Below are 68,899 nucleotides of genomic sequence, written 5' to 3'. Positions count from 1 at the left end.
GGGCTTGGGGGTGTCCACACCCCGAGAGCAGCGGGAGGACAGGAGCTGTGCTTCATACTCCGCCTACTCCCTGGCGACAGGGAGCCCCACCCCGGAGCTGACGAAGGCAGGCACTCAGCTTAAGGAAGTCTCGTGTGTCCAGTCTCTAACTCAGAGGGTGAAGCTGTGTCTTTCACAGTCCCTGTTGTCTTTGCAGACATGATAAATATTCCCCAGCTTTTCAGATTTTCTGACACCTTCAGGGCTGAGTGATTAACAGCTAGTATAAGGGAAAGAGAGGGAAACAGAGAGAGACAGTGAGAGAATGAGGGCAAGAGAGACAAAAAAGAGACACTGGATAAAAGACAAAAAAAAAAAAAAAAAAAGTGAGTATCGTATAGCTGCAGATTGTTTGGATAAATAAGACTTGAAATCCTGGGTTGGTGGGAAATTGTGGATAGGCCTGGTATTGACCTCTAGAGCCTGGGCTTGAAACACCCCAATCAATACTGAGTCATGTCCCTGCAGGAATCTGGGGAGTTGCATGGGGTATTTGGAGGGGAGGCTGGCCTTCCTCTCTTTACCCATCACCCACAGAACACAGGGTTCACCCTCTACCCCAGAAGACCCCACCCTGTTCTCCCACTAATATAAGAGATCACTCTAGCCCATCTCCTTGGGAAAGATTCACCAGCTTGAAGGAAACTACACTGCAGGAATCAAAGACACAATCCTAAGGATTTCTTTTTTGTTCTTTTTTTTTAAGTTTTAATTGAAGGATAATGTTGTGCTGCTTTCTGCGATACTTCAGTGTGAAACAGCCATGGGTATACAAAAGTTCCCTTCCTCTTGAAGCTTCCTCCCACCTCCCATCCTATCCCCTCCCTCTAGGTGGTCACCAAGCACCTGATCTGAGCTCCCTGCATCATACAACAAATTTCCCCTGGCTTCCCGCTTGACATGGTCATTTATACTGGTACTGACGAGCCTGTTAGCAGGGCAGCAGTGGAGACAGGGACATAGAGGACAGATTTGTGAACACAGTGGGGAAGGAGAGGGTGGGAGGGATCGAGAGAATCTCAAGGCTTTATTTAGGGTAAACACTTGGGAACCATAAACCTCAGGGCAGCAAGAGTAGGCATTCAGGGTTGCTGGGGTAGGACTGCCAGAAATATCCACACAGAGGGCTGAGTTCCTCTTCTGCTCAGAAACACGCCTGCCTTGTAGGAAGAATATTCTCCAACCATTTATTATCAGAGACACAATCAACATACACGATTATAGTGTAGGGACTTGGGTAAAAAGAAGCTTGTTGAGATATCATTTATGTTGAATGTGGTGAGTATAAGGTAGGAAATGATTATGTATCTTACCATAAAGTACTTTTTCGTAAGTAATACTATTTAAAAGTATAGTATTTGCTCAATCATAACCTATGATGCTTTTGAAGAAATTTTTGAAATGTTCCAAATCTACATATACTCATTCAGAGGAAAGAAAAAGATACTAACACGTGAAAACAGAAGACTATGTACATCAAAATGTTAACATTACTTATCTTTGGGAGATGAGCTTGTTTCAGAGTGTTTGGTCTTAATCCCTACACTTTTCTGAGTTTCCACAATGATCACGTAGTGAGATAAGAGAAATTAAAGTTCTTTTCTTCCCTTGCAAAACTTGGGATGATTGTAGCAATAAAAAGAAAATGTGGAAGAAGAAAAACTGAAAAGAGAGAGAGAGAGAGGAAGTGACCCCAAAGTAGATTTCTGACTTTTTCTGACAAGTCTTGAGAGCACTGTGTCATCCCCCAAAATGGGTGACATTTAAACCCAAGTGGGACGGCGATGGGTAACCAGCAAGAACATGATGAGCAGCTGAGAACACAGCCCAGTTCCAGTCCTGGGCTCCAGCCCCTCAACCACACCCCCTCCCCCACCTCAAGCATTTTTTCAGCCAGACTTCTCCTCCAGAAAGTCCACCCTGATCACCCTGCTCACTCAGCAGCAAGAAACCCAGACCCAGAGAAGAGGGGACACCAGACAGGTCGTCTGCAAGGACACAGTCTCATCAGGGAAATCTCTCCTCAACTGCAGATCCTCAAGGTCAGGAGGTGGGTGTGGAGAATGGAGGAGGTTTGGCTGGTCAGTGGGGTGAGGTGAAGAAGACAGGTGTGACTTCAAATCCAGGACAACACCTTGGAATGTTCCCCAGGGAGCTGACAACCAGTGCCCCTCACACAGAGAGAAGAAATAAACAAACAAGAAGCCCGGGTGTTACCTCTGTCCCCCACACACTCCTTCACCCACTCGGCGGCCGCAGCAATGCTCTCAGTCTTGGTGACATCCAGGATCACCGTCTGCAGCCTGCCTGACGTCTGGCTCCTCAGCTCCTCGGCCCCCTGCTCCGTCAGACACCCAGCCAGGACCCTCAAGCCTCGCAGGTCCAGTTGCCTGGCCAGCAGGCTCCCAAAGCCTGAGTCACAGCCCGTGATGAAGACGAACTTGTCCCGGAGGTGGCTCACCACCTGCCTCTCCCGGTACCAGCGCAGGAGGCAGAAGAGGCCCACGAGGACCGCCAGGTGCAGCCACATGGCTTTGCAGGGGACAGACACACACGGCCTGGGGTGAACAGAGTCTGCCTAGTAAACAGGCAGGAGGAATTAAGAACACACAGGATTATGGTTGGGCAACCAGCGTCCACGCTTTCTGGCATGGAAAGACTTTCCTGTTTACCCTCTTCAGTCAGTATTACTGACTCGAACCCCAAAGCATACCCTTGTCGCTGGCCAAAATCTTGGCTCTCTCTGTCCACAGAAGCTGAATGAAAAATACAGACAGAGTTGAGAGGAAATAGAAGGGTGGCTTTCATTCTCAGCCAGTGGAGAGGGGAACACAGTAGTCTCATGTCTCAAGTACTGTGCCCTCCCACCGCCACTCCATGAGGAGTATACTGCTGCTAAGTCGCTTCAGTCGTGTCAGACTCTGTGCGACCCCATAGACGGCAGCCCACCAGGCTCCCCATCCCTGGGATTCTCCAGGCAAGAACACTGGAGTGGGTTGCCATTTCCTTCTCCAACGCATGAAAGTGAAAAGTGAAAGTGAAGTCGCTCAGTTGTCTGACTCTTTGCGACCCCATGGACTGCAGCCCACCAGGCTCGTCCGTCCATGGGATTTTCCAGGCAAGAGTACTGGAGTGGGGTGCCATTGCCTTCTCCGATGAGAAGTGTAGGGGCTTACATAAGGCAAGGGCTCACAGTCAGGAATCACTGATGAGGAACAAAGGTGATAGGATCTTGATTTCTTCCTCTTCAATTATTTCAAAGATAGTCATAAACTAGCGTCAGCGACCCAGTAATTGAGTCTGGCAGTTCGGCGGCTCTGCGGCCTTCTTTCTGATATGGAACTACAGGGGGAAGGATGTTTTAAGGGTAAACAGCAAGTAGGAGATGTATTTAGCATACAGTCAAAGGAGAACATGTGAACTGTAGCTTTAATGAGTTAGGGGGCAGAAAAGCAAACTTAGTCACAGACATAGAGGGTTAGAAACAGTTAAAGTGAAAAAAAAGCTAGGAATATTGAGGCCTGCTCACTGTTCTCTTTATCTTCTTTGTTCTCAGGAAAGGAAGAGAGAAAAACACATTCCTCTTTTTTCCTTCTCACTACAACACTCTTTGGTACAGTTAGCCCATTCCTAACCTAAGCCATTATATTTTCAATACAACTTCTTAAGGATGACAATAGTTTTCCCAACCACCTAAGCCTGGTCTTCCCTATCCTCCCGGTTTCCCTCTACCCAATTCTCCCCTCTCCACCCCCACCTCCATACATTAGAACCCTTAAGTCTCTGGTTTCATGGTTCACAACGATCTATACACCAAAAGAATATAATCCCTCTGATTTCGGTATTGACCATCTGGTGATGTCCATGCATAGAGCCGTCTCTTGTGTTGTTGGAAGAGGGTGTTTGCTGTGACCAGTGCGTTCTCTTGGCAAAACCCTGTCAGCCTTTGACCTACTTCACTGTGTAGTCCAAGGCCAAATTTGCCTGTCACTCCATGGATCTCTTCAATTCCTACTTCTGCATTCCGCTCTCCTGTGAGGAAAAGGACGTCTTCCTAGAACCATTCAGATTCACCTTCTTCAGCATTTCTAGTTGGGGCATAGACTTGAATTACTGTCTATGCACAAGGCAAATCGAATGGTTTGCCTTGGAAACGAACAGAGTTCATTTTGTCGTTTTTGAGATGGCATCCAAGTACTGCATTTCAGACTCTTCCGTAGACTATAAGGGCGGGGCTGTGCCCAGTAAGAAGCCTCCTGCTGGGAGAGGCTGACTGAGGGGAACCTGGGTCTTGCTCTGAGGGGCGGGGCCACGCCCGGTAAGAAGCCTCCTGACAGGAGAGGCTGACTGAGGGGAACCTGGGTCTTGCTCTGAGGGGCGGGGCCACGCCCGGTAAGAAGCTTCCTGACGGGAGAGGCTGACTGAGGGGTCCTGGGTCTTGCTCTGAGGGGCGAGGCCAGGCCCGGTAAGAAGCCTCCTGCTGGGAGAGGCTGACTGAGGGGAACCTGGGTCTTGCTCTGAGGGGCGGGGCCAGGCCGGGTAAGAAGCCTCCTGCTGGGAGAGGCTGACTGAGGGGAACCTGGGTCTTGCTCTGAGGGGCGAGGCCAGGCCCAGTAAGAAGCCTCCTGCTGGGAGAGGCTGACTGAGGGGAACCTGGGTCTTGCTCTGAGGGGCGAGGCCACGCCCGGTAAGAAGCCTCCTGCTGGGAGAGGCTGACTGAGGGGAACCTGGGTCTTGCTCTGAGGGGCGGGGCCACGCCCGGTAAGAAGCCTCCTGCTGGGAGAGGCTGACTGAGGGGAACCTGGGTCTTGCTCTGAGGGGCGGGGCGAGGCCCGGTAAGAAGGTTCCTGATGGGAGAGGCTGACTGAGGGGAACCTGGGTCTTGCTCTGAGGGGCCGGGCCACGCCCGGTAAGAAGCCTCCTGCTGGGAGAGGCTGACTGAGGGGAACCTGGGTCTTGCTCTGAGGGGCGGGGCGAGGCCCGGTAAGAAGGTTCCTGATGGGAGAGGCTGACTGAGGGGAACCTGGGTCTTGCTCTGGGGGGCGGGGCCACGCCCAGTAAGAAGCCTCCTGCTGGGAGAGGCTGACTGAGGGGAACCTGGGTCTTGCTCTGAGGGGCGGGGCCAGGCCGGGTAAGAAGCCTCCTGCTGGGAGAGGCTGACTGAGGGGAACATGGGTCTTGCTCCGAGGTGCGGGGCCACGCCCGGTAAGAAGGTTCCTGCTGGGAGAGGCTGACTGAGGGGAACCTGGGTCTTGCTCTGAGGGGCGGGGCCAGGCCGGGTAAGAAGCCTCCTGCTGGGAGAGGCTGACTGAGGGGAACCTGGGTCTTGCTCTGAGGGGCGGGGCCAGGCCCAGTAAGAAGCTTCCTGACGGGAGAGGCTGACTGAGGGGAACCTGGGTCTTGCTCTGAGGGGCGGGGCCACGCCCGGTAAGAAGGTTCCTGATGGGAGAGGCTGACTAGGGGAACCTGGGTCTTGCTCTGAGGGGCGGGGCCAGGCCGGGTAAGAAGCCTCCTGCTGGGAGAGGCTGACTGAGGGGAACCTGGGTCTTGCTCTGAGGGGCGAGGCCAGGCCCAGTAAGAAGCCTCCTGCTGGGAGAGGCTGACTGAGGGGAACCTGGGTCTTGCTCTGAGGGGCGAGGCCAGGCCCAAGTAAGAAGCCTCCTGCTGGGAGAGGCTGACTGAGGGGAACCTGGGTCTTGCTCCGAGGGGCGGGGCCACGCCCGGTAAGAAGGTTCCTGATGGGAGAGGCTGCCTGAGGGGAACCTGGGTCTTGCTCTGAGGGGCGGGGCCAGGCCGGGTAAGAAGGTTCCTGACGGGAGAGGCTGACTGAGGGGAACCTGGGTCTTGCTCTGAGGGGCGGGGCCAGGCCCGGTAAGAAGCTTCCTGATGGGAGAGACTGACTGAGGGGAACCTGGGTCTTGCTCTGAGGGGCGGGGCCACGCCCGGTAAGAAGCTTCCGGATGGGAGAGGCTGACTGAGGGGAACCTGGGTCTTGCTCTGAGGGGCGGGGCCACGCCCAGTAAATCTTTCATCAGTTTTTCTGCTGATGGGCGGGGCTCTGTTCCTTCCCTTTTGTTTGACCTGAGACCAAAGTATGGTGGATCTAATGAAGTTAATGGTGACCTCCTTCTAAAGGTCCCAGGCACGCACTGCTTCAGTCAGCAGGCTCGACGCTGCAGCAGGCCGCCGCCGACCACACCTCCGCCGGAGCCTCCCAGACACTCACAGACAAGTCTGGGTCAGCCTCTTGTGGGGTCACTGCTCCTTTCTCCTGGGTCCTGCTGCGCATAAGGTTTTGTTTGTGCCTCCAATCTGTTTCCCAGCCCTGTGTATGTTCTGGTGTCACTATATAACCGTTTGATCTGGGCTTATAGAAAATAAGTCTCAAGTGACTAAGACAAAACATTGCAGAAAAAAATTTTTGTCCTCTTTTCCTTCCTGAGAGCCCTGGACTCCTTATCAACCTGCCTAAGAATTAACTGTCTCACCATGACACTAAAGACATCAACCACATGGCCCTTCGCATTCTGCACCAGGGGCGGAAGACTCAGGGTCACATCAATCATCCCCAACAGGTTCATGTCCAGAATCTTCACAAAGTCCTGTTTGCTCAGCCACTGGCTGGGTGCAGTTGGCGTGGAGATGCCAGCAATATTCACCAGACCCCAGAGTCCTGGGAAGAGAGAGGGTGAGAGGGCAACACTGTGCTGGGCCAGGAGAGAGGACCTGTCTTGGTGCCAAGTCACCTTCCTACCCAGGGAGGACTTTCGGAGAGAGGCTGCAGAGGGGGCGGCTGGAGCAGAGACCCCCATGCTCCTGAGGGTTGGGGAGACCAGACCCTGAGAGCAGTGGGAAGACAGAAGATGTGCCTCCGTCCTGACTCTGTCTTCAAGGCCCAGCCCTCTGCCTGGTGACGAGGGGCAAGAACCCCAGATAGGATGAAAGTGGGGGATGAAGATGAGGAAACCTAGTGAGTCCCTAAGCTGGCACTCGGAGGGTGACGTTCTGGCTTTCCACAGTTCATGTTGCCTTTGCAGTCCTGATAAATATTCCCCTGCATTTTCAGATTATCTGACAGCCTTCAGGACTGAGTGCACAACACCTAATATGACGGAAAGAAAGGAAAACAGAGAGAGACGATGAAGATGGGAGAGGAAGAAAAGAAATCTTGGATAAAAGATAGAAACAAAAAGATGAGTAAAGTCTGAGTGCAGATTGGTTTGGTAGAACAGACTTGACATCTCAGGTTTGGGGAACTTGTTGACAAGACTGGTGTTGACCTCTACGCCTGGCCTTGAAACAGCCATTTTGAAACTGAGCTTACACCTGCAGGAATCTGGGGATTCAAGCATAATCTGTCAGGGGCACACACCTGCCTCTATTAACCTGCTTCTCCCAGAATCAATTTACACTTTGACCCAGAAAAATCCACCCTCTCCTCCCACCCACAGGAGGCCACTCTGACCCTTTACCCACAGTTCACAGGTCACCAGATTCATGGAACCTCTTTGCGAAACACAAAGACAATACCAAGAGCTTAAAGACTAGCCAACTAACAGAATTCAGATCCAAGATCAGAGTCATGCGAGTTGGGTACAGGCTGTTGGAATTATTAACACACAAACTTAGTCCATCTGCTGCACCATTCCCAGCCTGCACTTGGAGGAATGTATATCCTCCCACCATGTTTGACCAATGATCAAATTAAATCATGTGATTAGAGTGTAGCAAAGTGGTAGAAAGTTTACCAAGACAACATTTATGTTGAATACAGTAAATAACACGTGGGAACCAATTCCATTCATGCCATGATATACTTGTGACGAAGCAGTGCTATTCTAAAGTGCATAATATTCATAATCATTATTTATTTTGTTTTGAAGAAACTTTTGTTCTGTGTAAAGTTGTTTGCCTTCTTGGTGGAAAATTTGACTAAATTTATAGGCAAAATGTAACATGGATGTATAAAACGTTATCAGTTCGTATCTCTGGGTGGTGTGATTGGTGTGACCGTAGTTTTTAATCTGTGCGCTTTTCCCATTTTCCTCAATAATCATGTTTTTCATGTATTCTAGAATGAAAGAAATTATAGTTCTTTCTTACTCTCTGATGACACGTAACCATTGTGGTAAAACACATACATACATACACAAAGAGCAAAACAAAAGAGAGAGGAAGTGACCCCATCGTAGTTTTCTGACCTCCTTTAATGAAGGCCAGAGGGCACAGTGTCATCACTGAAAGTGGGTGACACTGACCCCCAAGCAGGATGACTACGGGTCACCAGCAAGGTCACGTTCAAGTGCTGAGAACACAGTCCAGCTCCAGCCTTGCCCCCAGCCAGCCATGGCCCTTCCAACCAGAATCTCCTCCAGGAAGTCCACCCTGATCACCCAACATCAAGAAACTCAGACCTTCTGCTGAGAGGGGGGGACACCAGACAGGAAGTCTGCAAGGCACATTCCCATCAGGGAAAACTCTCCCCCAGAATACAGAGCCTCCAGGTCAGGAGGTGAGGGTGGGGGATGGAAGAGGCTCGTCTGGCCAGCTGAGTGAGGTGAAGAAGGCAGGTAGGACCCCACGGCCTGAGTAAACCTTGGAATCTTCTGCCGGGAGCTGTCACGTGGACTCCCCTTCACAGAGACAGGAACCATCTGTCCCACACACACTCCTTCACCCACGGGGCTGCTGCAGCCTTGCTCTCTGTCTTTGTGATGTGGCGGATCCCCTTCTCTGGTCTGCTGATGTCTGGTTCCTCAGCTGCTCGGCCCCAGACTCCATCAAACAGGCAGCCAGGACCCTCAAGCCTTGCGGGTCCAGCTGCCTGGTCAGCAGGTTCCCGAAGCCCAAGCCACAGCCCGTGATGAAGATGAACTTGTCCTAGAGTTGGCTCACCATCTGCCTCACCCGGTACCAGGGCAGGTAGAAGAGGCCATCAACTCCACCAGGTGCAGTCACATGGATTTGCAGGGGACAGACACCCTGAGGCTGGAGTGAAACTAGAATCTGGCTAGTGTTCAGACAGGAAGAATTAAGAACACGTATGATATTGGTTAGCCCATCAAGCTCCAGGCCACCTGGCATGGAGTCCTCAGGCTTATCTTGTTCATTTTCTTTGGTGACTATTAATAATTATTAATAATTCTGGCCCCAATACTTGTTTTTTATCTTTTTAATGCACTTGACCCATTTCTATCAGATGCCTTTGCACTTCCAAAACAGCCTTTTAAGGATGACAGTAGTTTATACAACCTCATTTTCCTGGTTTTCCTACTCCTTTATTTCATTCCAGCCACAACTCCCCTCCCCACCCCTACTCCCACACATATAGAAACCTTACATCCCAGATTGCATGGATCACAACCATCTTCTTACATTTATTTTATTTACCTCTCGGACCTGGATCTCCTAGTTCTTATAAAAGGAACACAGTGAAATCAAGTCACCTGATTTCAAACCCAGCTCTGCTGCCAACTAGCTGTGGGACATTAGGTAGCTGGCTTAGCCTCTGACCTGACTTCCTCCTCTGAGTCAGCTCACAGAATTCCCTCTTGAAAGTCTAAGTCCCCTCAGCCTCTCTAGGATTGGAAGGAGAAGGCAAAAGAGAATAAGGTCTCTCTTGTTAACAGTGGCTCTTTAGACCAGAAAGGTGTTCAGAAGAGCAGTGGCGGTGTCTGAGGCAGAGAGGGGGCCACGAAGGGAATGAGGGGCCACGGGCGATGGTGAGACTTCTCCCAGATGCTGGGATGGGTGTGTGCAGGACTCACGCAAGCTGCTCCAACAGCGTGAGAGGGTGACAGCTGGAGGGCGAGGGGCCTCCAAACGGAGGAGACAGGCTGCAAGGGCCAGACATCCTTTACCTCTCTCCTGAGTGGCAGGAGGAAGCAAGCTAGTGTTATACTTTCCCCTTCTCTATGCACATTTAAAAAGAGGTTTCTCTTGAAATTCTGTGTTGCTATAATGACACCTGGTTCCACCTGAACATAACTTCTTTCAAACCTTGAGCTAGCCAAAGCATTTTGCTTATGGAAATATTTGTCTTAAGCTACGTTAATCTGCTGGTGTTTACCCTCGACTCTGTCTTCAAGTCAGTTCCCCCTAAAGGCTCAGAACCTGCTTGACAAACCAGTATGCTATACTGATACCTTGTTCTTTTAATCTATGTTAATGAAACGATATATTTGTATGGAAATTGCCTTTCTTCAAGATTACTGTCAACCATTTTTTGCCCTTGGATGACTCACCTGGTGCCATTCTCTGAGTTTTGAGACATTTCCTTTCTTTAATTAGCAGACGGCTATTCTCTATTTAACATCTAGCTAAAGACTAGCAGCAGGGCACTCTTTCTGCTGCTTTCTGATGTTTATGTCAGAAGCTTTCACTATCTCCTTTAATAAAACTTTATTACATAAAAGCTGTGAGCAATCAAGCCTTGTCTCTGGCCTGGGACTGATTTCTTCTCCTCCAGAGGCCAAGAATCTTGGTGTCTTTCGTGGTTCAGCAACAACCTTTCAAATGTTCCCCTTTTAACCCAAGAAGATATCCTGCTCACGGACATGGGTGCCTGGACCCACTGCCTTCTCCCCCTCTGTGCTCAGACCCCGCCCAGCCCAGCACCACAGCCAGAATCCTGACCAGTCAGACACTGAGAAAGGCGGTCGGAACCCTGAGAAACATTAGCTGGAATGCTAACTCGTCAAAGCAGTGAGATCTGTAAACCACAATGATGGAAAGAAATTAGCTCCATTTGTATGCGGGTGAGGGTGGAGAGGCCGAGGGAGCTGACCACTCAGGAGACTGAAGGAAGGTCCCGAGATTGGATCCCAGAACAGCTGTGCATGGAGGAGGCGGAGGATACCATCCAGGAACGGGGCTGGGCCACGAGGGGCGCGGAGCTGGTGAGAGGGGCAGGGACAGAAGGAGCTGGGGTCAGTGCCCTGGGCATCTCCTCACCGTCCATGTTTACTACAGCTCTGACTGTGAGGTGGGAAAGACTACAGGTCCTGGGTGGAAGCAGAGGCTTCCCCAGGGACACAGAGGCTCAGATGCCCCTGGAGCTCACCCCAGCAGCCAGAAGCACAGAGGAAGACAGATTCAGCTTTCAGTGTCACTGTCCCCTGCAGGGAGCTGACTGTCGTCCTGACCCTCAGGTGGCAGTCGGCAGCAGTGTTGGAAAGGATGGTCCTGCAGAACCCAGCCTCTGCCTGCTTCTAGGTGACCAGCAGGACCCTCCTACAGGGGCTCCCCAAAGGGTGAGGCTGAAGAAGGCCAGGATGGAGGATGGTGCCCTGGAAACCGTCAGGACGTGTAAATCTTATACACACAGTAACCCTGCTAAGGGGGAAGCCTGTGGTTTCTTACTTGGAGATTTTTTTTCTCAGTGACCTCCAAAGCATCAACCATAAATCCCCACGGGGCCACGCAGCAGACTGGTGCCAACCCTCCGGGCATCTGCGTCTGTCCTGTGAATCCTGAAAGTTACCGCCTGGCTTTGGGACCTGTCAGGAGCTCCATGCTGCATTCCAAGTGGGGAAGACCGCAGGAAGATCGGGAGAGACAGGGGGCTGGGGTGACTCACTCACCTGCGAGCTGCAAAGCCCACAAGAAGGCATCTCTCGGGGCCCACCGCGTCAGGGAGACTCACTGACTAACGTCTCTGCACCTCTGACCCTGGGAGGTGCAGCTGGGCCGCATTCCAAGGCAGCAGCTGCCAAGATTACACGCTCGGGAGCAGGGTGTCGCCCCCTGGTGGCGCTCTCCCAGTTTCAGGAGGTCCACAGTCCAGACAGGGCATTCCACACTCATCCGCCCCTCTCCTCCCAGCACGAGTCCTCTGAAGAGAGAGGCTTAGGAAACAACATGGGGCTGGAAGGGGCCACGAGTGAGGGCTGGCTGCGCACCTTGCTCCCAGCCCTGCCTGCCCGCTGTGCGCCTGTGGGAGTGAGCTCTCAGAATGGACAGACGAACCCTGTCTTCACGTCCTAAGGGTCTGCTTCTGGGAGGAGACGGTGTTTGCGGTGGGGAGCCACTGAACCTGTTCTCCAAAACCACCAGCACGGCCAAGCGGAGGAGGAGGGAGACGGCCTTGTGGCTGCTGCGAGGACTCTGGCACGGGTTCCAGCCCCTGATCACGTCCTTCACACCAGACCTGGCTCTGCCCCCAAGGAGAGCAGCCTGGAAGGAGGAGGACTGGGAATCCGCTGAGCGTCCAGCCTGAAGACTTGGCTGGTGAGCACTGCACTTCTTTTTCAATGCATTTGATGTTCAGCCTTGTCTGAGTTAGAGCCCGTGAGACAGATCAAACAGGTGGCCATGGAACCCATCTCAGTGCAGCCCTGCGCGCCCCAACCCCTTGTGGGACCAGCAAGGAGGGTCAGGGCTTTACAACCTCACAAGCCCTCTGACATTCTGGAAAGGATTCCAGGGGGTGAGTCCAAACCCCCTGAACACACACCCCCAAGGCATAAAGTGAATCAGTGATGCTTTATTTGATTTCATTTGGTTTGGTGAGACTGGTACTATCTGTGTGTGTGTGATAAATAATATTCTGAAAATCAAGCGCCTTCAGTTTAACCATGAAGCCCTAGCATGCATTCTAGTAGGTGAACTTTTCAAATGAAATTTTAGAGAAAAAATAATCAATGGAAATTCTTGTTTCCAAGATGGATCAAAACCTGGTTTCCGTGTCCAAACCGGCCAAGGCCACTGAACTGGCACCCAGGCTATTGGATCAGGCTGGTGGACACCCTCCACTGTCAATAGACACCTTCAGGGAAGAGGGGCTTTTATCCCCCTGCCCATCATTTCCGTCCTGGGGAAGAGGGAGATAGGACATGGGAAAGATTCATCTGGAACGGTGGACGGAGCCAAAGCACAAGGGACTGAAGCCCCCAGTGTCTCATGTCCTCGCCACAGAATGACTCTTCACAGCCGATGTGGGTCATAACACACAAGGGACAGAATGGAGACATGATCAGCTGACGCCAGCTCCTTGGGGACAATTTGTCTCTTTCTTCTTATTTTCCCCAACTCCTAAGCAATGACCCAAGCAAAGCTTGGGGATTGGGTGGGGAGTGAGGTGGAATGTGTGTTCTGGCTCCGTGAGAATCCCCCTCTCCACTCTTTTCCCCTCCCTCCTTGTGTCCTCTCCCCACCCACGACCCAACTCCTGCCTACCATGCACCCCACTCTTGGATTACAGGGCCTTAGCAGGCAAAGGGGAACACCAATACATCATGAGATCCACCAGGAAGCTGGGCAGGTAGCTCATGGGGAGATAGAGCAACTTGGCGTCCCAGCCAGCCGAGTATCTGCTGCGGGGATGGCAGGCGGTCAGGGCGTGTTCCATGCAGTCGGTCACCAAGGACAGATTTCCAGCCCATGGCGCCTTCAGAAAATCCGTTGCCTTCATGACTGTCCGGAAGGAGACACCATCCTAGTTATTCTCATTTTCCAGCTCTTCCACTTCCAGATCAACTTGACTTCCCAACAGTTCTGTTCTTTTCCAAAATCATGGTCCATATTATATCAGTAGATTTCACTGCAATATGTCCTAGCATTTAGCAAAAATACACTTTCACACTAAGTTAGTGCCCTCTAGTACTTTTCCAAGAAATACGTATACTACATACTGGAGGTCTCTACCCACCCTAGAAATAGAGGCACCCAAAAAAAGGTGGTACTAACACGAGCTTGCCATGATTCCAGGGGTGTATCCCTCTGTGGCATCAGTCTCCTTTCCAAATTAACAGGGTTTCTGAAGAGAAACTGTTCTCTAGATTTACCAAGCCTCTATCCTTCACTTCTATCACCAGTTGACCAAAGAGAGACCTTGAGGACGAGCTCATATCTCCACTGTGCGTGTAACTCAGAGCGTGGAGGTTGGAACTGAGACTGGAGGAGGTACTAATGATGTATTTCTGAATATTTTTCCAAAGCCCACAGCTTACTCACAGTCAGCAAGAAAGTTGTCTCCATAGAGTTCCTGGATCTCTGGGCTGGCATGATCCCATGATGCCTGGACGTTTCCATTAAACACCTCATCTTGGGTCATATTGGTCAAGAAGTAACCGGGCTCAATCATAGCCACCTTCACTCCAAAGTAGCAGAGCTCCCTCCTATAATGTAGACAGGATGAGGAGCAAGGACTCGAGAGGTTGTGCAAGCAGAACATGAAAGAACTGTCAGACACCAGTACCGGGCTGGGTGAGACGGGCTGGGAGCTCTCAGAAGTTGAGGCACAGAAGCCAGGGAGAGAAGCTCATGGTGATGTTACTGCTTCTCTATAGAGTTTGACCATTTTCCCAATTGTTTCACACCCTGTGCCTGTCAGCTCTACATCCTACCAAGTGTGCTGCAGAGCATCACTGAAATGCTGCCTCCTCCTGTTCCTCTCGCTCCAATCAGTCACCACGTCTGCACATCCTGTCTTTCCATAGTCCACGTCCCCTGTCTCCCCTCTCTCACTCCAGTTACCCCTCTGTCCTCTAAGGAGCACCCACCTGTCTGTGGACAGAGTTCCCACACATCAGAGCCACCCTCTCTCTGCACCCAGAGGTCTCCACCACTCATGTGACTACGTGGCTCCCTTGACTAATTGCTTCAAGGGGTACACTTCCCCCCAGGGCTCCCAGAGCCTAAATACCACAGCAGCTGAGCCCATGAAAGGCCCGCACAATCAAATCTACCCATTATTGTGCCTCCAATAATTTCTGACCACGGGCCCTCCTGCAAGGCAGGAATAAGTTGAATCAAACTCTGTAGGTCTGGGACCAACTGGGGATGCAAAACACATGAACATGCTTCCCACCAAAAGACCTACACAGTAAGTGAGAGGGACCTAGAAGGAAGAGGCATTAGGTCTGTGATATATGAAAATCCCTGTAGAACATCCGCTTCTTACCCCTTCCCTGCCTCAGTGCATATGAGGAGGAAAGAGAAGAAGGACCTCCCTCCCAGGCCATTACCTGAGGGAGTCTGAGAAGGCCTCCACGCCATATTTGGACATGCAATAGCCTCCACCAAAGAGGGCCAACCGGCCCATGACGCTGGAGACGTTGACCACACGGCCCCTCGCCTTCCGCACCAGGGGCAGCACATTCAGGGTCACATCAATCACCCCCAACAGGTTCACCTCCAGAATCTTCACGAAGTCCTGTTTGGTCAGCCACTGGTTGGGTGCCATGGGTGTGCAAATGCCGGCATTATTCACCAGACCCCAGAGTCCTGGGAAGAGCGAGGACGAGAGGGCACCACTGTGCTGGGCCCAGGAGAGAGGACTGGGCCATGGCCCCAAGTCACCTTCTGACCCGGAAGGATTTGAGAGACAAACATGCTCCCGGGGGCTTTAGGCGGCCAGGACCTGTGGGCAGTGGTAGGCACACGCAGAAGGCGTGCCTTCCTCCCAGCCCGGTCTGCACACCCCACCCACTGCCTGGTACCACGGAACAGGAGCCCCAGAGCTGATGAAGACAGGCATTGAGCTTGGGGAAATCTAGTGGGTCTATAATCTGGAACTCAAGAGTGAAGTTTCAGGTTTTCACAGTCCATGGTGTCTTTGAAAGTGAAAGTCACTATGTTGTGTACGACTCTTTGTGACCCCAGGGACGATACAGTCCATGGAATTCTCCAATCCAGAATACTGAGTGGGTAGCCTTTCCCTTCTCCATGGGATCGAACCCAGGTCTCCCGCATTACAGGCAGATTCTTTACCAGCTGAGCCACAGGGAAGCTCAAGAAGACTGGAGTGGGTAGCCTATCCGTTCTCCAGTGGGTCTTCTGGACCCAGGAATAGAACGGGGGTCTCCTGCATTGCAGGCTGATTCTTCACCAACTGAGCTACCAACGGTGTCTTTGCACACTAATAAATATCCCCGGCTTTCAGGATTTTCTGGCAGTTTCAGGCCTGAGTGCTCAACAGTTAGCATGAGGAAAAGAGAGGCAACATAGACGGACAATGAGGATGGGTGGGGAAGAGAGGAAGAAAGGAATCAAGAAATGAAGGCAAAATCAAAAAAAGATGACCGTAACCAAGTGCAGATTGGTTGGGTAAAGCAGACCTGAGATCTCAGGACTGGGGGAACTTGGTGGCAGACCTGGTATTGGCCTCTAGGGCCTGGGCTTGAAACACCCGCACGTCAATGCTGAGCAATGTGTCTCAGGAATCTGGAGAATTCCACGGGCTATTTTGGGGGAGGGCAGGGATGCCTGTCCTTACCCTTGACACCCAGAGCACAGAGTCCACTCCCTACCCCAGAAAACTCCATCTTCTCCCACTCAGACAGGAGGCCATCCTGGCTTCATCTTCTTGGTGCAAATTCACCCAGCTTAAAGGAGACCTCTTGCAAGAATCCAAGACACAATCCCAGGAGTTTAAACTAAACCTTTAGCAACCATGGGCCTCATGGCAGCAGCACCAGGCATTCAAGGTTGCTGGGGTAAGGGAACCAGAACTTCCACACAGAGGGTTGTTCAGCAACATGCTTGGCTTGTAGGATGAACACAATCCGATCATCTTTTATCAAAGACAGTCACCAGACATGGTTATAGTGTAGGGACTGAGGAAGAGGCAAGTTTGCACAGATATCATTTCTGTGGAATATGGTGAATAAAAGACAAGAAATAATTATGTATCATACCATGAAGTACTTTTTAGTAAGTGATGATGCTATTTTAATGTGTAGTATTTTCTCAGTCATAATTTATGATGTTTTTGAAGAAATTTGTATCATGTTCTAAATCTATGTATTTTCATATAGTAGAAAGAAAAGGATAAATGTGTGCAAATATAAGATCGTGTATGTCAAAATACTAATAACCCTTATTTCTGGGTGGTGAGATTTTTAGAGTGTTTGGCACACACTCTTAGTTTCCACAATGATCATTCTTTCATCACTTAGTGAAAGAAACTAAAGTTCTCTCCTTCCCCTGCAAAACATAGGCAGATTTGTAGGAATTTAAAAAAAAAAAAAAAAAGCAGTAGAGAAAAGAAGAAAAGCAGAAAGCAGAGAGAGAAAGTGACTCCATAGTAGTTATTTGACTTCCCCTAGGGACAGGGGAACCTGGTGGGCTGCCGTCTATGGGGTCACACAGAGTCGGACACAAATGAAGTGACTTAGCAGCAGCAGACAAGCCCCGAGAACTCAGGATTGTTATTTGAAGATGAGTGACATTTAAAGCCAAGTGGAACGACTATGGGTCAACAAACAAGAACATGGTCAAGTGCTGAGGACACAGCCCAGCCCAAGAGCGCCCTCAGACACCACTGCAGCCTTTCAGCCAGAGCCCCCACCTCCACCCCTCCTCCAGGAAGTCCACCCTGACCACCCTGCTCACGCAGCAGCAAGAAACGCAGACTTTCTGCTGAGACAGGAGGGAAAACCAGACAGGGAGTCTGCAAGGACACAGCCTCATCGAGGAAATCTCCCCCAAACTGCAAACCCTCAAGGTCAGGAGGTAGGGGTGAGGGTTGGAAGAGGTTCGTCTGGTCAGCTGGGTGAGGTGAAGAAGGCAGGTGGGACTTCACGTCCAGAAAAACACCTCGGACTCGTCCCCAGGGTGCTGACAAGAGGTCTTCTCTCACAGAGAGAAGAAATAAACAAACAAGAAGCCCGGGTGTTACCTCTGTCCCCCACACGCTCCTTCACCCACTCGGTGGCCGCAGCGACGCTCTCAGTCTTGGTGACGTCCAGGATCACCGTCTGCAGCCTGTCTGACGTCTGGCTCCTCAGCTGCTCGGCCCCCTGCTCCGTCAGACACCCAGCCAGGACCCTCAGGCCTCGCAGGTCCAGCTGCCTGGCCAGTAGGTTCCCGAAGCCCGAGTCACAGCCCGTGATGAAGACGAACTTGTCCCGGAGGTGGCTCACCACCTGCCTCTCCCGGTACCAGCGGAGGAGGTAGAAGAGGCCCACGAGGACCGCCAGGTGCAGCCACATGGCTTTGCAGGGGACAGACACACACGGCCTGGGGTGAACAGAGTCTGGTCAGTGCTCAGACAGGAGGAATTAAGAACATGCACCAGGCTGGTTGGCCTGGAGGCTCAGACTCTCTGGCATGGACTTCTCAAGACGTTCCTGTTCCTCGTCTTCAGTGAGTATGACTGACTATGATCCCAGGGCTTGCTTTTGGTACTCTTGACCGGCTTCTCATCGATACCATTGCATTTCCAACACAAAACCTTAAGGATGACAATTCTTTTCCCAGCCTCACTTTCCTGGTCCTCCCACTCCCCCCTGTTTCCCTCTGCCCACCTCTCCCTCAGTCCTCACACACCCACACACACATTACACGTTCTGCTTCCCAGATTTCATGGTTCACAACCAAATTGTTCCCTTTTTCTTACTGAAGCCTGTGGCCTGGGTCCCCCAGGCTATTTTACATTACGGGAGGCTTTTTCTAATGAAGAGTCGTATGATGGGATACACTTGGAATCAAGACACACATAATTTCAAAGCCCAGCTCTGCCGCCAACTAGCTGCGTGACCTTGGGCAGCTGGCTCAGCCTCTGACCAGGTTTCCTCTCTGGCTCAGCTCCCAGAAGTCCCTCCTGAAAGGCTAAGTCCCCTCAGCCTCTCCAGGATTAGAAGGAGAAGGCAAAGGGAACAAGGTCTCTCCTGATACCGTGGCTCTCTGGACCAGAAAGGTGTTCAGAAGAGCAGTGGGGGTGTCTGAGGCAAAGAGAGGGGACTCGAAGGGAATGAGGGGACACGGGCGATGGTGAGACCCTCCCAGATGCTGGGACGGGGTTGGAAGGACTCACTCAAAGCTGCTCTAACAGGTGTTCCCCGCCAGTCGGTGCCCTGGGCACCTCCCGGCCACCCACGTTTATCACAGCTTTGACAAGGAAACAGATGCCCCCGGAGCCCATCCCCGCAGCCGGGAAACACAGAGAGAAGGACAGATTCAGCCTCTAGTGGTTGCTGCCCCCTGCAGGGAGCTGACTGCCTCCTGAAGGGAGCTGTCACTCAGGTGGCAGTCGGCAGCAGTGTTGGAAAGGATGGTCCTGCAGAACCCAGCCTCTGCCTGCTTCCTGGGTGACCAGCAGGACCCTCCTACAGGGGCTCCCCAAAGGGTGAGGAAGGAGAAGGCCAGGATGGAGGATGGTGCCCTGGAAACCGTCAGGAAGCCAGGGGGACATGCAAGTCTTATACACACACCAACCCTCTAAGGGCGAAGCTGGTGGTTTCTTTACTTGGAAGAAGGAGGAGATTTTTCTTCTCTGACCATGAATTCCTTCACCATAAATTCCCACGGGTCCATGCACCAGCCCCATCCCAGTCCTCACACCATCGTCTTCCCTTTTCCATATGAAAGTCATATGATGACTGGCGGGGTTTCAGGAGCTTCAAACTCTTGTTCCAGGTGGGTACAGTGACAGGCAGGTCGGGACAGAGCAGTAAGAGGCAGGAGCTGGGGTGACACTCACCTGGGATCTGCAGGGGCCAGAACAAGAAATCTCTCAGAGGCAGTTCTGTCAGGGAGACTCGCTGACCAAAATCTCTGCATCTTATGTCCTCGGAGGGGTAGTTGGGCCAGATTCCAGGGCCGAACCTCTGACCCACACGTAACCCAGTGCTGACGCACATACCCCTTGGCGTAGCCCCAGAGCACCTCAGGAGGGACCACTGTCAAGCTAAGGCCACCCCCACCCACTGCCTGCTCTACACCCAGGACAGGTCCTCTGAGCCGGTGGAGGTGGAGGTAACAGATGGAGGAGCAGGAAGGGGTAGGCAGTGAGGGCAGACTGCGCAAGCTTGCTCCCAGCCCCGCTGTCTGAAGTGGAGATGCTAAAATGTGGAGACAGGTCAGTGTGTTTCGGTGATTGGAGGGGTTGGGGAGTCACTGACCCCATGCAGCTCACAAAAGCCAGGACAGCCCAGGGAAGAGTGACAGCACCTTCCCTCTGGCGCTCCTGTGGATCTTCATAGCATGGGTTCCTGCCCCTGCATATGTCCATCAGACCAGACCTGGTTCCCTCCTCAAGGCAGGTGGCCTGGAAAAAGGAGGAACGGGGCTCTGCCGAGGCTCCAGGCTGATAATGTGACCTGGTATGCACTGCAATTTTTTTCCAATGCATTTGTTGTTCTGCCTTGCCCGTGAGTCAGTCCCCAGAGTTGGCCATGGAACTTATCTCACGGCAGCCCTGCAGCCCTTAACCCCTTGTAGGACCAGCAAGGAGGATCAGGGTTTGTAACCTCACAAGTCCTCTGACATTCTGTAGAGGATTGCTGGAGATGAGTCCAGACCTCCTGAATACACACCCTCAGGGCATAAAGTGAATTAGTGAAGCTTGACTTGATTTCAGTTGGTTTAGCAGGTCTGGCGGTGTGTATGTGTGTAAATAAATATATGAAAATCTGGGGTCTTCAGATCAAGCAAGAAGCTCTAGGTTTGCATTGACGAGGAGAACGTGGATCGACCTTGAGGGATTGGCACACTACAGCCTGAAGGATTCAGAGATCCTTGAGGACCCTCCTGGTCACGTTCATCTCTTCAGCAGTCCCCTCTCTGACACCAAACCATTAAAACCGGTTTGAGTTTCAGGGGTCCTGCAGCATCTGACCTCACTCTCTTTGCTTGAAAATGGTGATATTGTTCTATAATGTAAGATTCCCCTAAACATGCCATAATCTCAATTTTTAACAAAAAGACATTAAAATTCAGTTTTTTAGTTGACTCTTGGAGAAGTCCCTCCCACTTCAATTTGCCCTCAGCCCACAAATCTGTATGACTTTGTACAAATGCCTTCTCCACTCAGTCCATACTCAGACCATCATGAGAGGAGAGGACACACAGTCAGGATCTCTGGAAGCACTGGGACCTCAGGGGAATTCCTGCCCTGCACATAGTAGGTGCTCAGTAAGCGTTAGCAGAAGACAGAAGACCGGGCTCCAGAAGTGACTCCATTGGAGGCTGGGGGAAGGGGACTGGGCTGGGGGACCTGGCAGGTGGCAGAGGATGGAGGGTGGTGGCTCTGTGGGAGGGGACAGAGGGAAGACTGCAGGGAGTTTCCTGTGAGACAGAGGCTGCGTGCCCCAGGGAAGGGTTCCGGCCCTGCCTCTCACTTACAGACCTCTCTTGTTTGTCCATCCTTGTGCTAACCCTGGGACCCCAGGTCATATGATAAGCCCCAGAAAGACACATTAGCCCCTCGCTTCTGCAGACAAAGGGGTGACCTCACTTCCTTCTTCAAATGCTCCTCAGGTCGCCCCACGCACCCCTACACCTCCGCAAGGTCACCCGATTCTCCCTCTCATAGACGCACACCCAGCGCCGCCCAAGGCCGTGGCCATAGTCACTGGGCCTGGGTAAAGTTTTCACCTTTTATTTTAAGGAAAATATAATCAACGGACATGCACGTTTTCAAGACAAAACAAGAATTGGTGTCTGTGTCCCCCGATTGAAGACACCGTTTCCTAGCCAAGACTGGCTGGGCCGTCACCTGGGCTGATGTGTCAGGCGGGTGGTCACCCTCCACACACACCCCTGACTACAAGTCTTTAGGGAAGAAGGGCTTTCACCTCCCACGGGCATTGCAGTGGAGCGCAGACTGGCCAGGTCCCAGGCACAGCTGGAAGAGGTGGGCAGGGGCAGAGGGCGGGGGCCTGGACCCTCCCGGCTGCTCAGCCCTCCCCTAAGTGTGGATTCTTCTAGGTCGCAGGAGGGCCATAAGGCTCAGAGCCTTGAGAAGCTGATGAAGAAACAGGACACAGACAAGAGCTATTCATCGCAGTTTCTCACTACAAAGCGTGTTTCTTCCTAAGTAATGTCCCGAGAGAAGCCTGGGGAGGAGGTGGGAGTGAGGTGGGAGGGTGTCCTCGTGACATGAGGACCCCGCTCTCCACCTCCCCCCATGCATCCTCTCCCCTCCCAGCACCCAACGCCCTGCGACCATGCACCCCCGTCTTGGGTTATAAAAAACAAAAAAGCAAGGACTATCACTCACGGTCTGGTTCTACAAGGATTAGGTCATTCATCACTACATTGCTGGCTTATAATGTACAATGAAAGGGATCCACAACAAAGAGTAGGAGACGGGACTCTGCTCCGGGAAAAACAGCAAACAGGCCACTAGAGAGAAATGTTTCAAAAGAAATTCTTTATTACCATCGAATCTTGCATCTTTCCAAACTTAACAAAGCACTTAAATCATTAACTCAGATATATGTTCCTTGGGACTAACCCTAACCTTCTACTGAGATGTATGCTTGATTGCACATCGCCTGCAACCAAAGTTACTGGTTTCTGTCTCTGCCTCTCTGGGGCAGGACCTCAGAGTTATCCTATAAACTCTATCCTGGGACATTTTCCTCAGCAAAACACTAAATCAACGTAACTCACCGCTCTTACATTGCGGGGTTTCTTTGGTTGTTTTTTTTAAGTTGATGATTTCATGGCCTTCTCATGCATCTCCAGTATATCATGAAGTCAGTCAGGAAGGTGGGCACGTAGCTCATGGGGAGATGAGTGAGCATGCATTCAGGCCAGGTGAGTAATGGATCTGGAGGTGGCTCGTGGCAGGGCGTGCTCATGGAGTTTCTCAAGAGTATTAGACTCAGATCATCTTGACTTCAATATTTCAATTGACTTGGTGACTATCCAGAAGGCAATCTCATACAAATATATTCTCATTTCCCAACTCTCCAACTTTATTTTGTATTATATTTTATAGTATGCACATTATATTCCCCTTCTTTTTTCAGATTTTCTGACCCCTTTAGGACTGAGTGCTCAACAATCAGTATGAGGAAAAGAGAGGGAAGAGACAATGAGGAAGGGCGGGGAATTCAGGGAGAGAGGAGACAACAGATAAAAGACAAAAACAAAAAGATGAGTCTAGTTTGGTGAAGACTGGTTGGGTAAAACAGACCTGATGTCCATTCTCTGCATCTGTGTCTCTTTTCCTGCCCTGGTAACAGGTTCATCTGTACTGTTTTATAGACTCCACATATACACGTTAATTTTGAGGCTTCCCTGGTAGCTCCGTGGTAAAGAATCCACCCACAGTGCAGGAGATCTGGGTTCAATTCTTGGGTCAGGAAGATCCCCTGGAGAAGGAAATGGCAACCCACTCTCCTATTCTTGCCTGGGAAATCCCATGGACAGAGGAATCTGGCAGGCTACAACCCACGGGGCTGCAAAGAGCTGGACATGACTGAGCAACTAACACTGCATGTGTTAATATGTGGTTTGTTTTTCTCTTTCTGACTTACTTCACTCTGAATGACAGACCTAGGTCCATCCACACTCTACAAATGACCCAATTTCATGCTTTTTATGGCTGAGTAATATTCCATTTTATTATGTACTACTTGACATACACAGTAACACATGTAAAACAGACAGCTAGAAGGAAACTGTTCTGTGCCCTCTGATGGTCTGGATGGGTGGGAATGGGGAGGGGAGAGGCCCGAGAGGGCGGACATGCATGTATACATATAGCTGATTTACCTTCCTGTACAGCAGAAATTAACATTGTAAAGCAAATATAACCCAACTTTAAAACTGAAAAACAAAACCCAGAAACCCCAAGTTCATGCAAATATGTTGACAGGCCTGGTATTGACCTCTAGGGCCGGTTTTGAAATACCCACATCAATACTGAGCAACGTTCCTACAGGAATCTGCGGAATTCCAAGGGTAGGCTTCCAAGGGGAGGCAGGGCTGCCTCTATTAACCACCCTCCCCAAATCGGAATTTACACTTTGTGCCAGAAAAATCCACCCTCTCCTCCCACACATAGGAGGCCACTCTGCCCCCAGGCCCCTCATGTCACAGGCGGCCAGCTTCGTGGAAACTTGTCTGGGAGACGAGAAGACAAATACCAAGAACTTAAAGATATACAACTCACAGAACTCAGGGCAGAAGAGCAGGGTCAGGGCGGTTGGGAACAGGGCATCGAAATTACCAACACAGAGAATTAGTCCCTCCACTGCTCAGCACTGAACCTGCCCTCAGAGTGTATATTTTCCTACCATCTTTGACACCAAACGCCCAATCAATACATACGGTCGTATTATTGTACCACACATGGCTTATGTATGTGTATGCTCAGTTGTGTCCGACTCTTTGCAACCCCATGGACTGTAGCCCTCCAGGCTCCTCTTGTCCGTGGAATTTTCCAGGTAAGAATACTGGAGTGGGTTGCCATTTCCTACTCCAAGGGATCTTCCCGGCCCAGGGATCAAACCTATGTCTCTTGCGTCTCCTGTTGCCAGCCAGATTCTTTACCACTAGCACCACCTGGGAATTTCTACCATACAAGGAATGTTAGCGAATATTTTGTAATAACTGGAATGGAATGCAACCTTTAAAAATTGTAAAATAAAAAATTTTAACAAGGCAAAAACAAACAAACATAACCAACCAAACCGAAAAAAATTTAAAAAGTAAAAAGTATGGTTATACTAGAAAATTGGGTAAATAAAAGTCTACCAAGACATCATTTATGTCCAACATAATGAGTAAAATCTAGGAAACCATTATGGATCGTATCCATTACATACCACTTTAGTAAGTAATGCTACCCTACAAGATAGAATGTTCCATCGTTAATAATTATGTTTTTGAAATGTTTCTATTATGTTATAAAATTGATTACCTTCTTTTAATGAAAAGAAGTACAATAACACTATTTGCAAAATATAGTTCTATGTATATCAAAATGTTATCAGTACGTATATATGGGTGGTGAGATTTGGGGTGATTTTGGTCTTCATCCTTGTACTTTTCTGTATCCACAATGATCATGTCCTACATTTATACCAAGATAAAAGAAATTAATGTTCTTCCTTTCACCAATAAACCACAGGCAGAACTGTGTGAACAAAAACGGAGGAAGAGAAAGTGACCCCACAGTACTTTTCTGACCATCTCTACCCAAGTCCTGACAGCCACACCATCATCTGAAAATGATGGACATTTAAGCCCAAGTGGGACAACGATGGGTGACCAGCAAGAACATGGTCAGGGCTGAGAACACAGCCCAGCTCCAGCCCCGGCCCCAGCCCCAGCCGCGGTGCAGCCTTCCAGCCAGAGCTCCCGTCTCCTCCTCTCCTCCGGGAAGTGCATCCCAATCACCCTACTCACTTAGCATCAAGAAACCCAGACCGGCTGAGAGAAGAGAGGACGCCAGACGCGAAGTCTGCAGGGACACACTCTCATCAGGGGAAGCTCTCCCCCAAGCTGCAAAACTTCAAGGTCAGAGATGGAAGTAGGGAGTGAAAGAGGCTCCTCTGTCAGCTAGGTGAGGTAAAGAAGGCAGGTGGGACTTCAAGTCCTGGAAAACGCCTTGGAAACTTTCTTGACAGGGGATCTTCCCTTCACACTGAGAGAAGAAATAAATACAAAAGAAATCTGGGTATTACCTCTGTCCCCCACACGCTCCTTCACCCACTCGGCGGCCGCAGCGACGCTCTCAGGCTTGGTGACGTCCAGGATCACCGTCTGCAGCCTGCCTGACGTCTGGCTCCTCAGCTGCTCGGCCCCCTGCTCCGTCAGACACCCAGCCAGGACCCTCAAGCCTCGCAGGTCCAGTTGCCTGGCCAGCAGGCTCCCAAAGCCTGAGTCACAGCCCGTGATGAAGACGAACTTGTCCCGGAGGTGGCTCACCACCTGCCTCTCCCGGTTACAGTGCAGGAGGCAGAAGAGGCCCACGAGGACCGCCAGGTGCAGCCACATGGCTTTGCAGGGGACAGACACACACGGCCTGGGGTGAACAGAGTCTGCCTAGTAAACAGGCAGGAGGAATTAGGAACATGCATGATGACACCTGGCCAACCAGGTTCCAGGCTCTCTGGCATGGAGTTACCAAGATCTTCCTGCTCACCGTCTTCAGTGAGTATGACTGACTCTGACCTCAGCGCATGCTCTTTGGTATGCTTACGTCATTTCTAATAGATGCCACTGCATTTTAAACACAAACCCTTAAGGATGACAGTACTTTCCCCAACCTCACTTCCCTAGTCCTCCCTGTTCCCTTGGCCCACCTCTCCACTCTCCACCCCCACCCTTACCCCACAGAGTAGAACCCTTACATCCAGGCTTCATGATTCACAGCTAAATTCTTTCCTTTTTCGTACTGAAGTCTATGACCTGGGTCTCCCAGATCTAGTGGAGATTCTTACAAGGGAATACACCTTATAAGGGAAGACACACGTGGGTCCGAACCCAGTTCTGCTGCCAACTAGCTGCGTGACCTTGGGCAGCTGGCTCAGCCTCTGACCTGGTTTCCTCTCTGGCTCAGCTCCCAGAAGTCCCTCCTGAAAGTCCCCCAGCCTCTCCAGGATTAGAGGGAGACGGCAAAGGGAATAAGGTCTCACCTGGTTTCCTGGACCAGAAGGTGTTCAGAAGAGCAGTGGGGGTGTCTGAGGCAAAGAAAGGGGCCACGAAGGGGAAGAGGGGACACGGGCGATGGTGAGACTCTCCCAGATGCTGGGAGGTCACAGAGAGCTCTGGAACAGGCGTTCCCCTTTCACTGTGTGCAGACGCCCTGCCGGCTGCTCTGGGTGCCCGGCGCTGCTGGCCTCCCCCTTCGGTGCTCAAACCCTGCCCTGCCCGGCGACACACACAGAACCCAGACCACGAAGACACTGAGAAGAGACTGATTTGAACCGTGACATCATTAACTGGAATGCTGGTTTCCCCCAAGCAGAGAGGGCTGCAGAGCCCAATCATTGGAAAGTAACTAGTTCACTTTGTGTGAGGGTGACGGTGCGGAGGAGCGTGCTGCCCGCTCCGGAGACGGGAGGAAGGGCCTGAGACTGGACCCCAGAGCAGCTGGGCCTGGAGCGGCTTTCTCCGTGGGGGCGAGGATACCATCCAGGAACGGGGCTGGTGAGAGGGGAGCCTCCGTCCTGGCACCCCTGCAGCCTCTGATGGATGGGGCTGCAGTCCCTGTTCCAGTCCCCAACGGGGCCTGTTCCACCCCTCAGGGGCAAAGCCAGCACCCTCAGGAGGCCGGTGAGGCATGCTGTGGCTCCCAGGGTCTCTGAGGAGAAAGACTTCTTTCCGATGTAGTTCTCCCTCCACAGTGACTGGCCCCCAAGTTGTAACCCTACAAGAAGCATGCATGGGTGGTTTGTGTTTCAGGAAGTCCTGGCAGAAACCAGAGTCCCAACCAGTCCACCATTCCCTGACTTCTGGAGAGGATTCCTGGAGTTGGGCCAAACCTCTTGAACATCTTTCCCCTCGAGCTACAACAGCCTTTGGGGGAAGAGAAATGACAGGCATCAAATAGTTCCAGGTGAAGCCCAAAGCAACGGCCTAGTGTTCCTGAACCTACGGGGACTGTGCTTGTCCTGGGTGCTAGAGAACTGCTGCCTCGGAGCCCCGGAGAGCAAGGGCTGAGGCTCATCATCTATTTCCAGAACCTGGCAGTGCTTGGCATCTGACGGAAATGAATGAACCTTTACTGCAACATCCTCTTCCTCTCTCCTTTTCCCCCTGCATTTCTGACCTTGTCTGAGGAGATGAAATCCCCCAAAGCCTCCATCTCCCTCATGTTTATTATAAAGGAGGGGATGCAGAAGGCCTCAGCGATACCTCTCCACTGCAGCTCTCTAGGAGTCTGAGCATCCTTATGTAAGACGACATATGTAAGACATTCTTCAGAAGCGTGAAACTTTAGGAAGGTCAGGTCTCAGGAAGCACCGGGGAATTTGAGGGGAATTTCTGTCCAGCACACATCAGGTGCTCAAAATGAGTTACTAGGGGGCTTGCCTGGTGGCTCAGATGGTTAAGAATCTACCTGCAATGTGGGAGACCTGGGTTGGATCCCTAGGTTGGGAAGACCCCTGGAGAAGGGAATGGCTACCCACTCCAGTATTCTTGCCTGGAGAATTCCATGGACAGAGGAGCCTGGCAGGTTACAATCCATGGGGTCTCAAAGAGTCAGACAGGACTGAACAACGAACACATACACACAAGTTAACAGAAACTGAATAAATATGCCATCAGCCAGGGATTGTCAGAACACCTACAGAGACCCCGGGAAGGTGCTTCGGGTCAGGAGGTGGGTGAATCTGAGGGAGGAAAAGAAGCAAGGGGCAGGATGGACAAGTGAAGGAGGGGAATGCTGAGGCTTTCCAGGAGGCTGCTGGGCGGGGCTGGTTTCCCTGGAGATATGGTACCCGGGGCCCTGCTGGTCTCTGTCTGTCTCTCCAAGCTTCTTCTTCCTTAGACTAACGTGCATACCCCCACACACATTTTCTTGGGAAACCACGAGAGGAAACGGCTGTCCTTCATCTTGTGAAAGGATAAGGGCTGGGAGCAAAGGCAACTCACTTCCCCTTTCTCACGTCCTTCCACAGATTAAACCACTCTTCTCTCAGCCTCCATAAAGGGGGCTTCTCCCCGACTCAGGAAATGTCCCAGAACTCCCAAGGCTGAGTCCCCTCCTTGGAAGCGTCGGCCCTACACCACTGTTTTTTATCCTAGCCTTCATCCATGAGAAGCTCTTCTAGGGTGGTCATTGTTAACCTTCTGGACATCATGGACCCCTTTGAACATCCAAGGAAGGCTCCAGTCTCATAAAAATGACTTCACACAACAGACAGGGTTTTGTACATACTTTTCACTGAGTTCACAGACCATCTAAAGCCATTAGGTGCCAGCATCCAGCTCAAAAATCCTTATAGTAAGAGTTTACTGAACGACTAGCAGCGTGACTCAAGCAAGTTGTTTTATCTATCTTTGCCTCCGTGTGTCTACACAGAACCCACCTCTTTAAGTTGTGAGGATTAAATGAAGTGGTTGCAACTGGCAAATGAAAAGGCAGCAGCTGTGAGCTGTAACTGTTACTACAACTCTTCTTTGGCGAGCCTATGGCACTGAGGGCTCTTGACCTTCTGTGTAAGAAACACACTGTCGTAGGGCAACTAAATAGAAGAGGACGGTGGTGTTGAGCCAATTTGCTGCTGCTGCTAAGTCGCTTCAGTCGTGTCTGACTCTGTGCGACCCCATAGACGGCAGCCCACCAGGCTCCTCTGTCCACGGGATTCTCCAGGCAAGAATACTGAAGTGGGTTGCCATGTCCTTCTCCAATGCACGCATGCATGCTAAGTCGCTTCAGTCGTGTCCAACTCTGTGCGACCCTGTGGACAGCAGCCCACCAGGCTCCTCCGTCCACGGGATTCTCCAGGCAAGAATACTGGAGTGAGTTGCCATTTCCTTCCCCGGTTGAGCCAATTCAGAGGGGGAGAAAATGGATAGTGTTGGTGGGAACGTGGAGAGGATCTTGGTCAATTCCATTAAAAAGGGGTTTTTCCAAGAATTGGAAAAGGGGGCATGCTTATGCCAGACGCTTTACATATACAATGTTATGTATCTCATACAATAATCCTGCAAGGAAGCACCGTCATCTTCATTTTATACATAAAAATGTAGGCTCAGGAAGATAAAGTGACTTGCCCAAAGTCACACAGCTACTTACTGGTGGGACAAGGTGTCAAAGCTCGGTCTGGTCCCCAAGCTAGGGTTCTCTCTACCATCTCCAGAATGAGTGAGGGAGCAGGAAGAACTGCGCAGAGCCAGGATCCGGTCGCTGGACCACACCCATCATTGGGGAGCCTGGGGAGCCCCTGATCTGACAAGGCTGCCTCCCTGGCATGGGGAAGCCACTGCAGGCAGGCAGAGCAACTTCCAAGCTGGGTCTTGCCTTCTGCACTCTGACCTTCAGGAAGCTCAGGTTGGGGAAGGAAGTGCAGTTGTTGCCAAACTCCTCTGCCTTGACCTGTCCACAATCCACCTGCCCTCGCACACGATGCAGGGTCCTGGGCCACACAGCCCGGGGAAGCAAGGCAATTCCTGGGACAGCTCGCACTTGCCCCTGGCCCCCTCCCGACCCTGGGAAGCTGCAGGCCTTTATCTGTGCCTCCCAATAACTGCTTCCTGGTACCTTCCTTCCTTTCTGACTGTTGATTACAATGTCTTGTCTATATATTTTTGAAAAAGGGGGGGAGGGGAGGGAGGCGGTTGGGAGGAGATAGAGAGGAAAGAGTAAATTTCCAGGAATTGTTCGGCTGCTGCTGCTCTTACTGCTTGGAGCAAAGCTGTGTGCCGCCCCCTCCTCCTGCCCAGCCCGGAGAGAAGCCTGGGCTCCTGCCCCTCCCTCCTCCCCTCCCTTCCAGTCTGTCTTTCCAGCTGCCTCCTCGCTCCTAAGAAAAACACCCACAAGAAAACTGCAGAGCCATCGCTTGTTCCTTCCTGAGGGAGCAGCTTTCCCTCTGGGCCTCTGCCAGAAGGAAGCACCAGCATTTCCTCCTGCTGAAATGAACACACTTGGGTGATGGGGATGGGGGAGGCGGCTGGGGAGCAGGTGGAGGTGAGGAACCAAGGGGTGATGTCTGCTTGTGGGAGGGAAGAGGTCCTTGACGGAAGATCAGAGACCTGGGAGTGAGCCACTAACAGGCGATCTTGAGAGGAAAGGAAACGACCACGGATCAAAATGTGTGGTCCACGTGGACAGCACAGAAGCCAGAACTAAATAAAGGTCTTTCTGGAGGGTGTTCAGTCCAGTGAAGCCTCCATCTGTGTGGGTCAAAGGCACCGAGAAGGAAGTGAAAATTCTCAGAAGGTTCCCTACTGAAAAGAGGTAGCCCATAGGATAGAAACTGAGATCCTAAACAGGGAGAGTAGAACTGTCTGAAAAATAAAAGTAAACCTCATACTAGGGATTTTCCCGGCAGTTCAGTGGTTAGAACTGGGCACTTTCACTGCCAGAGCCTGGGTTTGATCCCTGGTCAGGAAACAAAGATAGCACAAGCCACAACACATGGCAAATACACACACACACACACACACACACACACACACACACACACCACACTTTATCTGCTTTTTAATCATTTTCTGCCTCTCTGCCTTTTGAAAAATAATTTACTTATTACTTATTGCTTCCCAGGTGGTTGCAGTGGTAAAGAATCTAGTTGCTAATGCAGGAGACACAGAGACTCGGGTTCGGTCCCTGAGTCGGGAAGAACCCCTGGAGTAGGAAATAGCAATCCGTTCCAGGGTTCTTGCTTGGAAAATTCCATGCACAGAGGAGCCTGGAGGGCTAGTCTATGGGGCCACAGAGAGTCGGACATGGTGGAGAGAACGCACTTATTTATTTATTTATTTTTGGCTGTGCTGGGTCTTCGTTCCTTCTCCGGCTTTTCTCTGGTTGCAGAGAGAGGGACCTACTCTCCAGTTGCGGTGCAGACCTCACGGCGGCGGCTGGCCTTGCTGCGGAGGCCGGGCTCTAGGACACCCGCGGTCCAGCAGCTGCGGTTCGCGGCTCGAGAAGCACAGGCTCAGTAGTTGCGGTGCTTGGGCTTAGTTGCTCCACGGCAAGTGGGATCTCGAGAGACCAGGGATCGAACCCACGTTCCCGCCTTGGCGGCAGGCGGGTTCTTTCCTGAGCACCAGGGAAGCCCCCAAACGCCACGTTTTACATCGTCACGCTCATCGTGACGGATTTCCGGACCTGGGAGGGATCTGATATGTGCGTGGAGGTGTAACACAGCAGCAAATACATACTTTGGCGGCGGCGGCGGGGGTATGCCGCGTGGCCGCAGGGAGTGAGTGGTTTTACCCAGAGGGCCGTGCGCGGCCTCCCTTCTCCCAGGCCGCTGCATTCACGTTGCCGGCCTTCCGCTGTGTGCTGGCTGGCGCTGCTGCTCACCTCCGCGTTCACAGCATTGGATGAGAGGAAGACTGATTACAAGAATCCTATAGACCAGCGTAATACCCCAAACCCTCTTGTCCTTCCAGAGGACCCCATTCATGCTCACTTTTTTTTTTTTTGCATGCTTTATTCTGTGTCTTGTTTCTTTATGTAGCAGAGTGGCTTACACTGGGTCTCAATATGCCCCTCTTGGCATATCATATTTGGAAGTATATGAGTAGACCAGTGATGAGTGGACCAGGACTCTATGATCCTACAACCATCATGAATGCAGATATTCTAGCATATTGTCAGAAAGAAGGATGGTGCAAATTAGCTTTTTATCTTCTAACCTTTTTTTTACTACCTATGTGGCATGGTCTATGTTTTGGTGAGCTCTTAGAACAACGCTCAGAAGAATTGGTCCAGTTAAGTGCATGCAAAAAACCACCAACGAATGGATTCTATCCAGCAAGATCCTGTTTCCAAGAGTGGCCTATGGAATCTGATCAGTTACTTTAAAAAATGATTCCTTAGTTTTTAAATGTTTCCACATTTTTTTGCTTTTGGAAAGACTGTTTTCATATGTTATACTTGGATAAAGAATTTAAATGGAATTACATATAAATTAATATAAAATGATGCCTCTGGTGTTGACAGGTTGGAACTTGCCCTCCTTAAGGAACAGCCATAATCCCTTGAATGATTGCATTAATTATTGACTGTCCTTAGTCCATTGGAAGCTTTTGTTTATAGGCGCTTATACCAGTCCATCCTAAAGGAGATCAGTCCTGGGTGTTCATTGGAAGTACTGATGCTGAAGCTGAAACTCCAATACTTTGGCCACCTCATGCGAAGAGTTGACTCATTGAAAAAGACGCTGATGCTAGGAGGGATTGGGGGCATGCTGGGAGGAGATGGGGATGACAGAAGATGAGATGGCTGGATGGCATCACCGACTCAAAGGACATGAGTTTGAGTAAACTCCGGGAGTTGGTGATGGACAGGGAGGCCTGGTGTGCTGCGATTCATGGGGTCGCAAAGAGTCAGACACGACTGAGCGAGTGAACTGAACTGACGGCTCATTTTGGTTTTATTGAAATGCCATTTAATTATAAATTAGCTGTAGATATCAGGTGCTTCTGATGAGCTGAAAATATGTATCTGACCTATGGGAAACTTCATGGGTTTCTTTATCACATAGGTGATTATATATGGATGCATTAAAAAAAAAAGAGTGGGATCTTTTTTTCCCCTTGGACTTGAAATACTATCCCTGTATACTGCATGAATTAGAGATTTTCTCATATTTCCACCAGAGTATTATACTTGCTTTAATTCTTAAGTATAAGTGAACATGATACAAAAATATATGCTGATTTGCTTGTGAAGAATGCATTTAAAGCTATTTTAAATGTGTTTTAATTTGTGAGACTTATTAAGAAATTGGTTACTATACTTAATGTTATAATCTGGTGACAAAGGTATTCTTAAGAATTTGTAAGTACTTTAGATTTTCAAAACTGAATGAAAGAACATTGTATAACCATCCAGCTGTTCCTTTAGTGCAATACAATAAAACTCTGAAATTAAAAAGAAAAAAAGAAATATATTTTTTTTCTCTGCGTCCAGTTCCTCACACAGAGCTCCTAAAACCTTTGTAATTTCCTGAGTGATAAGAGCATCTTACACAGAATTCCCAGATTCCTTGGAAATTCCTGGGTGATAGGAATGTCTTTGTTCTAATGAGGTGACTCCTGGCCAGCTCCTGAATGGCTTCAGGATGGGGGTGCCCACCAGAAAGACCAAGCCTTGATTAGAAGCTTAGAACTTTCAGCCTCACTCCCACCATCCTCTGGAGAGAAGAATGGTGTTGGAGGCTAAATTGCTAATCAGTCATGTCTATGTGATGATGCCTCCATAAAAATTCCTAAACTATGGGGTTCAGAGAGCTTCCCGTTTAGAGAGCAACACATCCATGTGCCAAGAGGGTGGTGTATTTCAGCTCCATGGGGACAGACCTCACCCTGTGTACCTCTTTTTCTGGCTCTTCATTTATAGCCTTTACAATAAAACAGTAAACACAAGTAAATATTTTCCTGAGTTTTGTGAGTCATTCCACCAAATTATGAAAACTGGCAGGAGGGTGGTTGTGGGACCCCCTAACTTTGTAGTCACATTGGATAGAAGTGTGGGTACCTAGAGGACCCCACTGCTTGCAACTGAAGTAAGGGCAATCTTGTGAGCCCTTAAACCTGTGGAGTTTGACACTAACTCCAGGCGGTTGGTGTCAGAATTTAATTAAATTACAGAATAGCCAGTCGATGTCTGGAGAGTTGGAAAACCAGTTGGTGTTGGGGGGGAAACTACACATTTCGTGTCAGAAGTGTCGTGAGTAGAGAAACAGTTTTTCTAGAGAAAGCTGTAAGAAAACTGAAAGATTTAAAATATCCTTTTCCATGGAGATGGTTGGTGGTGATGGTGGCATTAAGTACATGTGAATACACAGATGGCCAATAAATACATGGGAAAATGGTCAACATCACTCATTATTAGAGAAATGCAAATCAAAACTACAATGAGGTATCACCTCACACTGGTCAGAAAACCATCATTAAAAAATCTACAAACAATAAACGTTGGAGAGGATGTAGAGAAAAGGGAACCTTCTTGCACTGTTGGTGGGAATGCAAACTGATATAGCCACTATGAAAAATGGTATGGAGGTTATTTTTAAAAACTAGGAATAAAACTACTACATGACCCAACAGTGGTAAAGAACCTGCCTGCCAGTGCAGGAGACACAGGAGATGTGGGTTCAATCCCTGGGTCAGGAAGATCCCCTAGAGGAGGAAATGGCAACCCACTCCAAAATTCTTGCCTGGAAAATTCCACGGACAGAGGAGCCTGGTGGGCTGCAGTCCATGGGGTCACAAAGAGTCGGATACAACGGAGCAACTGGGCACAACACGTCAAACCAGAGAGAAAGCAGAACAGTGGGCGCCAGGACTCAAGAGAGGGCAGACTTGGGAGTGCAGGCTTCACGGATGTGACAAAACTTTCTTCTGGGGTGATGAAAATATTTTGGAATTACATAGAGGCAGTGGTTGCACAACAATGTGAATACTTAATGCCACTGAATCATAAGCTTTAAAATATTAATACTGTCATAGGGATTTCACCTGGATTAATTTCTGTATGTCCAATCCCCTCTAGCCAAAACACCCCGGGCCCCACAAAGCGTGGGCTCCGTTCTCACGGCAATGCCGCTGTGTGGCTTCTGTGAGACAGGCAACGTCTCTAGATAAGGAAGCCCATGCTCCCTCCCCACAGGGGTTCCTGGGGGATCAAATGACTAACTGAGATGAAAAAGCTCAGCTGCCACAAGATGCTCACCAAGAACACAGACCCGCCGGGGCTCCGCGCCTTCCCCTCGGCTTGGAGGGAGAAAGAAGCCAGGTGTCTCCTCTTCTCTCTCTCTCCCCCACACTTGGCTGGAGCAGTATGGAGCCTGGGGGCTGGAGAATGCTGCTCAGCTCCCCTCCCCATCCGGAGTCTCCCTGGAGCTCAGCACAGTCTCCTCCCCGTTCGGTCTGGCCTCTCCCTCCAGGGTCTCCCCTCAGATCACAGGATGAAGGCTGGGGGAACGGCAGGCTGGCCATTCAGCAGAAGGGCCCGAGTGACTGCATCGGGGTAATTTTCGGATTTACTTTAGCCCTCCTACCCCCATCCAGTTCTATTTCAGTAGAAGTCAAGACAGACAGGGGAGAGTGGGATTCCAATCCAGTTTATCAGTGAAAAATATATACCTAAACAAAGCTTTAGCATGTCACTGTGATGGCTCGTTTAATTCTCACAAGCACCCTTATTAGTAGCTACGACTGTTGTCCCATTCTGCAGAGGAGAGCACTGAGGCTTAAAGAGGTTAAGTTCACCCAGCCACAGGAGTCTGGATTTTAATGTTTGCAGCCTGACTCCTCCCTGTCACCGCCACACTGGAACTTTTGCTGTGACTTCCCCTCTAACTGGATTGGGAGAAGGCAGGAAAAACCCCGACCCTCTCCCACAGAGCCTCAGCCAGTGATACTGCTTCCCGGATGAGAAGGGCGGCCCTGAAACCTGCAGCAGAGCCAGCTCCGCGGCCACAGTCCCTCCAGCCTCCCTGCCGCTCCCCACCGGCCCAGACCCACCGGCCCTCCCCGACCGGAGGCGTTCTCCACGGGGAAGCTCAGGTGAGGGTCGCCCGCTCTCAGGGAAGCAGGGCGTGGGGTCTGGAGGTGATTGGTTTTCCTGCATGACCCACAGATGTCCCCAGGGATGAAGCGGAGGGGTGTGCGCGCGTATGTGTGTGTGTGGGTGGGTGGGTGGGTTTGTGTGTGTGTGTGTCCCACATGCAAGGCCCAAATAGCAAGACAAAGCAGGAGCCCCCAAGGAAGGCCCGCACAAAAGGGCCAAGCAGTGAAGCTCCAGGAGAGAAGCGGAGATGGAGCCCACCTCGGGGACTGGTCGCCGGGAAGAAAGCGGTTGGGCTCTGGCCTCTCCCACCACGGAGACCCCTTAACAGAATATTTCTGTTCGTGGGTCCCAGCCAGCAGTGAGTTGTGTGCTATTTATTCACGGTTCGAATGTTAGACTTCCCTTTCTTCCTCTTCAGACTCGGGATCTTCCCCCAAACCCTCCCGGCCCCCGGGGCCTGTGACCTTGGGGCCGCGAGGCTGCGTCGAGGCTCCCTCGCTCGCTGCTCCAGCCGTCCCTTCTCCCCATCAGGCACTCGCCAGCCCTCATGTCGGCCACCCCGGGGCCCAGCCTGGCGCCCGGCAGGGACCTGGGCGAGATCTACAACTGGTCGGAGCTGCTGCACTTCTTCAACCACACCCTGCCCGAGTGCCACGTGGAGCTCAACGAGGACACCAAGCGCGTCGCCCTCTTCGTGACCTACCTGGCCATCTTCGTGGTCGGGCTGGTGGAGAACCTCCTGGTGATCTGCGCCAACTGGCGGGGCCCGGCCGGCGCGGGGCCGCTGCGCCTCTACGTCCTGAACATGGCCATCGCCGACCTGGGCATCGTCCTGTCCCTGCCCGTGTGGATGCTGGAGGTCACGCTGGACTACACCTGGCTCTGGGGCAGCTTCTCCTGCCGCTTCGCCCACTACTTCTACTACGCCAACATGTACAGCAGCGTCTTCCTCCTGGCGTGCCTGAGCGTGGACCGCTACCTGACGCTCGCGCGCGCCGCCGCCCCCGGGCAGCGCCGCCGGCAGCGCGCGCGCCGCGCCGTGTGCGCCGCGGTCTGGGTCCTCGCGGCCCTCATCCCGCTGCCCGAGGTGGCGCACATCCGGCTGGTGGAGAGCTTCGAGCCCATGTGCCTCTTCATGGCGCCGTTTGAGACGTACAGCGCCTGGGCCGTGGCGGTGGCCCTCTCCACCACCGTCCTGGGCTTCCTGCTGCCGCTGCCGCTCATCGCCGTCTTCAACGTGCTGGCGGCGCGCCGGCTGCGGCAGGCCGCGCAGCCCGAGGCCCGGCGCCACTGCGTGCTGCTGGGCGCCTACGTGGCCGTCTTCGTGGTCTGCTGGCTGCCCTACCACCTGACGCTGCTGCTGCTCACGCTGCACGGCGCGCACATCTCCCTGCACTGCCACCTGGCCCGCCTGCTCTACTTCTTCTACGACGTCATCGACTGCTTCTCCATGCTCCACTGCGTGCTCAACCCCATCCTCTACAACTTCCTCAGCCCCGGCTTCCGCGGCCGGCTGCTCCACGCCGTGGTCCGCTACCTCCCCAAGGCCCGGGCCAGCGAGGGCAGACAGGCCTCCTCCGCCGCCTCCTCCTCCTCCACGCAGCACTCCATCATCATCACCAAGGAGGGCAGCCCGCCCCCTGCAGCCCGCCCCCACCGCCACCCCAGCCTGAGCTTCCAGGCGGCACCTACCCCGCCCGCCTCCGCCCCTCCGTCTCCCGCCAGCTGAGGGCGAGCCTGCGTCCTCCAGCAGTGAAGGAGAGAGCTGGAAGTGGGTGAGAGATCTCGGGAGGGGGTGGGGGGCGGGAGAGGGTCAGAGCACTCGGGCCGATGCTGAGTTTGTCTTCAAATACCGAGGTGGGGATGGGGAGGGAGGCAGGCAGGGGAAGACAGCAGACCCTTGGCGTTGTACTGTTTGAAACCATCCTTGTGCCGACGGGAGAGGCGCAGGGGAAAAGGTGAAATAAAGAATAGAGACACGACTCTGAATCTCTGAACAAGTCTGCACTGCAACCTGGGATTGGGAATGGAGCTGAGGCCAAAGAGATGCTCAGCAAAAACCACCCCGGCCGGAAAGAGTGAGCTCCACAGGAACCGCACACAGCCTTCCTTTTCTGCGTTTGTTTGTGCGCTGGTTGACCTCCCAGCACATCACGCAGGCGGCAGGGACAGGAGGCCAGAGGCCAAGGAGCCAGGAGGCCTCAGCAGGCTGTTTCCCAGCAGTGCATCCTCAGTGCAATGATAAGTGGAGCGGGTGGGGACCGCGGGGGCGGGTGAGGCCGAGGTCTGAGACAGGCACCCGGCACCCGGCAGCCGGCCGCTGGGCGGACTCTCCTCCCCCGCCGTTCAGGAAAGGGCCTGCTGACACGCTCCACCCTGGTCCCCTGCCCCCACAAGCAGCGGAGCTGTCCCGAAGTCCATGCCCCTCTGCCCCCAGCTCTGGGTCTAGCACGTTTCCAGACTTCTGCCCCCAGTCCCTCCCGCTCTCTCTGGATCCCAGGAAAGTATCGAGGGACAACCCCTCTGGGAGCAGACTTCAGGGTGGGCTGCAGCAGGCGCTCCCGGGGGGCTCGGACCCTCAGTCCTGCCCCTGCGGGGGATGGGAAGCGGAAACCCTCCGGTCCCGTCACAGGGCAGAGGCCTGGAGGCTCCTAAGCCAGCTTTCACCCTCAGCCTGCTTTCTTCCTGGCTAAGTCCCCTCATAACCTTCCTGTCCAGAAACTTGTATTCACACTTGTCCTGTAGACAGGATCGGAAGTCCTCTTGCGAACGTGGAGGTCTTCTGGAAAGGGCTCTGTATACCAGTTCGGGGAACCGGGACCTTGTCCACGAAGCGTTCTGACTGAAGTAAAGCCTCAGAGAAGGCCCCAGCCCACCAGTCCCGAGCCATCCGCCTCTGCACTCTGCCCGTGAATTGAGGGGCTTGTGGACACAATCACTGGGACCTTCTGTCCTGCTCAAGTGCTCAGTTATGTCTGGAATGTTTAATTTGGAACGGCTCCTCACTGACCTGCAGGGCCTCCCCCTCTGCTCTTGGAAATCTGAGATGCAGTAAGCAGATTCACCAGATGCATTAAACATGTGCCCCAGCGCTGGAGGAACCCATCTGTCAGGAGCACCAAGGGAAGTCCATTTAACTCCCTCTGCTCACTGGACCCAAACCTGGAAAAGGGCCTTTTTATTTAAAGGGTCCCATGCTAAAAACTGCTGCCCGGTGGCACAGGGCTGGAGCCTTCTTCAACTAGGGGAGTCTGGGAACCTAACAATGCAAAGAACGCATTATACTTTCCTCCCCCGAGCCCACATAAAAACCCAGCCCAGATCCAATGCCCTTATCACTGCCGTCCCCAAATCAGGCTCCAGAAGTTCCCTCAAGGAAACCCAGATCTACATCTGTTACATTCTAGGTTACCTGAGGCCACTTGCTCAACATCTTTTCTCACAGATTCCACTTCGGCAACCAGTGATCACTCTGATAACACAGGTACTTCCTCGGCCCCGAGAAGCAAGCAAGGGGCTGATGGCAGCAAGGCCCCTGGCTGTGTGCTGAGGGCTGATGGGGGCCGGGTCCCACCAGTGTGCCCTGAGACCAAGGGGACCGTGTCACGTCCTAACTCTAGAGGCCTGTCTCCTCTCTGTAGGGGGACGTTGGTCACCAAACCTCCGCCCCCTCTCTGAATCTGCCTCTCTCCATTCCGACACACCAGGTCATGGTGAATGACACCAGCAGGACAATTTATGACCAACCCTCTGGGCCAACAGAAGAGCCCCCCTTAGAGATGGTCCCTCTGAAAAGGTTGGGTCATCGAGTTAATTTTCCGCTAAAAACAGATCAAGTCAACCCCGGGGAATTCCAGCTACAGGAAAGGAAATGTGCTACCTGAAAGAACTCTGGCATCCGCTGAGCAGAATATTGCTACTGAGAGGATGATGGCCCAGATACTCTGAACTGGGAGGGATGAGCAGACCACAGTAAATAGGAAAAGAACTACCGTTTCAAATTTCCTTTTTTTTTTATTCTAAATAAAAACCACACTTTGTGCTGAACAATGGAATATAAAAGAATCAGATGTACAACGATTTTAGACATCTACTATTTGAGAAAAGAAGTTTACAAAATGTACAAAACTTTACAGCAATAGATAGTAAACACTTAAATATTAGGAGGTCAGTACTTATTAATTTAATGGAAGGAGTTAAATGTCAACAACTCTTCTCAGTTTCATAAGAGATGTAGCTAGTAGAGGTGGCAGGGGAGGGTGGACTGGACAGGGGAAAGGTGTTAAAGAAACATCCAAAGTAGAAGCTGCATTTTCATCGGGATATTAAGTTTACCATGGGTAAGCACATTGAAACGAACGCAGTGTGCCCTGCTTCCTGCTTTAGTTGGTGCAGGATTTAGGGAAAAGGACACATGGGGATTCCCAAATGGGCAGATTTCTGCACACAGCCCACGTCCATGCCAACAAAATCATGTCTGTATGTAAAGCAGTGTGAATTCACTTCCAAAGTTGAACAGTCTGGGGGCCGGGGCGGGCGGGGCGGTGATGGGGCACAGCGGGTGGGCAGAAGACGAATATCCACCAGCGGCAAACCTGCCGGGGCGGCCGTTCAACTCAGAGGTCTCCTAGAGACAAGAGGGTGCCCCTAGACCAGAAGCAGGCCAAAAGGGATTGTCACCTATTTCCTGACCCCCACCCCCACCTCCTTTCTTCCCAACTAGCCATGAACCAGAGACTCCGCGGAGTCTGAAACTTCAGAGCTTCCCGACAGGCCCCGCAGCATCAGTGAGTCACGGCCGGGCAGAGGAGCGCCCCGACGCTGACCCCTTCCTCTGGCCGCGGCAGCTGTTCACAGTGGGGCATTAGGATAACAGGGGCTTCCCTGGCGGCTCAGATGGTAAAGAATCTGCCTGCAACGCAGGAGACCTGGGTTGGATCCCTGGGTTAGGAAGATCCCCTTGAGATGGGAATGGCTACCCAACCCAGTATCCTTGCCTGGAGAATTTCATGGACAGAGGAGCCTGGTGGGCTACAATCCACGGGGTCGCAAAGGGTCAGAACGACTGAGCGACTAACACGAGAACATCAGAGTATCATCCTTCCCCTTAGGAAAAAAGGTGAGAATGGCCTTGTGTTTGCTTTAATGCTCTAGTTGCCACAAAATTCTTAATAGTTTTTCAACAAACGGCTCTATAATAAATTATGTAGCCAGTCCTGAGTACTGAACAAGAAAAAGAGGTGGGGGATGAAAAAGAAAAGATATTCAAGGATCAAACAGAATGAACCTTGGAACAATACAGCAGAAGACAGTGCTAAACTGGGCTCCAGGGCAGAGAGGGCAACACAACCCAATGAACAGACAATTGAAAATATTTTAAATCAGAATAAAATTAATACCTTCCACTAGGTATCCTAGAGTGCCCTTTGCCACAATATAGTGTTTCAAGTAAAACAGTGCGGAAAAGAGTGGCTGGTGGCAGAGGAAGCAAACATGACTCCAAACAGAGGAAGGGCTGAGATGTGAATAAGGGGGACACGCGGGGGAGTGTTTGGTCAATGAGCCTCATGAGCTACTGACCCTGCTACATGTCTGACTGCAGCCAACCACGTCACCCTGGTCAACCACTTGGCCTCAGGAGGATCAGGGGGTGCAGTCTTTTATTTAGTGTTTTAGGGGTAAAGTTTCAAGGATTTGCTTTTTGGTTTACTGGCAAAAAGGGAAAACTTCACAGTTTCAGGTTAAGTATACAGACTACCCAGCATCAGTGATAACCCTCTGTTAAGGAAAAGGGTTTCTCCAGCACACTGATCCATTCTCTGCTACCCAGCTGGCTTCCAGGGAGTAGGCCCACTCTCAAATCTGGCCATTCAAAACTCAGTCCTCACCCACAATCTGGGAGAAACCACTCAGGCTTGAAAAGCTGAGAAGATCGTTGACTGTGGTCTTTTACACACTTCCCTTCTTAAAGGACTAATGCGAAGAAAGGAAGCAGTCAGTCAGGGATGAAAAGTCTCAGCACTGCTTTCTAACGAGAATGTCCCAAGGGAACATTTAACTCATTGGATTCTGACAGTGAAAGCTGGCCACTGGGCAAGTCCCTTCAAGTAATGGTCACCTCACTGGCAAGCCATGCACACAAAACTCCGAGGCTTTATCAATTAGGGCTGGGGGGAGATCCGGGGGCAAGTCCAAAAGAGACAGGGCTTCGGTTCACTTTCATGTGTTACTATAACTTCCCAACTTCAGGAAGAATGAGAAAATATGCAAACAGGGCCTTCATGTGATCTTATCCCCTCAATCCAGTCCCCAACCGACTCAACCACAGGATGGAAAGGGGATAAAAGGTCCAGGGATTTAACAAGACAACTTTCTAGAATTTACATCCATTTCCTAAAGGGCTCCCTGGGTTTATGCTGCAAGAGACTTATCTGGAGAGAAACGCATTTGCTTGTTTAAAGGCTTTGACCTGTTCTCCCCTAGTTCAAGCCCCTGTTCCCCAAATATCTGGCCAGGACTGTCCCCTGGAATATGGCTACTTGCTGGGGAGAAGCTCATTTTCCTGAAGTCTCTTAGCCAACAGAGATGCTGGGTAATATGTATACAAAAACAAAAATAAATAAATATTAATGTCCAAAAAGGCTTTGTGAGTTAATTAAAACTACTTGCTTGTAAAACAGCCCGGGGTGCTGCTGAGTCCCACGAGGGCCGGGGCAGGGCCGAGGCAGAGACCCCCAGAGCTCGCCCGAGCAGGGAGGTAGTATCGGCTTCGGAGGTGCCACCTTGTGAGATGCGAGATCCGAGGGCTCTCTCCCTCAAGCCTTCTTTGGGCAAGATCCCCTCAAAAGGCAACTAAGAACAGTCAACCAGCAGCCCCGACTGGCAGATCCATTACCCAGTCACCTGGAGAGGGCCTGAACCAGCTGCCGGCCAAGAGCTCCCTCTGGCGGCCATGCAATGACAGACCAGGATAAATCCAGCAGGTCAAAGCGCCAAAGCTGCCAAACTCTGGCCCAGTTAGCAGAGTAAACAGGTTCCCTGACTGGGGCAGACGGAAAGCACATCCAGCTACCTGGGTCCCTTTAATCCTGAAGGGCTCACAGTCCACCCTCCCCCTCACGGGGTCTTCCCGCCTACACTGCAGGCCAAACACACTTCTCGGTGGGAGACTGGATGCAAATTAAGGCAAGGCTGCTGCTTCAGAGACATCCCCACCCTTCCACCAGGAAACTCAGGGTCGAGGGAGGCAGCCAGACAAGTGATGACTACATCAGAGTAGCTCCCTGTCTTTTTTGCCCACAGGGAAGGCCTGACATCCTGGGCCACCACTCCATAAGATCACATTTCTTTGGAATTGAGGGGAAAAGAGAAACCTCCCTTCCTGTCCGTCCCAGGCTGCTGCTTTCGGCAGCACTGCAGGACACCTCTTAGCGCCTGGCAAGGATTCATCCCAAAGCTTTCAGACCTAAACAGAAAGCTTTGTCCCCGGTTTGGATCTAGCTGCCAAGAGATTTTACCGTCCAATCAGCAGATTCGAGCCCTGGAACAAGCAGGCCCCTCATCCCTGACAGCGTGCCCCGCTGAGGGCTGGGACCAGCACCCAAGGGGGAGCTGCCTCGTCTTTTCTGAATGACCACATTCCCAAAATCTCTCTCCTAGCTGGCTGTCCCGGTTGGAGGTCCGGCAATACCCACAGTGAAAACCTCTCTCCACCTCCTGTTCAGTGAGGCTGTTGGTTGGATTCTTAGCAGCATAAAACCTATCAGTAAACTAAAACTCAAGAGACTGGGGAAGGGAATCTAGCCGACACCAACTGCCTGATGAGATCCCAAAACCAGCCTCCAAAGAATCAAAGACACAGCCCTCCACGGACAAGAACAGGTAAGGAGGTAAGCACGACAGGGCCGCTGCTTCTCAGAAACAGTTAGTGTTCATGTGCTATATATTCTTTTGTCTTCTTTAAACACAGGACAGAACAGAATTCCTAGCAAGGCGTAACTGTAACTTCAGGTGGGGCAGGACCAACAGCCACCAGGAAACCAATGTCCTGGCTGCTGCCTGGGAGCTCCCGGGGCTCTGCGGGGACCCAGTCAGCTGTCCGGGTTCTTGTCCGCTTCTTTGGAATGGATGATGTACATGAAGGTCTGCTCGATGGTGAAGTCAGGGGGGAGGCTGCCTTTGTGCACGCCGACGTGCTTGCTCATGAGGTTGAGCGTGGAGCTGTAGTGGCCGCAGACCGTGCAGCGGTACATGAGCGCCCCCGCGTGCGTCTTCAGGTGGCACTTGATGGTCGAGCGGCCGCGGAAGAACTTGTGGCACACCTTGCACTGGTACGGCTTCTCGCCCGTGTGGATCCGCCGGTGGTAGTTGAACTCACTCGTGTGGGCAAACCTTTTGCCGCACACCTTGCAGCTATACTTGCTGTTCCCAGGTTGACCCTGCAGCGCCAGCTCCTCACTCAGGAACTCCTCTGGCAGCTTCCGCTTCTGGAGCGCTGGGTTCTGAAGCCCAAAGCCAGGCCGTGTGTCAAGGCCACTGTAGCACTTGTGCCGGCTGACGTGGTAGCGATAGGCAGCCTCCGACTTGAAGCTCTGGCTGCACAGGTGGCAGTGGAAGAGGGCATCTTCCAGGCTCTGGTGCACAGCCATGTGCTTCTCCAGGAGATGCCAGTCCACAAAGCTGTTTGCACACACGGAGCAAGAGAAGACAGAGATGCCTAGGTGGGCAAGTGTGTGCCACATGAGGCTGCAGAGGTTGAGGTGGCGCTGGTCACAGACGCTGCAGGCCTGGCCCTTCAGGTTCAGATGGTCAAGGATGTGGCCCCGGACCACGTGGAAATCTTTGGCCAATGCCTTCCCACAGGCAGCACATTTCAGCTCTGCAGAGACCGCCCCTGCAAAGAGACCCAGCTTCCCAGGCAAGGGGTCGTTGGGGTGGACGATGGTGTTGTTCTCAAAGATTCCATCCCGTCGGTGGAGGGTCAGTTGCCACTGGGTAAAGAACTTGGTTTCACACATGTCGCAGGAGAAGAGGAAAATCCCGATGTGGGAGAGAACATGGGTGACCCTGGAGTTCCGGTCCTGGAAATGGGTCTCGCAGACCTTGCAGTTGCCAGTCAGCAGGTCCACGTGGTCCCGAGCATGCTGTCGGATCAGTTGAATGTTGGGCTCTAGAACCTTCTTGCATACCTGGCAGGGCATGGCCTTATTCTCTCGGTTTTCACTCTCTCCAAAAGTTAGCTCATCCTCACTGTCGTCACTCAACTCAATCACCTCCTCAGCTGTGCCAATCTCCTCGGTGGGGTCTTCAAACTGCAAGTCATCATCCCCCAGGTCCTCCAGTTGGAGCTCATCCATCTGCCCAAAGCTTGGGTCTTTGGAATGGTCGCTGTTGCTCAGACAGGAGTTGGTCCCAGTGGTGATGTCTACTGCACTGTCAGGGGTGAAGAAGCTGTTCTTACCGAAGTCTCCGTTGCTCTGGACTTTGTACGGCTGGCAAGAGCTGGTGCTGGTTTGCATGCCCGTGCTGACTGTGCCCAGGACTGGCTGGCCCACCACGCTGGGGACGGATGTGAACGGAGCAGGGGCATCGTGGTCTTCTGACTTTGGTGGCAGGGGCTGCAGGCTGTGGTTAGTGTCACTGGTAACATTTCTCTCCTCCTCTTTATAGCTTCCTCCAGCATCACTAGGTAACACATAGTTTCTATCAGGACCAAAATGCTCCCCGCCACCCCGGAGTTCTCCAAGGGGATGGGGGTGTTCTGCTGAGCTACAACTCGGGGTACCAGAGTGGTTCTCGCTGGTGCTGGTCAGGGACTTGGCCACAGCAGTGCTCTCCAGGTCAGGAAAGGTGGAGTGACAGGCCCGGAGGAGATCCTCCATACCCAGACGCTCCGCTACCTCGTAGATGACCCCAACGTTGATCAGGTCCGTGAAGAGTTCCGACGTGTAGACAAAGCTCAGAATCTTCTCGAAGTTGGCAGGGGTGATGAAGTCCACCACGTAGGTCCTGGCAGCATCAAGCCCAGTGTTGAGGAAGAGGTTCTGGAAGTAGCCAGCCGCGCAGGCCAGCACGGCTTTGTGGGCCGGGAAGGAACGGCTCCCCACCACGATGGTGACATCGCACATGGTCTCCGAGAGCCGGCACTTGTTGAGTTCTTTCAGCAGGTTGTTGGGGTGGTTGGTGCTTTGCAGTTTGATCCTCATGCCCATCTTAGCAGCTCCTGTGAAGTTGCCTCTTTATCAGCACAGTTAATCTGCGGATAGCAAAAGGAAAAGGTGGATGGCCAAACACATCCTTGTAGGTGAAGAGCTCTGCGGGACAAAATGCCACCATATGCATGTTTTCAAGCCCCAGGGAGAGAGCAGGTGTGAATGCACATACACTTGCTCCATTCTGCTGGAGGGGACAATGACAGCACAAGTGATGCGACAGTGACCTTTCTCCCTGCACATCCCCCAAGACAAAGTGATCAGCAAAAAAATCCAAAAATATTGAAAAAAAAACCTGATAAACTGGCCTGAAAGAGAAGTTGGAGACCTGACTGGACAGAAGCTAGTGCTTTAAAGCCAAGTCCAAAGCATCCTCTTGATACCTTCTTATATTTCATTACCAGAGCAATTGGTTCAAACTTTTCTCATATCAATTTCCTAATTTCTTCCTGAATACAAGCTTTCCTATCTTACTGAGTATATTCTCTTCCCTTACGAGGCCAAATGCCTTACACATACTTGAACACAATGATCAAGCCCCATTAGCTACTGGGGGAAAGATAAGGATGCTTTATCCTTTCCTTTCCTTTCACTGCTGTGTTCTTTCAAGCCCTAAAATAAATCACTTGCTTTTTCTTGAGTTCCCATCTTTCCCTATCCAAGCGACCTGCCTCCTCGCCCAGGGCCATTCAGATACCGCTCCATCACATTCCCTGGAGCTTGTGCATGAAGCCAGAGAAGTAAAGTAAAGAAGAACACAAGTGTGGTATTTAAAATTACCAAACAGTCTTCAGGTCTTTTTCCCCCTACCCTTTTCAGGAGCTGTGCTTATGTTGACCAGAGCAGAGAGATTTACCTGATGCCTGGGGATAGGGTTTGGAATAAGAAGCTATCCAATTACACAGGTAACTCCTAAAGTACCATTCCCCCACCCCCCCGCCCTTTTTGAGTCCTGCAGGCCAGAAAAAAGCCAGACTCGTCGCCCTCTCCTTCTGCCTCACCACTCGCGCTGTGCAACACGGCCCCCTTCCTCCACCTCACCACAGCGGACTGACTCCCAACTTTTCCTGGGGCCCCGGGAGCCTCTGAGCTTTGCTGGGTGCCAGCGAAGGCTCTCCGGGGCCCCGGCGGGAACACGCCAACGGTCAGCAGGTCGGGGCGCCGGGAAGCCCGAGCGGCAGTGGGAGGGCCGGTTTCGGAACTTCTCGGGAGGGACCCCAACAACCGCGCGGCGCCGCGGTCTCCCTGCTGGAGGGCCGAATTCGGGAGGAAGGGCATTGGGTCCGGCCGGGGCACTCCATCTGGGGGGCGCCGAGCACCTCGATCCCGCCCCGAACAGCCGGGGATTCCTCGGGCGACCTCGGGCGGGGGCGAGGCGGGGCGGCGGGCCGCCAGGCCGGCCGGGGGTCGAAGGGACCGGCGGCGCGGCCGGCGGGGGTCGGTGCGCGGCGGGGGAGGATGGATCCCGCCGAGCGCAGCGGGCGGGAGGGAGCCCGGCGAGAGCGAGAGAAAGGCCGGGCCGAGGGTCGGGCCTCGGCCAGGGCAGCCCTCGGCCTGGCCGCGCTTACCCGGCTCCGCGGGGCCCGAGCACCATCGCCGCCGCCGCCTCACACAAAGGCCCCGGCCCGCCGTGCCCGGCCCGACGAGGAGGCGGCGCCGCCGGCCGCGGCCAGACTCTCCATCCGCCGCGCCGCTCGCCGCGCCGGCCCGGGCCGCCCCCGCCGCCCGGCCCGCAGCGCCCCCCGCCGTCCCGGAGGAGGCAGCGCCCCCCTCCGCTCGGCCGCCGCGCCCCGCCGCCAGGCAGGAGGCGGCGCCCCCCCACGGCGGGGCCGGGAGCGCGGCAGGCGGGCCGGGGCCTCCGCGCCGCCGGGGACCCCGGCCGCTCCTCTGACCGCCGCCACCGGGCCCCGCGGGCGTTTGCAGGGCCTTCCCGGCCCTCCCCGCCACCGCCACCCGGGCCTGCCTCTCTGAAGCACTGATCCTGTAGGTGCGGGGCCCCTGCCTCCTCGCCCTGCTGCCTGGAGAAGTGAGAAACCCTCCCCAAGGCTACGCTTAAGTCGCCTCCCCGGTCCTACATCTCACAGCCCCAAAGTTTGCGCTCAGAACGCCTGCTGGTGTGGCAGCCGCGAGAGTGCCACTGTGCCTTCGTCTCCTCCGCTGGGCAGCGCGCTTCCTGAAGGCAGGCGCGTGGGTCTGCGCACGGCTGTCTCCGCCCGCCCGCCCCGACACCCAGGCTTCTGGGTCCCAGGAAAGGTGCGTGACAAAGCCTGCTTGAATGATGGAAGCGGTGATGAGCGCTGGGCTCCCGGCGGACCACCCTCTGGAAGTCCGCTGTGGGCCTCCTTCCAGCCGCGCCGCCAGATGAAGGACTTCGCAGAATCCCACTGCACCTCGGCAGCGCAGGCCTGCTTCGGGCAGCCTGTCCATCCTGGGGGGGAGCAGAACTAGACACCCCAACATATGCTTCTTTGGCATGAGGATTATTTTTTAAGAAGCAGCAGACAGCGGAGACGCTCTGAAAAATGAGCAGAGGTTACCCTTTTGTAAGAGCTGTTTACATTTATAAGGGAAATGTCCATTTGTCTCTGAACCGGGAGGAGAAGGGTAGATAATGTCAAGAAAGTCTTAGTTTTCCTGGGTATCTCCCATGTAAATAGGAAGTATACATATTGTTATACTTCTGTTTTTTTTTTTCCTGGTACGCTGTCTTTTATTCTTTACTCAGCCAAGAAGCTCCAAGGGTAGAGGGGGAATTGTTTTCCCTCCGCCACTTCTGCGACTCTTTCTGGAGCTCCATTTCTCTGCTTCCACCCTTTACTGCGGCACCTACCCTTCAGATCTCCCCAGATGTTCCTGCCCAAGATTTGTCATCAAACCGAGACTTTGCCTGAGTTTCACTGAGAGATGTGATCAAAGCTTGAGGCAGGGGCACCATTGCCAGCTATCACGCTGAAGTTCTCCCACAGCTTTAACCTTGACGATCCACAGGTCCATGAAGGTTTCTTGGCTGAATCTTTGTGTATTCACAGGTCATGACTTCAGGCTTACAGGTTTTTCAGTCGATCATACTTTTGATTCCCTTTTTGACATTCCAGTCTTAGAGAGATCATTGGCTTGGTGGTTAGCAGCTGAGGACACACATTTAAAGCTTTTAGGAGAATATAGGACGCTGGAGGGACTGCTATAATGATTACAAGCCAGACAATTCCCAGTCTCTGGAGTGCACTTCAGAGCCATGATCCCCAAGACCCAAAGGAATCAAAATCAAACCAGTCAAAGAGAGATCACTTTGAGGGGTCTTAGAGGGATCACCTTTCAAAGTGGCTTATTCAGTATTCTTAGGTAGCTGAGTTCAGCCTCCCCAGAAGTGTTAATTTAGGTATGATAGGTGGTGGTGGCCATAGCATAGATACCTACCTGTTCAGCTAAAAGAAAATCTAGAACAACTTCGGCTGGAGAGTCTAAGGATTTTTGTTTGGCCAGGTATTGCTCTAGCAGTACATTCAGCAAAGTCTTCCAGAGTTGAGAGATTCCTGATCATATAGCCTCATCTGTACTCACTCCTAACCAGGAGTAGAGGGGCTTGTAAGCAAATCCTGAATCATGAAGGCCTCCTGGTAGGTCCTTTCTAACTTGATGATGTAAATTTAGGGGAGTTGATGCAATGAGGTGAAGAATTTGCATAGGGCCTTAAAGAACAATCTCTCTTCCAACATCCCCATTGATTACAACTGAGATATCAATCCCTGGGGAAGCATTTTGATGATGGGTCCCCTAGGAGGATGTAATAGGGGAGGCCTGGGTGTTGTTCTAGATACTTTTTGTGTTTTTAGTAAGATTTTGCCGTTTTTGTAGATATTTATAGGTTCTGGAACCATCATTCTTAGACATAAAATAGGCAGGTATGCCAGAAGGTGGCGTGCTTCACTCTTTGGAGCTTAAGAATCCTGTTCCGTTTTTAGCTAAGATTTGGGGTCTCTTGAAGCTAAACTAATATCTAAAAGGAATTGCCACTGGGTTGGAGATTATGTGGTGTTTTACAAGTGTTGTCTCTTTGCATGGAAATTTTATTGATGTTGGCATTCTATGACCAAATTTTCCTAGAATGGGAGTCTCTCTGTTAGGTGATGAGCACTTTAACAGCTTTTAAATGCTCAGCAGTTTTTGTGGCTTGTTGGCTTGGAAGCTTCCCGTTAACAATAGCCTTTATCTACACTAAGACAGACAAACAAGCATGTGCGTCTTAACACACCAGCAGTAACCAAGAAATGTCACTGCAGCTTGGCCAAGAAAAGTCCCTGTGTGTCCCACCAACAATTCCCATGAATCTGGGGGCTGGAAAAAACTGAACCAGCAGATGCCAAACGGACTGCAGACTGACTCCAAACAATTAGGAACTGCAGCTGCTCCCAGCAGTCCCAAGCCTGCAATCTGGCAAAGATCTCAGACGGATGTGGGCCTGCAGACTGAAGACCGGCAGTCCCCGCTGCGGAGCCTGGGGACAAACCAGCCGCTGAGGGTCTCCGCTCAAGTTGGGGAATCACGGTCTGAACAGCGGGCTGGGGGACTGGGTTCTGGCTGGACTCATCTGCCAGCTCGAGCTGAACAGCCCTGGATTGGAACACCACTTACCTTAGGAGGCCGACACAGAGTGGCCCTCAGAACTGAGGGGAACTTACCTGCGGCCCTTGGAAACAGCGAACAGAGACAGAGAACGCCAAAGGGTTTGCAGGGACCATGCCTGTTTCTTACTGTCTCTGAAGCCATCAGAGGTCTCCTTCGGTCCTACTGTTGACAGTGAATCTCTTAAAAACCTATTCAACTGGGTAAATTTGAAAGTTTAATAGGCTTTATTCAACAATTCAGGACTGGGCAGCGTCCCGTTTAGCACATAGAAAAGAGCTCTAAAGAACTGTACAAAATAGAAGGCTTTTATAGGCAAAAGGGACCAGGAAAAGGAAGTTCCTATCAAAGAGTTGTTAAAAAAAAAAATAGACACAAAATGGAGTCAGTTGTGCTAAGCTCTATGCCAGCAAAACAATCTTAATTGCTGTTTCAGCCACTCCCAGGAACGTGAATTTTAAGCAGTCAATGTGAAATTACCTAGCCAGCACAAGCGAGGTAATCACCCCATAGACACTTACCTTCCCCCAAAGGAAGGTGGTCTTGTCTGAAACAATCCTTTCTTTTATTTGTGACTTCCTTGTCCCATCCTCTTTCTGCCTTTAAAAACTTCTTCTTTTAACAACTCTTTAGAGCACCTTTCTATTTGCTAGATGGAATGCCGCTTGATTCAAATATGATATAATTAGAAGCTCAGTCATGTTCAACTCTTTGCAACCTCATGGATTGCAGCCTGCCAGGCTCCTCTATCCATGGAATCCGCCAGGCAAGAATACTGGAGTGGGTAGGCATTCCCTTCTCCAGGGATCTTCCCAACCCAGAGATCCAACCTGCGTCTCCTGCATTACAGATAGATTCTTTACCATCTGAGCCACCAGAAAAGCCCACTTGATTCATGGATCACTGAATAAAGTCAGTTAGATCTCCAAACTTAGTTGAGTTTTGCTTTTCAACAGAGCAGATTGTCTCAGGCAATCCACTTTTGTCTCCCTTCCTTTAAGTAACTCCAGGTAATTCCAGATTGCCTAGTTAAAGGTCACATTCCTGGGAGAGGCTAAGATTGCAGTTAGGGTAGGCGTTAAGTCTTGGACAACCGATATGGGACTTAGTACAAGTGATTCCATTTGGGGCTGTTTCTTTTATTAACACAACCGGTAGACTCCTAAGCTCTAGCATGACTCTGAGACATTAGGCTGCAAGACTTTGAGTCTTGAGCCTGTTCAATCTTTCTGACCAACTGCCTTAACCATCTCTGGAGTGCTGACCCCGGTAAATGTACTTCACATGTTTACAAATCCCCTAAAGTTGTAGATTAAAGTTTATATTATTTATACCTGTGATTTTGTTATTTATAATAAGAAATACATGTATTTAATATTCACCACCGTTTCTAACAGGCTTCTCTGATAGCTCAGTTGATAAAGAATCTGCCTGTGATGCAGGAGACCCCGGTTTGATTCCTGGGTTGGGAAGACCCCCTAGAAAAGGGACAGGCTGCCTGCTCCAGTGTTTTTGGGCTTCCTTAGTAATTCATACAGTAAAGAATCCGCCTGCAGTGCGGGAGACCTGGGTTCAATCCTTGGTTTGGGAAGATCCCCTGGAGGAGGGCATGGCAACCCATTCCAGTATTCTTGCCTGGAGAATCCCATGGACAGAGGATCCTGGCGGGCTACAGTCCATGGGGTCACAAAGAGTTGGACACGGCTGAGCGACCAAGCACACCGTTTCTAACACAGAGCTCCTAAAACAATTGGAAGTTCCTAAGTGACGAGAGCCATAATGATGTCTTTAGTTATGTTACTGAGTGACTTTGGGACTGCACCTAAAGATGGAGGCTGGTTGCCAGGAGAACCAATTTTATGATGAAATGGAACTTTCGGTCCCAAGCCTCTGCCCTTCAGGGAGGAAAGAGGAGCTGGAGGTTAAATCATTTATCACTGGTCAATGATTTAATCAATCATACTTATGTAATGACGCATCCATGAAATCTTGAAAGAACTGGGTTTGGAGTGCTTCTGGATTGGTGAAAATGTGGAGATTCAAAGAGAGGAAGGTGGCATGCTCAGAGACCACGCTCCACACCCGTTTCCCCATACCTTGCCTCATGCATCTCTTCCATCTGGTGTTCCCAAGTTATATTCTTTTATAATAAACTGGTGACCTGTGAGTAAACGTCTCCTGAGTTCTATGAACCACAGTAACAAATCAGTGGGACACAAGGAGAGGGCTGTGGGGCCCTCCAATCTGTAGACAGTTAACTTGGGTCTGAGATTGACGTCTGCAGAGGTCGAGATGGCAGAGGAGTAGGAGGATGTGGAGTTCATCTCTCCCCACAAATGCATCAAGACTACATCTACAAATGAAACATGTCTCGCAGAACCCTAGCTGAACACTAACAGAGGACCATGGATGCCCAAAAGGACAAGAAAAATCCCTACATAATGGAGTAGGATGATAAAATGAAAGTGTTAAGATGCCCAATCCTGTCCAACTCTTTGTGACCCCATGGACTATAGCACACCAGGCTCCTCTGTCCATGGAATTCTCCAGGCAAGAACACTGGAGTGGGTTGCCATTCCCTTCTTCAGGGGATCTTCCCGACCCAGGGATCCAACCCAGGTCTCCTGCACTGCAGGCAGATTCTTTACCATCTGAGCCACCAGGAAGCCCAGTAAAAGAAGAAAGGAAAAAGAAGAAGAAAGGAAAGAGGACTGGATCAGTACCCCTCAAGAGAGGGGCTGAAGGAGTGGAAAGGTTCCTGCATCCAGAGAAGCCCCCTCACCAGCAGGGAGGTCAGCTGGGACAGAAGGGGAGCTTTGGGGGCCATGGGGGGAGAGTGCAGTAACTGGTCTACGGCAGATGGAACAGAGTGAGACCTAAACACATGGTCCTTGCCACAGCCCTGAGCCCCCCAACCTGAGACCTGTATCCGCTAACACACATAGGGACTGGGGGCTGGAACATGAGGTTTGGAGAGCAAACCCAGGGAGAAGACTGATGTTAGCTGCAAGGAGATAGCCTGAGGGGACGGGAGTGAGGAAATGTGCAACCCAGAGCACTTGAGGGGGAAACCCTGGCTGCCGTAGAAGCCAAGCGCCATTGTTGGACGAGGATGGAGCCACCGCTGCAGACTCTGTCCCCACACGCTGGGCCCTGCCTCCCTGGGCCTAAAAGAGGCCCCCACTGGCTCGAGCTCTCTTGTGCCCACGGCCTCCGCCCCGTGTGCCCGTTACTGCCAGGGCTCCCCCGACCTGGGCCCCACACCACCTGCTCACCTGCTCCTCCCCAGCCAGAGCTCTGTGCTCCACGGCAGCCTTGAGAGAAGGCGCTCGTGGGGTCCGAACCCCAGGGGCCGTGCAGCCACGGAGAAAAGGCTGAAATCTGTCCTGGCAGCGCACAAACCCTGAAATGAGACCCAGTGGCCAGGTTTGTACATTCAAGCACCTGTAGAGCATCTGAATGGGCCACGAGTGCTCCTGCAGCCAAGATGGGCCTAGTTTTAGCACCTACAGGTTTTGTGGGCACACACAAGGAGGGGTTGGGCCAGGCTAGAGCTCGAACTGCCCCTAAAGCCCAGGGAGTCCAATCCATGTACACTGGTATCCTGGGACCTGACTTCAGAGGATCTGTGCTGGTGGTCTGGTGAAAACACCATCTGAGAGACATAGGGTCAGGTGCCAGCGTAGCCACAGTCAAGGTGGGGCTGAGAGCAGCGCCAGCAACAGCGTAAACTGAGAGCTCGGTGACACCACGAAGCTCGTCTCCAGGTGAGCAACTCCGGACGAGGAGCGCCGGTGGTTTAGTCGCCCAGTCGTGTCCGACTCTTGTGACCCCGGGCTCTGTAGCCCTCCAGGCTCCTCTGCCCATGGGATTCTGCAGGCAAGGGTACTGGAGTGGGTTGCCTTTTTCTTCTCCAGGGGATCTTCCTCACCCAGGGATTGAGCCCGTGTCTCCTAAAGCTACTGCATGGCAGGCAGATTACTTACTGCTAAGCCAAGCTCACAGCCACCTGCAAACGCACCCCTTGACACGGCCCTGCCTATCAGAGGGACAGACTTGGCTCCACCCACGAGAGGGCAGACACCGATCCCTCCCACCAGCAAGTCTAGACAAGCCTCTGGGCCAACCTCACCCCCACCAAGGTGGGCAGACACGAGACGAAAAGGAACTATGCTCTTGCAGCCTACGGAAAAGAGACCATGAATGCAGAAAGTTAGACAAAATGGATGACAAAGAAATAAGTTGCAAATGAAGGAACAAGAGAAAAACCCACAAGAACAACTAAATGAAGAGGAGATAGGCAATCTACCTGAAACAAAAAGAATTCAGAGTGATGATAACAAAGATGATCCAACATCTTGGGAGGGTGGATTGGGGAAGTGGAGGCACAGATTGAGAAGACACAAGAAATGCTTAACAAACAGCTAGAGGATTTAAAGAAAAAACAGATGAATAACAATAACTGCAATGAAAAACACACTAGAAGGAATCAACAACAGAAGAACAAATTAGTGAGCTGGGAGACAGAGTGGTGGAAATCACTGCCATAAAACAGAACACAGAAAGAAGAATGAAAAGAATAGAAAAGAACAGTCTGGGACCATATTAAACACACCAACATTAGCATTATAGGGGTCCCAGAAGGAGAAGAGAAAGGGTCAAAGAAAATATTTGAAGATATTATAGTCAAAATTTCCCTCCCATGAGAAAGGAAGCACCCACTCAAGTCCAGGAAGTGTAGAGAATCCCATATAGGATCAACCCAAGGAGGAACACACCAAGACATATAGTACTCAAACTGAAAAAAAATTAAATAAACATAAAAATAGTAAAAGCAGCAAGGAAAAAGCAACATACAAGGGAATCTCCATAAAGTTTTCAGTTGATTTTTCAGCAGAAACTCTGCAGGCCAGAAGGGAGTGACACAACATATTTCGAGTGACAATTGAAGAGGAAAATTTACAACAAAGGATAATCCACACAGCAAGGTTCTCGTTCAGACTTGAAGGAGAAATCAAAAACTTTACAGACAAGCAAAAGCTGAGAGAATTCAGCACCACCAAACCAGCATTGCAGCAAATGTTAAAGGAACTTCTCCCTGTTAAAGGAAAGGAAATGTTCAATGAAATGTTAACACCTTAAAGCAACCTTGTACATATGTGGACTGCTAAATCAAAACCTCGTGGGAACAGCAAATCCCAAAACTACAGTAGGTACAAACACAAAAAAGAAAAAGTGGCCTTGCCTCCTGGTCCAGTGCTTAGGAACCCACCTGCCAATGCAAGGGACAGGATTTGATCCCTGGTCTGGGAAGACCCCGCCTTCTGCAGGGCAGCTCAGCCCAGGCACCGCTACGGCTAAGCCCACACTCTGGAGCCGACAAGCCACAGCTTCTGAGCCCGAGCGCAGCTAATACTGAAGCCCGCGCACCCCAGGACCCGTGCTTTGCAACAAGAGACGCCACCACAATGAGAAGCCTGGGCGTCACAGGGAGAGGGCAGCCCCTGCTCGCCTAACCAGAGAAAGCCCTCATCAGCGATGGGGACCCAGCACAGCCAAAAATAAGTAAATAAAATTGCAGAACAGAGAGACAAATAGCACGCGATATAACTTGCTTGTGGAGTCTAGAAACATGCAATGTACAAATGAACCTATTTGTAAAACGGAGATTGCGTCACAGGGGGCAAGGGGGAGAAGGACAGCTTGGGAGATGGGGAGTGACACGCAGACGTTGCTCTCTGTGAGCAGATAGCTAAGGAGAGCCTACTGTGCACAGGGAACCGTATTACCCTCCAAAATGACCTGTACGGGCTCCCCTGGGGGCTCTGACCGTGAAGGATCTGCCTGCAACGCAGGAGACCTGGGTTTGATCTCTGGGTCGGGAAGATCCTCTGGAGAAGGGAACGGTTACCCACTCCAGCCAGTGTTCTTGGCTGGAGAACCCCCTGGACAGAGGAGCCTGGCAGTCTGCAGTCCATGGAGTCACAAAGAGTCAGACAGGACTGAGCGACCAACCCTGAGCTGAACAGAGTGACCTGTGTGGGAACAGAGCATGAAAAGCAGTGGGTTTATGTGTCTGTGTAACCTATTCACTTGGCTGTACCGCAGAAAGTAACAGCGTTGTAACCTGACGATATTCCAATTTAAAATTAATTTTAAAATGATAAACAAAATTTTTTAAATTAATAAACAAAAGTTAAAAGATTGGCGCCTGGCGTTGTTCCCCAGGACTGAGTCTTCACTCCGTGGGATCTGACACTATCTCCAGGTTGACCGTGTTGGAGCATTGTTTGTTGGTGTGAGCGATCTCCCCCTCCACGTGTGTTGAATTGGGCCTAGAGCCTTTAATACAAAAGTCTTGGAAGTAAATCACCATGTAACCACAACGACACGGAGCTGTACAAAACTAAATGGAGAAAAACCAGCAATTAGGCCAAGGTCTTGTGCATTCAAGGCCCTCTTAGGCATCAACCTCCTTCCAATAGGAAGAAGAAGGCCAGCATTGCTTCACACATTCTCCAAACACAAAACCGGGAGTCGGATTTAAAGCTGGTCATTTGTCCTGGAATCCCCAGTCCTGCAGTTTTCGTCAGTCCCACCAGAGAGCAACCTTTCTGTATTTATGCTCCTGCTTGCAAAGCGCGTGTGTCAGGCAAAGCACGGGCCTGACTCTCAAGTCTGAACGGAAGCGTTCAAGACCCAAATAAATCCCCGGCTCTGCAAAACTCATCCCACTTTTAAACAGTCTAGGTAGATAATTTTGAAATGCTAACGTGATAACTCATTGAGAAAAGCCTCCAAGATTTGGGGTGAGGGTATTCTTTGAATCGTGAAAGTGTTAGTCGCTCAGTCACGTCTGACTCTTTGCAACCCCATGGACTGTAGCCCTCCAGGCTCTTCTGTCCATGGAATTCTCCAGCAGAAAACTGGAGTGGGTTGCCATTCTCTTCTCCAGGGGAATCTTCCTAACCCCAGGGATGGAACGCAGGTCTCCTTCATTGCAGGTGGGTTCTTTGGCTTCCAGCAGTAAACCAGACCCCAGGGATACTCGGGTATAAGAGCCCCACCATGGAGCTGTGGGCCCGAAAGTGCCCGAGTCAGGTTCTGGGAAGAGAGAAGGTTCACTGGGGCGAAGGACCTGCAGGAAGACGTCTCTGGCTCCATGGCCCTGTCTTTCCCCAGCCTTGGGAAAGCTGAGCATCTCGCTGAGATCTCCCACACCAACGAGCAACGCTCTAACACGTCCACCTGGGGCAGTATCAGATTCCACAGGCGAAGGCTCAGCCCTACAGAACGCCTCCCATCTCTACACCTCCAGATGCCAATCTTTTCATTTCTATTTATTTTTAACAATTTTATTTATTTTTAAGTGCTTTGTACCAGGATGGTTCAGGGTCATGGCCAAGGCCCTTGCACCAAGCTAAGGCAGGGAGCCTGAGGACGTCTCAGGCTGTTCCCTTCCATTGGGGTACAGAACCCCCATTTGGGACCAGTGGGCTGTGATGGGTGGCAGATCAGATTAATAAAAGACACCCACACATTCCTCCTTTAAGTGCCTTACGTACACTGCAGACTACTAGACCACCACTACAGAGGCTGGTAACAGTTGCATTACAGAAGAGTCGGAAATAAACATTTTCCCTTTATAATAACTAAAGCACCCAGTTAAAGCTCAAGAGATCTGGCTCTCCTCCTTCTCAGCTCCTATAGTAACTTTCCTTCTATGTTCCAACCTAGCAAGATCAAGGGCTGTTTGCTGACCCAAAGCCCTGCTAGCCTGTAAACTCTGTTTGCGGGTCACCATCTTATCCCACTCCCTGTCATAGGACCCAAGCCCAATATCTGGGGATACAAGAAGAGTAGTGCTACAGATGCATCCTTCTTTGGGGCTGGGTCTTTCCACAACCATCATCCCCATCTCCCTTCTCTACGGAGTAACAGTCAGGGGTTAATGTCTCCCAGGCCCATCCCGGAAATACAGAATATGTGGTTTTTCTTTTTTTTAACATGTATCTGTTTACTTGGCTGCATCAGGTCTCGGTTGCAACGTGTGGGATCTTTTTTGCATCACGTAGGACATTTCCTTGTGCTGCATGAACTCTCTTGTGTCGCTCAGGCTCAGGAGTCACTGCACGTGGGCGTCGTCGTTCCTCAGCACGCAGGGTCTTAGTTCCCCCACCAGGAATCGAACCTGGGTCCCCTACATTTCAAAGTGGATTCTTAACCACTGGACCACCCGGGAAATCCTTGTTCTTATCTTTATCTAATGCTGGTCTGTGAAAGTCTTTGAGAGCTAGGAACCATCTTCCAAATTCATCTCCTCTTTCAATCACTAAATAAATCTTCCCATAGTAACTGTATGAAGGGATGAGTAAGACACTGCTGGGAAAATTGATATGTGTACAAAGTAAAGAAACTTCCATTTATATATGACATAAGTGTGTGTATCGTGTGTGTGTGTGTGCGTGTGTAATACACCCAGAGAGTCAAGAAAGGGAAAAACCCATCCACCAACCGAGTACATCTCTGTAGGTCATAATACGTAAAGCCCCTTTATTGTTGAGGAATAGAGAGAGGCATCATGAGTGTAGGACGCTACAGAAGTTCCGGGGCGATCTGTAGTCAATGGTTACAGGCACTGGGGAGGCTCACAAGGCGGTTTCTGCAGCAAGGGGGACAGAGAGAAGACGGGGTCACAGCACAAGCGTGTCCCAGGGGCGGGGAGGAGGAAGGGAGGTAGAAGCGTGTGCGTCTAGGGGTGGGTGTCTTCACGATGTAGCCCAGGAGTCCAGGAGTGGAGTGCTGAGGACCAAAAAAAAAGACCAGATCACAACTCTGTCCTTAAAACTCCCACCAACCGCCCCCCGGGGAGGTGGGGGAGAACGGGAGTGGCCTCTGGAAGGGAGCAGTAGGGAGAATGGAAGCCTCAGCCCTCAGCTCTCCACGTAGCCTTTGAACTAGAGGCTTGAGAAACTCTCCCAGCTGCCACATGCATCGCACTATCCCCTGATAGACCCTGTGTGCGTGGTCTGAGGGCCCACACAGAAAGACGTAGTAGCAAAGTTCACATCATCCTGGCATCCCTATGAGCCGGGCATACACACAGCCCTGTCCAATGCACCTTGGAGCTAATGCTTCCCCGGCCTCACCCCGTCCCTCCTCCTCTTTCCAGAAACCTCCCCGAGGAAGGACAGGTCCAGGGATCACTTCCTTTTTCAGCAGTTTCACATGAATGAAATTAGGCCGCACAATGATCTGTGTTGATCCATCTCATCTAATCTTTACATGCCAGCCCCTGGGGGCCTTGAGTTTATTCTCCCCAGTACTTAACAGGTTCAAAACGCCCATCTGTGGTGAGATTACGAGGGTGGCAATTATGAGCCCAGTCCCTCCGAAAAAGCCTAGATTCACCAGAAAGCATTAAAAGTAGATTTCTATAATGCACTTGTTTCTGCCATTTGTATAAAATACTATGGCAAAATTGCACTGTAATTATCTTTACGGCCGATGCCTAACGTTGGGGAGAGTATGTCATCCAGATATAGCTGCCCGTATAATTATCTGGCCATCGGCAAAACTGAAATAACAATCTAATGAGAGCAAAATGATACAGTAAGTACCATGTAATCAGCAAGTTACGGTTATTACAGCTTTTTGTGCCCCGCGCCCGACACTGAATCGGGGGCTCAGTCGTGACTCGGCCCGGGAGTCATGCGCCGGCGGTTTCATGGAGAGCCAGCTCCACGTCCTCGGGTCTCCCTTGAGACCAACGAGAGGGGGTAACAGGGCCGCAGAGGGGGGACAGGAGTCTCCGGAAGACAGAGGCTTCCTGACCCCTCTCTCTGCCTCCCCCGACACCTTTCTCGGGAAGCCAGTGCAGAGAAAGCCATCGTGAGCTGCTGTTGCTGCATGTGGGAAGCCGGCGTCGAGGCAGACGGTTCCGCATTTCGACAAGACACTTCCCCCGGGGGGACTCACGTTCGCACACCAAGTGGAAGACCTGTCAGCCCACTCGGGCCTAGGGTCCGGCCCAGACAGCTCCAGGCAGACAGACCAGAGGCCACCGAGGCAGCCCTGGGAACTTCCCTACCCCTCGCAGGCTGCGACGGTCACGGCGAAGCCAGGGCACAGCGCTGTGTGCCGGGCGCGGCTCTGAGCACCCGACCCAGCGCAGAGCAGCAGCCCTGTGAGATGTTACCACCCCCGCTCTTCAGAAGAGGAAACGGAGGCACAGAAGGATATGTAACCTGGCCAGGGACACAGCGAGTGAGTGACAGATCCAGGATTCAGACTCAGGCCACGCTCTTATTCATTACTCCACACAGAGTCATTACGATACTCTATGGTGAACCCGGCAACCCAAGATTCAGGATGATCTGGACTGTTTCAGCCTCCATGGGAAGCAAAACGCTTCACGTGCGAATAAATTATCCAATAAAGATCTCTCCATCTTTTGCACAAATCACAAGAGCATACAGTACAAACAACAGAAGTTGCCCATCCAAGAAACCCCAGGGGAAAACCTCCCTTGGCTAAATCCCCCCACTCACTCCTGCTCAATTGTAAGCTGGGATCAGTGAGGCTGGAAAGAGATGAGAAAAAGGGGTATGTGTGTGTGTGTGTGTGTGTTTCTGTGTGCACACGCGCGTGTGTGTGCGGTCACAGACAGGCACACACTTCCAAGTGTCGGGATATATTTAGGGCATTAATCATGAGCATTAATGCCCACAGCATCAGAGGAAATGACCCTCTGGCAACGCCCCTCCTATCCCGCCGCATGCCCACAATCCCCTCTCCTCGCGCTAAGTGCCTACCTCATTCCACACTGCGGGGGTACTTGAAGGTGCCAAAGCTGGGGGTGTTTTCTTGGTTTATATCAACAGGAGTGTCTGGGGGGATGTAAAGGATGTAGTTAGGAGGGATTTTTCTGACTATGACCTTCACCCTAACCCAAAAGCAAAGGGCTGGCTATGCAGGACAGCTTTGGAAGGCAGAGTTAGGAAAATGTTCTCTGTTTGGGAAACGGGAGAGGGGGCAAGCAAGCCCCTCTGACCGTATCCCAGCTGCAGCAGGACCTTCTCAGAAAGGTCTGCCTGCTTTGCTCCTGGGGAGGGCTGGACTGTGGGTCCAAGCTGGTTGAGCAGAAGGGGTGGAGGAGCCCTCGCTGCAGCTAGGAAAAGTCCTGTCTTTCCCCCTGCTGGCAGACATGAAGCAGTTGCCTCCTGCTACGCCTTTGCAGCACCCTCGCCGTCCCCCATGCTCCTACCTGCCTGGAGGTTCCTCTTGCCCATGAGACCCACAAAGAAGTCATGCATGTCACCTGCAGAGAAAGGGCCAACACGGTCAGCCATCACGATGAGGGGCGGATACATTTCCCCAGACAGGCGTCCAGACCTCTGAGGCTGGCTCTGGTCCCTGTTCCTGCATCTCTCCACAGCTTGTCCCCCCACGGTGAGCAGGCTGTCCCCTTAGCCCAGCCTCTCCGTCTACCTCCCTCTCCCCATCTTTCAAGAACTCTCTAAAATTCGCCCGCCCAGCAGGTGCCTGATTTAGAATCTTCACAGCCACCAAGAGATCCTCTTGACTTGCACCACCGCGCCTGGGGAGGAAGACCTCACCAGGCCGCTCACACCTCCTCTGGCGCCCAGGGGCCGCTCATGCTCCGCAGAGGCTGACTGAGCAACTGCAGCTGGGACGCTGTTTCCACCCGTGGAACCGGGGCCAGCCAAGATAGTCACCGGGCCCCGCACCCGTGTAGAGCCGGGCAAGTGGGCAGCAGAGGTCGGGAGGGAGAGGGGGCTACTCACGCTTTCGGGGAAGTGGCGACTCCTTCGGACCTGTGAAGCAAGAAGAAGCATGTAACTGGGGAATGGGATCTGCAAAGAGACGATTGGACGGGGCTCAGATCACAACCCTCAGTCAGTCACGAAGCCATCTCTAGTCTCCTTCCCTCCTGGAGGATCTCCCAGGCCTATTTAATCTTCAGAATCCTGCCCCCCAAACCCCTTTCCCTGGGGTTGTATCCTACCTACGCTGGCCTTGCTCAGCATCTTGAGCAATCCATCCAGGGAGACCACGTGGCTATCATAGAGTCTCCGGAGCAATGATGGGGGCAGCTGGTAGAGATTTGAGTCCTTCTGGGGGAGAGAGACAAAGAGGGCCAAGGAGGAGGCTCACCCCCAGTCCTCTCACTCTTTTCCCACAAGAAATGGCCTCTTCCCGAGCTCATCACAGCTGAACCTGACATCCTGTTTCCGGATTTCCTCTGGTTCACACTAGAAGAGAAGTGGGCTTTCAAATTGTGGTCTGTGGACTAGCAGCATCACTGCTGGGAGTTTGTTAAAAATACCTAATCTTGGTCCTATACCAGACCAACTGAGACAGAATCTAAGTCTTAACCAGGCTCCCAGGTGATTCATAGACACAGCAAGATTTGGGAGGCACGTGTAGAGGGAACACATTGGGTATGCCTGAGGCCGACCAACTGTCCCAGTTTGCCCGGGTATGCGGGGCTCTCAGTGCTCATGCTGGGACAGTCCTGGGAAAAGCAGGACAGCTGGTTATGCTGTCCTCCAAGCTCAAAGGGGACAGGCTCCTGGGCACCCTCCCGACTCCTGCCAGCTCTCAGTGGAAAGAGCCTTTGGTTCTTTTCACCCTGGCACATCTGGAACTGGTCTGACCAAGGATATGGTTGCCCCACCAATCGAGTGAGCCAGGAATTTCCGAGGATTGTTCGTCAGACAGAGCTAGTATCCTCTGGTCTGTGCTCCGTGACTGAGCCACAGACAGGACTTGGTCCTGGGGACAGGTGGGTGTAGGCAACGGGGGCCACCAGCCATCCTGGAATCGCCCCTCTCTGCACTGAGCCCTGGGTGTGTTTCCCCCTGTTCTTTCCTTTTCCATGGGTTTCCGCTGTGATTTTCTCTCTCCCCGCTCCCCCCGTCCCAGATTTAGAATTTCAGAAGGCAGCATGCTCAGAATGAAGCCTCTTCTTCTCCACAACTGAACCCCATTGTAGCCCCGCCGCTGAGCAGGGGTTCTTAATCGTCTTGGGGGCTTCACACATGCCAACCTGGCTGCCCAGGCACACACACATCCTACCCCCGTCTCGTCCCAGTTTCTCTCATCCTCATGGACCTGTAGGGAGAAGTGCCAGGAAGGCAGCCTCTCTTTCACTGGACAGGAGGGGCAAGGTTGCAAAGCACAGTTGTCTCAGAGTAACAGACCCAGATATTCCGTCTCCAGCTGGAACTTTGGCTCCGAACACAGTGTCCAGCCTTTGGCACTTGCTCTGTGTTTTTTGAACTGGTTCTGGTCTTTTGGAGCTGGTGCAGCGGCTACCACCTGCAAGGTTGCCAGCCCATCATGCCTTGGGACACCCCTGGACAAAAGCTGATGATGTCTCTCTTTGCCCAGCCCACAGCTTCCCACGCAACCACTTCACCAAATTGTTCAAATACTCTGCGCACCTCCTGTAATGAGATGCTAAACAGATCCAAGCTGGAGAGGCAGTTAGACTTCACACGCTGAATTTGTAATAAGTTCCACCTGTAATCATCTTAAAAGCACTCGTACCAATGTAATTGCTGTCTTTTCAAAACCTTGAAAAGACTTCCTCCTTGTTCTCCCCCAGTACCCCTATTCTGACAACTCCTATTCTTTTTCTTAGAGGAACTTCAGAAATTGGGGCCCAACTTGTTTTGTGGTTTTTTGTTTCCTATCCTGACTAAGCAGAGGCTGGAGGAGGACATGGGACAGGAGGAAAGAAAGGGTTGGGATCTTAGGAGCCCCTGAGGTTACTGGGGGTGGAAGAGAGGGGATAAGGGAATTCACGTGAATTTTTAAAACCACATAATACATAAGACTGACAGGTAACAAAGAATACAGACAACTATTTGGGAGAGAAATTCTGACTGTTTCATACCATCCAGGGAGTGGGGAAGATCTGCCCCCTGCAAAGGGGCAGAACCTGAGCTGGATTCAGGGAACATGCGACCACCTTATCCAGCGCCATCCACTCACCAGGTCACCAGACAATCAGACAAACACCGTACCAGCGGGGCCGCTCTTACATACAAGGTGTCAAAGACAGGCAGAGGGACAGAGACGCAGACAGACGTCCTGGGAGAACATGAGGCCCCCAGAGAGGCAGGGCAGGCCAGCTCTCTGGTGGATGAGCCAAGTGACTCCCCACCCGCCCAGCCCACCTTCCTCCCTACAGAGGTGAGACAGGCAGAGCGCGGCCCCATGATGGTGCCGGTATTCTGCCGGGTGGGCAAACCTGAGGGGCAGCCTTACCCTGCTGAGACCCCCACCGGGCGCCACCTGCTCCTGGGACTCCTCACAGACCGCACCGAGACTGCGAGCCGAGCTGAGGGCCAGGATGACTGCAAACAGCAGGGCACTCCGCATGATGCCTAGGAGGGCAGAGACAGGACGGGGGAGGCGGGGGGAGGAGGACAGCACACAGGGGCAAACGCAGGAGGCATTCGCCCCAGCCCCCGGCTGCCCCACCCCAGCCTTGGTCGGGGAGAGCCTCTGAGCTGGAGGGGCTCAGCCTCCCTGCTCCCACCACATGTCCCCCCGTCTGCACCTGGCAAGGAGCAGTGGCGCAATAACGCCGGGGGCTCCAGCTCCCAGGGGAGATAATGGACTGATGGGACCTGCACGGGTCTATTTCGTTCGTCAGCTGGAGGAGGGATCCTGAATGCTATTTTCCAGCCATAGATACCCTAAGACTTAGGCCAAAACTTTCTAAATATTGGAAGAATCCATCTGCACCCTCAGGCTCCAGGCATCACTACATCAACCCCTGTCGCCTCTTCCTGCTCACCTGCCAGCAGCCCACTCCCTGCTCAAAGGCGGCCACCTCTATCCCCTCCTGACTCTGCCCCCGTCCTCTGGTGCCGACTCCCATCCATCCAGCATTCTCTGGCTTGTGCCTACCTGTGGAGCAGCTTGGAGCCCAGGACAGATGGTCTCAGGATCGGGGAGCTGGCCGGAAGCACTGCCCGCTCCCCACAAGCGCTGCTGGTGCTGCTGCTGTGAAGAGAGAATCGGAGTGGAGGGACTGGGGAATGTGGCAGGAACTCGGGCCCAGCTCCCAGATAAAGGCTCTGGGAGGGTCTGGGGGAGCCGGGGGAGGGGCTGAGAATCACCAATCCCAGGGTGGCTGGCAGGGCGGGAGGCTGGTGGGGGTGAAGGGGGACACAGGCTGCAGACACGTGCGCGCACACACACACACACACACACACACACACACACCACAAACCCAGCAGTGAGCTGAGGTTATCCAGCAACTCACAGCCCAGCAGTCCTGGAGCTGGGCGCACTAAGGATGATGTTGCTTACGCAACTCAATAGATGAGGTCCCTGGGCTCTTTCTCCTCCATGTCTACCCACCAGCTCTTTGCCCTTTAAACTTCCAGCCTCAACTGCCAGGCCAAACCAATTTCGGGCAGGTCCTTCTCTGGCCCCCCCACCACCACCAGGATGAGCAGGATCCCGTCCCGGAGGATTGGGAGGCGAGTCAGGCACCCCTCTAGTCTTCATGTGTCCCTCTGTCCTCCTCCCAGCTGGAGCTGACCCATCGCACTGGCCCTCAAACCTCTTAGGGTCAGCACTTCTCCGCAGTGGCTAGCGCAAAGCCTCCAGCGTCTGCCTCCCTCCATCGCCTCCCCAGGGCCAGTGCTCCTCCCCCGCCCTCCCACCCCATTTCTTGACCCCTGAATCAGCCTGACGTTGTTGCGTCCTTCCAGGGTTCTCACTTCTATCCTTCCTGCTGTCATCTCTGAGAGGAGGAACAGAACGCCAGGGCTAACTGTTCCCCTCGCCCCCGCTCCAGCACTGATCTCTTAATTGCTTCTTTTTCTCCTTCGTTACGTTTATCCCCCACTCTGTCTCCATACAACTCAGGCATCTTCTCCCCTGAACGTTCAAGCCTCTAGTTCATGCCCCACAGTTGAGAGGCTTCACTGTGCTCACTTCAGCCCCCCGAGGCAAGACAGCCCCAGGGGAGGGTCAGAGTCAGGGTCTGAGACAGACCCAGAGAGAAAGAACGCCGCCGGAGATAAGGGGAGGTGAAGTGAAAGCCGGCTTCAGAGCAGTCGTCACTGTCAGTGTTTGTTTATAATGGAGGAAGAATTTTAGCATCTGCAAGGTACTTCAGCAGGGAGCGATTCAACTGATTTTCATCACCTCCACTGTGTGAGCGGGGAACATTGCTATTTTCAGACGAGGGAACTGAGGCTCAGAAAGTTCAGCCACACGCGTCGGGACAGGTAGCTCCTGGAGAACGGCCTCAAATCCAGGCGTTTCTCCTCCCAACCTCCCCTTCATTGTACTGCGCTGGTCTGTACTTTGACCAGCAAGGGGAGAGTTAGGTCCCCCAGAGGGGTGGGGGTCCACCTCCCCAAAAGACCGGGTATTCTTCTACATCTTGGGATTTGGAAGAGAATCATAGCTCCGGTGCATATTTATTACAACGGTTACCGCTCACCAGCACCTTTCCCAATCACCCTATTTAAAGCTGCTACCACTAGGGACTTTCCTGGCGGCCCAGTGGTTCAGTCCCCGGTTGGGAAACTAAGGTCCCACATCCCTCTCAGCTTGGCCAGAAAAAAAGATTTTTAATAAAATTACTGCCACTCCATTCTCCATATCCCCTCATTTCTTTTCTTCATACATTACATCAAAAATACTAAAAAGGTACTCAAAGTCTGTCGACCTCACCTCCCACCAGAATGTCAGCTTAACAAGGGCAGGGACTTTTCATCTGTTTGCTGTTGGATTCCTAGCTCTATCATGTTTGGCATATAATAGGTGCTCAATAAAAATTTATTTATAAAACAAAAAAGGTAGCCTGAGTCCAGCTTCTTGCATTGCCGCCCACAGTGTGAATCTCCCATAAAGCCTCTCGAGCGTTGCTAGAGTCCTGAAATGTTTCTTTCCCCAGCCCACCCACCCTCGGGCTTGGGCCAGACTAAGAAGTCATTCTGGCTGCACGGGACTCCAGGTTCATCCCCAGGTGAGGGTAGCAGCTAGGTCTTGTTCCTGCGTGCTCATTCACTCAGTGTCCGACTCTTTGGGACCCCACGGAATTACATGAGAGGCCGCTGGGGCCTCATGTAATTACCCAGCTAATTACATGGCTCCCTGGGGAAACCATGGCCCCGGACTCAGGGTTGGGATAAAGGGCAGAAGGGGAAGGCTGTCTACATGTAAATAATATGACTGGTTCACGCCTTTGAGAAGTTCAGGTGCTATTTTTAATTGGACCTGGACATCTCCCACCTCCTCCCCTCCTCTCCTCTCACCAATCTGGAAAAGCAGGTCCAAGCCATACAGGTTGGAGGGAATTAGGGGTGCAGGAGGAAGAACATATTAGATGAGGGCCAAGGACTAAAGTCTCCTGGGTCCCATCTCTATGTCAGCCTCTGCCCCCCACAACCCCATCCAACCCTGCCTCCACACGCCCTGGCACCAGGGAAGCAAGGCTTCAGCAAAGGTCCAGCATGAATAATGTCCTTTGATGATTTGGCATCTCACAGGATGGGAGGAGCCAAAGGTCGGGGGGAGCAGGGAATGGCAGGGAGAATGGATCACCCCTTGATCTCTGGGATTAGCAAAGACTTGAAAGAGCTGGTGCTAAGTCAGAGAGGTGATGGAGGAGGGAGGCAGGGACAGGCTGAGCTTCACTTTGCCCCGAGATCATATGCAAATAGCATGTAAAGCAGGTACTGCAGCTACAAAGCGCCTGGGTGTTTTTCCCTTTGAACACTTGTGACTTGAGCCACATCTCAGACACTGTCACTGGCCTAGAGGAGCAGAATCCCTAGAAGGATCCCCTCTGGGGCCCGCCTCTCTCTTGATTCAGGTTGGCGGTGAGGCCAGGAAATGGGGGAGCTGAGACGAGACGAGGAGGTCAGCCCATCCCAGGTGTCGAGGGGGAGCATGTGCTCGCGGGCACGAGATGGCCTGTGTCTGTCCAGCACGTGGACCCCTTCAACGTCCTAGAGGGGTGCTGCCGGATGCCGCGGGAGGGGCCAGAGCCACAGGTGACACTGGGCGGAGAGATACCGGTGAGGAGCGGGAGGACGCCAAACCCCGTGGCCAGGACGCAGCTGGGAGACAGCCTGCAGCACGAGGA

General features: G+C 52.0%; 5 protein-coding genes across 13 annotated transcripts in view; 1 reads left to right on the top strand and 4 right to left on the bottom strand.

Annotated features, from left to right (window-relative positions):
- The window catches only part of LOC136167586 (retinol dehydrogenase 16-like), a 12,080-nt gene extending 9,511 nt beyond the window's left edge, over window positions 1–2,569 (bottom strand). The window contains exon 1 of the mRNA XM_065935096.1: window positions 2,257–2,569. Coding sequence (XP_065791168.1) covers window positions 2,257–2,569 — 313 coding nt within the window. The remainder of the gene's footprint in view (window positions 1–2,256) is intronic.
- A 9,671-nt stretch (window positions 2,570–12,240) lies between these two features.
- On the bottom strand, window positions 12,241–25,923 carry LOC136167310 (retinol dehydrogenase 16-like). Of its 5 annotated transcripts, XM_065934858.1 has the most exons (8): window positions 25,404–25,517; window positions 22,378–22,605; window positions 21,983–22,107; window positions 19,928–20,029; window positions 17,660–18,000; window positions 15,006–15,264; window positions 13,993–14,156; window positions 12,241–13,452 (listed from the first exon to the last, which is right to left on the bottom strand). In XM_065934858.1, exons 4-8 carry the CDS (start codon window positions 19,960–19,962, stop codon window positions 13,235–13,237), a joined length of 1,017 nt encoding a protein of 338 aa, XP_065790930.1. In that variant the 5' UTR covers window positions 19,963–20,029; window positions 21,983–22,107; window positions 22,378–22,605; window positions 25,404–25,517; the 3' UTR covers window positions 12,241–13,234. The 5 variants fall into 5 exon arrangements, with proteins under 5 accessions (XP_065790930.1, XP_065790928.1, XP_065790929.1 ...); XM_065934856.1 differs by having other exon boundaries at window positions 22,378–25,537; XM_065934857.1 differs by having other exon boundaries at window positions 22,387–25,537.
- Window positions 25,924–35,221: 9,298 nt separating this feature from the next.
- Window positions 35,222–38,787, top strand: GPR182 (G protein-coupled receptor 182). 3 transcript variants are annotated; one of them, XM_065932207.1, is made up of 3 exons: window positions 35,222–35,374; window positions 35,751–35,913; window positions 36,449–38,787. In XM_065932207.1, the coding sequence occupies exon 3, from the start codon at window positions 36,465–36,467 to the stop codon at window positions 37,644–37,646; it is 1,182 nt and encodes a 393-aa protein (XP_065788279.1). In that variant the 5' UTR covers window positions 35,222–35,374; window positions 35,751–35,913; window positions 36,449–36,464; the 3' UTR covers window positions 37,647–38,787. The 3 variants fall into 3 exon arrangements, with proteins under 3 accessions (XP_065788279.1, XP_065788277.1, XP_065788278.1); XM_065932205.1 differs by having other exon boundaries at window positions 35,222–35,913; XM_065932206.1 differs by having other exon boundaries at window positions 35,222–35,913; window positions 36,336–38,787.
- A 1,124-nt stretch (window positions 38,788–39,911) lies between these two features.
- ZBTB39 (zinc finger and BTB domain containing 39) lies at window positions 39,912–47,828 on the bottom strand. 3 transcript variants are annotated; one of them, XM_065934853.1, is made up of 2 exons: window positions 47,697–47,828; window positions 39,912–46,172 (listed from the first exon to the last, which is right to left on the bottom strand). In XM_065934853.1, the coding sequence occupies exon 2, from the start codon at window positions 46,126–46,128 to the stop codon at window positions 44,008–44,010; it is 2,121 nt and encodes a 706-aa protein (XP_065790925.1). In that variant the 5' UTR covers window positions 46,129–46,172; window positions 47,697–47,828; the 3' UTR covers window positions 39,912–44,007. The 3 variants fall into 3 exon arrangements, with proteins under 3 accessions (XP_065790925.1, XP_065790926.1, XP_065790927.1); XM_065934854.1 differs by having other exon boundaries at window positions 39,912–46,991; window positions 47,170–47,787; XM_065934855.1 differs by having other exon boundaries at window positions 47,170–47,787.
- A 13,738-nt stretch (window positions 47,829–61,566) lies between these two features.
- TAC3 (tachykinin precursor 3) lies at window positions 61,567–65,163 on the bottom strand. The gene is made up of 5 exons (XM_065932204.1): window positions 65,050–65,163; window positions 62,780–62,888; window positions 62,559–62,588; window positions 62,018–62,071; window positions 61,567–61,640 (listed from the first exon to the last, which is right to left on the bottom strand). Exons 1-5 carry the CDS (start codon window positions 65,161–65,163, stop codon window positions 61,567–61,569), a joined length of 381 nt encoding a protein of 126 aa, XP_065788276.1.
- Between the last annotated feature and the right edge of the window lie 3,736 nt (window positions 65,164–68,899).

Source organism: Muntiacus reevesi, chromosome 4 (genome assembly GCF_963930625.1).
Source record: "Muntiacus reevesi chromosome 4, mMunRee1.1, whole genome shotgun sequence".
In the NCBI taxonomy this organism is placed as follows: Eukaryota; Metazoa; Chordata; class Mammalia; order Artiodactyla; family Cervidae; genus Muntiacus; species Muntiacus reevesi.
This window is presented reverse-complemented; position numbering and strand designations above follow the sequence as displayed.

Coding starts and splice junctions, on each gene's coding strand:
- LOC136167310 (XM_065934856.1), bottom strand. CDS start 19,962: ATGAAGATCCACAGGAGCGCCAGAGGGAAGGTGCT. Junction 14,157..15,005: donor GCCTTCTCAGACTCCCTCAG/GTAATGGCCTGG, acceptor TCTACATTATAG/GAGGGAGCTCTGCTACTTTG. Junction 13,453..13,992: donor AGACAACTTTCTTGCTGACT/GTGAGTAAGCTG, acceptor CCTTCCGGACAG/TCATGAAGGCAACGGATTTT.
- GPR182 (XM_065932207.1), top strand. CDS start 36,465: ATGTCGGCCACCCCGGGGCCCAGCCTGGCGCCCGGCAGGGACCTGGGC.
- ZBTB39 (XM_065934853.1), bottom strand. CDS start 46,128: ATGGGCATGAGGATCAAACTGCAAAGCACCAACCACCCCAACAACCTG.
- TAC3 (XM_065932204.1), bottom strand. CDS start 65,163: ATGCGGAGTGCCCTGCTGTTTGCAGTCATCCTGGCCCTCAGCTCGGCT. Junction 62,889..65,049: donor CCGGTGGGGGTCTCAGCAGG/GTAAGGCTGCCC, acceptor TCTCTCCCCCAG/AAGGACTCAAATCTCTACCA. Junction 62,072..62,558: donor GTCGCCACTTCCCCGAAAGC/GTGAGTAGCCCC, acceptor CTTTCTCTGCAG/GTGACATGCATGACTTCTTT.